The sequence below is a fragment of the Mesoplodon mirus genome (assembly GCF_964341445.2).
Source record: "Mesoplodon mirus genome assembly, chromosome: 1".
Lineage (NCBI taxonomy): Eukaryota > Metazoa > Chordata > Mammalia > Artiodactyla > Ziphiidae > Mesoplodon > Mesoplodon mirus.
In genome coordinates, this window is record NC_138976.1 from 19,286,371 (window position 1) to 19,358,459 (window position 72,089).

Here is a 72,089-nt window from a genome sequence, read left to right on the forward strand (position 1 = left end):
GGGTTTAAGTCCCAATCTGGTTTTGGCCAGGTTCGAGTTCTGGCACGTGGGTTCAAATCCCAGTCTGAGTTGCACAGTTTCACTTTCAAACTAGCCTTTATTCCACAGCCAGAAAAATTCTTTCTGAAATCACGTTGACCAAAATACCCTTCCAACACCACCTTCACTGCCATTAAAAGCATCAACAAACTTCCAACTGGAAAAGTGTATACTCCTTGACCTGGTGCTCAAGGCTCTTCATATCCAGGCTCAGCTTCTTCAAGCATCATCTCCCAGGCAGGGCTCCCCACCTAAGGTTTCTGCTTCCATGAAACCATTTCACTCAACATGTACTCATTCCATTCACTAAATCTTAGTAGAATGCCCACATTAAGCCAAGTATTAGGGATACAGCGGGTGAATAAACAGACACAGCCTCTCTGTAGTAGAACAGTCTTTAGACACATAAACACATGTATGATGACAAATTGTGAACTCCTGGTTAAACATGACAGATTGACCATAGCATTTATATCTTTTCTTTCCTCCAATGAAATAAACGACAACAGCAAGAAACTGTTTAACGTATAAGTGGACAACACATTATGATGAAACTTTGGAAGACAGGCTATAGATAGATGAGCAATGATCAACTAAGCAGAGTGGAGAAAATTTCAACCTTAACCAACTGGAGAGGCATATTCTGACATAGTCAGTCATGGACCCTGTGGAACCATCTGCAAGGCAAGGCTCTCATGGGCCTGACCTTCCACAAAGGCATGAGACTGCACATCCAGACACAGAGAGGATTAAACTCTTAGATTCCCCCTTAGCCCTGCAGAGCCTGACAGACACTCTACAGGCAGAAGAGCTATTGTCTGGAGAAATTGTTTGAGGAAGCTCCAGACCCATGAACGTCAGGCACAGAGCAGAACAGAGATGCACAGGTCTGAAAATGATCGTGCCAGGGCCCATCACTGTGACATTCCAGAACTCCATGGATAAAAAGATGATCCTAAAAGCTCCAGCTGCGGAGTGGTAGGGAGACAGGAGATGATCGTATGCAAACAAACAGGAATCAGAAGTGCAATCAGGCTTCTACCAGAAATGCTAGAAGTTGGAAAAGAACTGGAGAAAGCCTTCAGATTTCTAAGGAAGTTTTTAATCTAGAATCCATTACTTAGCTACACTATCAACAAACATAGGGGGAAACATATAAACATTTTCAGACATATGAAGGCTCAGAAAATTTACCTCCCATACACTCCCTGTTTTTTAGGAAGTTAACTGCGAACATCCTCCCGCTAAGCAAAGGAATGAAGCAAAAAGAGGAAGATGCAGAGACCCAAGAAATAAGGGGTCCAAAACAGGAAGACAATGAAGGGAATTTCCAGGATGCCAGCGGGGCAAGATACAAAGAGAACTCGCTGTACGGTCAGCACAGGGTGGAGGGCTCCAGGACAAGGGCCTGACACACATTAATATCCGACATATTTTACCAATTAGAACAGGGCTGGGCAAACTCCAGCCCATGGACCAAATTCTGCCCGCCACTTTTTATTGGCACACAGCCATGCCCATTCATTTACATAATGCCCATGACTGCTCCCTCTGTAACAGCTGAGTTGAACGGTTGTGCCAGAGACTGTCTAGACTGAAAAGTGTAAATTTTTTACTAGGTAGTCCTTTACTAAGAAAGAATTTGTCAATACCTGATTTAAAAGGGAAAAAAATACTGATTTGATGGACTGGGTGAAGAAAGAATAAATACAAGGAAAACAATTCACACCAACTGGAGGTAAAGAAGCAACTGTGAACTCAAGAAATACAAAGTTGTGCAAGAAAAGAAACGATCATAGGAAACTACTTAAACTCTGCAGTCGACAATATTTGTATGATCATAAAAACATAAACTGATTCTGATTTATCAAAAAATTATGATATGCATATCAAGGGAAGAAGAGAGAAGAAATGAAGAGATGTATAAAAGATCTAAATTTTCATCTACTATAGCAGGAAGTCAACAGAAGTCTGTCACCGATAAATCAATAGATAACAATATAAGCATATATGCTAGAAATTCAGAGGCATATGCCATAAGAAATAACGAAAAGAGCTAAAAAGTGATTTGTCTGGTGAGCAGGACCAAATGAGGTAGGGATTAGTAAACAGGCACTGCTATCTTCATTATAAATCTTTTGACATTGTTTTTTCTGTTTTTAACTGTGTATACATATTATTTAATAAAGTGGCAGTTAATTTTCAAAAACACATAATCTCAAAAATTACACTATAGGTGTTATGAAGCCCCAAAACAAGATGCCATGGTAAAGAATAATGAAAGTGGATAAACTATAAATTTACTTTTGTCTTCAGAGAAGTGGGTTCTAAGGAGATAAAATTTAAACTGATAACTTGCAAGCTAGCCAGCCAGCCAGTTTAGGCAAAGGCGACTCCCAGGCAAAGGACTAGCATGTGCAAAGGCCTGGGGTGAGATCAAGCATGATGATTTAAAGGACTTGAAGTGGATAGGATTGGCTGAGGGTGAGAAGTGTTCAGGAACAAACTAGCAAAGACAGCAAGAAAGAGACCATGATGCCACCATGAAGCATGGCAAAGGGACTGCTGACTCACTGGCTGATAATACCATCAACCTGTTCATAACAACGCGTTGCAACACTGTGACCAACATTTGCAGCACATTTCTTCTTTTCGTGATTTTTGCATTAGAAACGGACTCAAATCCACAACCCAATAGAAGGAGTTACTGTGTAGTCAGAAAGTTGAGCCAGACTGTAGCTGTTTCTTTCAAGATGACATGTCAGACTCATCCATAAGCAGTGAGGTGACCTCCCAGTGCCCCTGAGGGCTTTGCAAGTGACATGCTTTTCTCAGATAAATTCCTGCTCCCATACCTTCCTACTCCATCCCCTCAGTTCCTCCAGGAAGTTTGGATGCAGGATTCCCTGCGATCTCTTCTCAGGCTCCTACTTGCCCCTCTTTCATCAAATTCCAAAGTCTTGGTTTTTGCCATCGCTTGACTGCCTTCCTAAGTGCCCTATCATCCACCCTCTCATGATTCTGTCCCAAATGTCTCAAAACAGATTTGGATCTTCCAAGGAAGGACCCAAGAGATGCTTTCCCCATACTTTTATGAGGAAAATGGAGCCCAGGGTCCATGTCCCCAATATCAGGCAGCAAGCTGATGACAGAACCAGGGTCACAATGCAAATTGCACCACTTTCGGTTTGTGAGGTCCTCCCTTCAAGACTCTGCAGGAAGAAAATCCAAAACACAGCGACTACACATCTATGGGCAGGAGCCTGAGACTCTGAATTTCCAAGAGGTGAAATTTCCTTTTCGTACCCTCTATTAATAGAGTTTTTTCATCTATTGAAGAAATTATGATTAATATTAGGGAAATATGGTCTAGTTACATTTTACAATTCATGCCCTTCGGTTAATGTGTACCCAGATTTAAATATTTCCATGAAATAGCACTTATTCTCTGTATATTAACTCTTGCTTCCTTAGAAGCATCAGGAAGCCTCTACATTATTGCTGCTCACATTTTCTTGAAGGCATTACTAAAGATTAATTACAAATTATTTTTATTGTACTGGGACAAGACAGCACTGAATTATTAATGTGTCCTAAACATTAATTTAGTCAGTGGCTCTCCGTCACTTGGTCTCAAAACTCCTTAGCTTTTTAAAAATCAAGGACCCCAAAGTTTGAGTTGGTATAGGTTTATTTATAGATATTCTTAGAAATAAAAACTGAGAAACTTTAAGAATCTTTACTTATTAATTTATTTTTAAATGCCAACAATAAATCCACTACATGTTACGTAAAAGTACTAAGAAGAGTGGCATTGGTTTTGCATTTTTGTAAATCTCTTCCATGTCTGAATTAATAGATGACAGCTGGATTCTCACATCTGCTTCTTCATTCAGATGTAGATAAAACACATCATGAAGCCTCTGGAAAACTCCATTTACACTGATGAGAGAATGAGCTGGGAAAAGGCCAAAATCATCTTGGTATTGTCATGAGAATAGCTTTGACCTCATGGGCACCCTAAAAGGGTTCCAGGGATCCTCAGTTGTCCCTGGACCACATTTTGAGAACCACTAGCTTAATTAAAATAAAAAAGCAGAATATATTTATTTATTCGAACATTAGTGTTTTCACATGAGATGTTTCACTTAATCTTCCCAATCAAGCAAGTAGAAGATATGTTTACATCCTATTTCTTATAAGAAAGTGTTTGTTAGGATATTGGTAAATTTGTTTTTAAACATTTCGACCCATAAGCCATGACTCAGGGTCTGTGGGACTCTTTGGGTGGACACCCAATGGCCAAAGTGATGACACTCAAAGGTGTTGGACTTACCTTCACCCCGTTCTTGAATAGTCATTTGTGGGCAATTCATTTGGATCCATCATTCATTCAATAGCTTATCTCAATACTATTTCACTGTTTAGGGTATAGATTCCTATTTAAGGAAGCAGAGTATCTTATCTGGGTGCCCCTTTGGGGGGAAAGCACTGCCCTAAACCTGGCATCTGCTGAGCAAAATGATAATCATAGTAATAATCAGCTGAGCAAACAGGGATTTGCACTTTGCTGAGTGTTGGAGTCGAGGTGGAAGAGAGGACCGTGGCAAGAAACAGTGCATTCAGTATCAGGACTGAGGTTGTGCATTAAGATGGTATTGGTTTCTAATCCCTTTCCACCACTTACTAACTGTATGACCTGGGCAAGTCACAGGATTCTGTGAACCTCAGTATCTTCACTGGTGAAATGGGGAGAACAATGCCAATCTCCTGGGGTTTGAGGGAAGTTCATATAGGATAATGTATGGAAAGTACCTACCACTGGGCCTGACATAGTAAGAGCTCCCAAAATGGCAGTTGTGATGATATGGACCGTAGTAATGATGAGGCAGCAATACCCTGATGTTGGCACAACCAGCTGATTCCAGGACCCACAGAGGGGCTTCCATGCAGAAGCTACAGCTTCCCTCCCCTCGCTGTATTCCAGCCACAAGAGCTGTCTTTCAGATTCTCAATTACGCCAGGTTTCTCCCAGCCTTAGGGCTTTCCTAAATGCCACTCCCTCTGCTCAGGAGCACTCTGAACCACTCCAAATTCACAGTCACCCAGTCTGTCATGTATGTTCCATAGCTAAACTCTCCAGATCTTCCAGAGAATCCATAAATAACAGCAATGGTTTTCTTTGTCACCCCTACCCAGTCTCTTCAAGGATACAGTTCACACTGAACTATTTGCTTGATGCCAGCTTATCAGTTTACCCAGAAAATGTGCCCCTGAGTTCACTTTTCCTAGACTACCTTCAGTTTTTTTGTTTGCCCTCTCTTCTTCTCTTCTATAAATCCTATTTGGGACCTTTGTTAATTAAAATGATTGATCTCTTTTATCTACAAATAAACAGTGTGCTGGTAATTCACCAAGTTTCTCTGCATAATTCTTTGACATTGCCCAGGAAGTGATGGGTCCTAGTACAATTCTGTAATGTGTCTAAGTTCACACAGGTTACAGAATAGAGAGCTATACCCTCCTCTTCCCCACCAAATCAACAAGACAAAAATTAGCAGACTGCAATTCACTTTTGCCCTCAAAACTCTTGTTTTATTTCAGTGAGGACACCTCACTTTGTTCCAGAATATCAAAAATTAGCATGGAAAGGGACCAAGTAAATAACACTATATTTTAGACCACGGCCAACATTTCAAAGATAAAACAACTATTATTGAATTAATAAAACCTGATAAATGAATTCAGCAAGGTAGCAGGATACGAGATTAACATACAGAAATTGGTTGCATTTCTTTACACTAACAATGAAATATCAGAAAGAGAACGTAAAAAAAAAATACCTTTGAAAATCGCACCAAAAAAATAAAATAAAATAGGAATAAACCTGACCAAGGAGGTGAAAGACAGGTATGCTGAGAATTATAAAACATTAATAAGGGAAATCAAAGATGATCCAAAGAAATGGAAAGATATCCCATGCTCTTGGATTGGAAGAATTAATATTGTTAAAATGGCATACTACCCAAAACGATATACAGATTTAATGTGATCCCTATTAAATTACCCATGACATTTTTCACAGAGCTAGAGCAAATAATCCTAAACTTTATAGGAAACCATAAAAGACCCAGAATTGCCAAAGCAATCCTGAGAAAAAAGAATAAAGCAGGAGGCATAACCCTCCCAGACTTCAGATAATACTACAAAGCTACAATAATCAAAACAGCTTGGTATTGGCACAAAAACAGACATATGGATCAATGGAAAAGAACAGAGGACCCAGAAATAAATCCACACACCTATGGTCAATTAATCTTTGACAAAGGAGGCAAGAATATAAAATGGAAAAACATCTCTTCAGCAAGTGGTGCTGGGGAAGTTGGACAGCTGCATGTAAATCAAGGAAGTTAGAACACACCCTCACACCATGCATAAAAATAAACTGAAAATGGCTTAAAGACTTAAATATAAGACATGGCACCATAAAACTCCTAGAAGAAAACATAGGCAAAACATTCTCTGACAAATATCATACCAATGTTTTCTTAGGTCAGTCTCCCAAGGCAATAGAAATAAAAACAAAAAAACCAAATGGGACCTAATCAAACTTACAAGCTTTTGCACAGCAAACGTGCATAGACAAAACTCAAAGACAACCTATGGAATGGGATAAAATATTTGCAAACGATGCAACTGACAATGGGTTAATTTCCAAAATATACAAATAGCTCATACAACTCAACAACAACAAAAACAACCCAATCAAAAAATGGGGGCTTCCCTGGTGGCGCAGTGGTTGAGAGTCCGCTTGCCGATGCAGGGGACGCGGGTTCGTGCCCCAGTCCAGGAAGATCCCACATGCTGCGGAGCGGCTGGGCCCGTGAGCCATGGCCGCAGAGCCTGTGCATCCGGAGCCTGTGCTCCACAACGGGAGAGGCCACAACAGTGAGAGGCCCGCGTACCGCAAAAAAAAAAAAAAAAAAAAATGGGCAGAAGACCCAAACAGACATTTCTCCAAAGAAGACATACAGATGGCCAATAGGCACATGAACAGATGCTCAACGTTGCTATTTATTAGAGAAATGTAAATCAAAACTACAAGGAGGTACCATCTCACACCAGTCAGAATGGCCATCGTTAAAAAGTCTACAAATAACAAATGCTAGAGAAGGTGTGGAGAAAAGGGAACCCTCCTACACTGTTGGTGGGGATGTAAGTTGGTGCAGCCATGGTGGAAAACAATGTGGAGGTTCCTCTGAAGACAAAAAATAGAATTACCATATGATCCAGCAATCCCACTCCTGGGCATATATCCAGACAAAACTATAATTCAAAAAGATACATGCACCCCTCTGTTCATAGCAGCACTATTCACAATAGCCAAGACATGGAAGCAACCTAAATGTCCATCGACGGATGAATGGATAAAGAAGATGTGGCACATATATACAATGGAATATTACTCAACCACAAAAAAGAACGAAATAATGCCATTTGCAGCAACATGGATGCAACTAGAGATTATCATACTAAGTGAAGTAAGTCAGAGAAAGACAAATACCATATGATATCACTTAAATGTGGAATCTAAAATATGACAAAAATGAACCTATCTACAAAGCAGAAACAGACTCATGGACATAGGGAATAGACTTGTGGTTGCCAAGGGGGGAGCGGGGTGGGGAAGGGATGGACTGGGATTTTGGGGTTAGTAGATGCAAACTATTATATATAGGATAGATAAACAACAAGGTCTTACTATATAGCACAGGGAATCATATTCGATGTCCTGGGATAAACCGTAATGAAAAAGAATATAAAAAGAATGTATAACTGAGTCACTCTGCTGTACAGCAGAAATTAACACAATATTATAAATCAACTATACTTCAATTAAAAGAAAAAATAAATTAACAAAACCACACGAGAGAGAACTGAATCTCCACAGTGATTTTCTAATCACTGCCTCACACTTTCCCCCTTGGAGCTATCCAGCCTTGTCCTGCTGGATTATGTTTCTAAACACAGCTCTAAACTTACCATTCTTCTCAAAAATGTCCAATATCTGTCCTACCACTGCCCACAGCCTAAAATTCCAACCCTTTACCCTGCTATTTGCATCCTTCTGTGATCTGGCTACAGCCCACTTTACCAAACTCTTCTTTCTCTCTCTGCTCCTCCACCTCTACCTGTAAATGCCAAATGGCCCACTGCAAAACTCTCTTGATGAAGGAAGCAATGTATTGCTTTACATTCAGATGCGTTTCTTATGTCATTGGTACACAGACTACCTACTTTGAATAGTGCTGCCAATACAGTTCTCTTTCCCTGGAATGCCTTTCCATCATCAATATCTAACATCTGTCTATCCTTTAAAGCCCCACTCAAATGCTACCACCTCCAGGAAGTCTTCCCTATTCATCTCCACTGAAAACAATCTGTCATTGGTGCTCCCTCTTATACTACTTAAATCATGTCTTTTTTTTTTTTTTTTTTTTTGCGGTATGCGGGCCTCTCACTGTTGTGGCCTCTCCCGTTGCGGAGCACAGGCTCCGGACGCGCAGGCTCAGTGGCCATGGCTCACGGGCCCAGCCGCGTCGCGGCATGTGAGATCCTCCCGGACCGGGGCACGAACTCATGTCCCCTGCATCGACAGGCGGACCCTCAACCACTGCGCCACCAGGGAAGCCCAATCATGTCTTGCATTAGCATTCTGTATACCCAGATCCTGACTCTTCCAGTAGGCTGCTATCTGATGGAAGGGCTATGTTTTCATGCCTCTACATCTGCCTCCCTCTCCCCCATACTCTGCACAGCTCCTGGCATAGAGTAAGTGTCAACTAATGGCCTTAAGCAAAACTAATAGATAAATAGATCAAATCTGATATTTACACCCTCCTGCCTAAACTCCTTCGATGGCTTCCACTGCACTCAAATTAAACCCAAACTCCCTAATAGCAGCTATAATGCCATGTTTGATTGTCCCTGTTCACTTCTCCAGCCTCATTTGGGGCTACCTCTCCTTTTCCTTACATGTGTGTCTCTCCCCTATACATCCCTTGAACACATAAAATCCTGTCTGGCCTCAGGGCTTTCACACATGCTCTTCCCTCTTTCTAAAACCCACTTCCTCCCATTAATTTTCTGGTCCACAATTTCTGACATTTCAGTTTTCAACTTAAAAGCCACATCCTCAAAAAGACCCTCTAGGTTATCTATCAGTCAGGGCCCTGGCCGGAAACAGGTGTCAAATGCCAAGTGGGCTAACATGATGATAAAGGGGCTCTATACAAAGGTATGGACAGGGTTTAGGGACACCAACAGGAGATAACACAGCATCCCATGGCTAGCTACAGTAGGGATCCATCACCTCTCTCAGGCCTGAAGCAGGAGGGGAGGGAACATGTACCAGAACCTGGAGAGAGTAGTGTAAAAGAAGGCTACCTTAAAGTATTGGTGGCCACCAGTAGAGGGTCACAACTAAGCAGGGGGATCTGTAGAGAAAGGAACAAAGGAAGTAACTACCCCAGCCTCATTCTTCTCCCGCCATCCAAACGGCCAATCCCCAACTGGAAGCAGAGGAGCCTTTTAAGGCAGGCCCTGCAGGGCAGCCTCCCAGGACGGATGGAGAAGGGCAGGAAAAAAGATGACAGGGGTGAGCAGAGGCTACCCAGCCCCCCATCCATTCTCAGGTAGACCCTCCTGTTATTCTGTCTCCTAGCAATCTGTTTTCTTCTTAGTATTCAATAAAATATTTACTTTCATATCTTTTTGCTGAATGTCTATAAGCGCTTTCAGATGGTCAATTCCATGGACACGTAAATCCCACGTATTCACTGCAGCACTCTGGATCTAACATATGGTGGGTGCTGAATAAATACTTGCTAGTTAATGTGTGAACACATGCATCAGTCGGAGACATCACAGCACATATAATTATGCACGTACACATTTCAATTTCAAAGGGAGAAACCTCCTCTACAGAATTAAGAAATGCCAGGAAATTTCACATCAAAGTCAATTCGATGAAAACAAAATGCTGCCTGGCATAGAAGATCACTCTAACTTCAAAAAGAGCTGATCCTTTTCTAAGAAGAGAAGAAAAAATGTCCTTCCTATTAACTTGCTGTGAAAACAGGCTGAGCCGGACTTAGATAAGTTATCATTGTGTAACACAAAATTGTTATCGTCCCCAATCCACAATGCAGATTGAAATAAGGTCAAGTGGAAGAATTCCTCCCTGAACTCTTTCTTCTCGATAAAACCTTGGTAGCTCCCACCACTAACTTTATAGCTTCAAAAGAAGAAAAGTGCTAGCAAGCTCTAAATTCCCTCCTCCTGGTCTTGGGGTTTTCTGCACCTTCCAAAAGCCCCGACTTCTCTGAGCTCTTGTGGTCCCATTATGAAGAATACAGACAACACTTTTAAGTCTGGTTCTACATATTACCTGGTAAGTGCATTGTATTGATAGCTGAATCTGATACCCAAACACAGACTTTCACATTTGCTTCTCTCCTCTGTCCCACAACACATTTGTGCTTTGATGAGAAGAGGCGAAATCTTTTTCCTGATAGCATGTAACACAATACGATTCCAAACACTTCATCTTTCTTTCAGCTCCTCAGATGACTCATTTGCCTTGTTCTCTCCAACCACAGGACTCTTGTATTTGGGGCTCCCTTTTACTGGAAGATGCACCCCTCTTTTCTACAATTTGTTCTGTGACAATGGGCTAATATTAATGCCTAGATCATAAAGTTGTTGTGAGGAAGAATCAAGGTAGTAAGACAATTGAGATCATACATATAAGGCACGTAAAACAGCACCTGACACACAGTAAGAGCTCAGTAAGTGTTGTCATCATTAATGATTACTTCCAAATTACCCTTCAGATCTGTAATCAATATCATTTGCTCCAGGAAGATTCTATGTTCCCCCAAATGAGACTGAGTGCCCCCATCACGGCATTCACGTGTCTGGGTACCTTTCCTTCACAGCACTAACTACAACCCATGTGATTCAAATACCATTAACCCTTGAGCAGTGCGGGGGCTTAGAGGTGCCAATCCTCTGTGCAGTTGAAAATCCACGTACAGCTCGTAGTCCACACTCCAGGATCCACAGTTCCTCCGTATCTGCACTTCTGAATCCTCGGATTCAACCAGCCACAGACCACGTAGTACTGCAGTAGCTTTAAAAATCTGCATGTAAGTGGACCATGCAGTTCAAAGCTGGTTGTTCAAGGGTCAACTGTCATCATAAAATAATGTATGTGTCCCTAAATAGGCACACACAAAAAAGTGAGGATTTGAGTAGCAAGGGAATTTGTTGGTGATCACCACCGTATTCCTAGTTTCTTGGAAACTGTTTCACACTTAGTGCTCAAAATACATGTTAAATGAAAAGATGAACAGACAACCTCACCTCCTCTGTGGCACAGTAATCACCACCCCTTTCCATACCTTTTTTTCTTCGTGTTCATTACTTCAAGAACTCTAAAGGTAAATATTTGAAGAAACTGATGCATCAAGAAGCCACGTGACCAGAGACTCCAGTTCCCAGAGTCACAAGTGGGCCAGAACACAAGTATCCCTATTTCCAACCATATAGTATCCTGGGTCTCGGCAGAAAATGGCAGAAGGTCTCTGTTATGGACTGAATGCTTGTGTCCTCCCAAAATTCATATTTTGAAGTCCTAACCCTCTGTGTGATGCTATTTGGAGATGGGGACTTTGGAGGTAATGAGATTTAGATGAGATCCTGAGGGTGGGGTCCTTATGATGGGATTAGTGCTCTTATAAGAAGAGAACAGAGAGCTTGCTCTCTTTATCTCTGCCATGTGAGGCACATCGAGAAGGCAGTCATCTGCAATACAGGAAGGGAACTCTTATCAGAACCCAGCCTTGGTGGAACCCTGATCTCGGACTTCCCAGCCTCCAGAGATGTAAGAAATAAATGTCTGTTGTTTAAGCCACCTAGCCTATGGTGTTTTGTTACAGCAGCCAGAGCAGACTAATACAGTCTCCTATGGCGGGCAGGAGTGGAGGTGGGGAATACTCTGCTATACTCATGAGGCCTTCAGTCTTATTTATATAGTTTTGTATGCAATTGTTAACACCAACTGTTAAAGCATAGTTCTGAGACAGTGTGTGGAGAAAATGCTTTATGCTCACCACACTATTTCCTGGACACACGGAAAGGCTACATCTCTCAGCCTCCCCTGTACTTAGACTGGGGTCCTATGACTGCGTTCTGGCCAGTAGAATTGCAGGCAGCAATGACATAAGCCATTCCCAGGCCTGACCCATAGGTATCCTATGTGCAATCCTCCAACACTTGGAGGCCACAAGGGCTACCTGTCGCTCCCAAGACTTCACATAAGTGAGAAATTCTGATTTTATTAAGTTCCTGATAGTTCAGGACTAACTTGTTACTGCTGCATATCCTAGTAGTAACCTGACTAATACAAAGAGGCAGAGTGGAACACTGGGAAATGAAATGAAGAAAACAAGAGTTTGAAGCCCAACTCTGTCATCAGCTTACGAGGTGACATTGGAAATTCACCTGTCTGGCTCTGAATTTTCTCATCTGTGTTACTCAAACATGAACAGATCACCGTGGATGGCTCTTGATTTTGTATATTACCTGGAAGCTGAACTCATACTTCATTACATTCCTCTCTCCCACACATATTTACACAGCTCCAAAAGCAATGGTAAACCACACTGTTTTACTGAAGAATTTGTTGGGTGATAACAAAATGGATTATATCTAGAGTGACCATATGTGTTAGGGTTTGGCTAGGACAGTGCCCATGTAGACCTACTGTCCCAGTGTAATTATTACTAATAGAAAAGCCCCCTTTGCCTCTTAGGCATCCTGGTTTAAACAATACATTACAGAATAAGCTGGTTATATCACACACGACATATAGCAACTCTTACCAGACATCTTTCAGTTCACACTTTTATTCTCCGTTCACCTTGAGACTCCACCATCGCCCCCAACATGTTCCCTGGAGTCCTTTACTGGATCCTCTGTCCCCAGCTCAGTAGCTTAGAAGGAGCTCAGGGAAATAGGCCAGCTTGTACCTCCTTAGCTCAGTAGCTAAGAGGGAGCTCAGGGAAATATGCCAACTCGTACCTCCTCATCACTGCTTCAAACTAGCCAAGCTTCAAACTCCACCCTTACTGCAAAGGAAACAGATAGTTGAAGACTTCATGGTGATCTTCAGAAACAAAAGCAATTTGGGGAGTACGAGTAGAGGTTTAACAAAATGCCTTTGCTTTCTCCACAGGAAAGTGACTATGCATTAACCTCAAAGCACTATTCCCTGACAACGGTGGAATGACACTGTGAATGGGGAAAATGATCTTTAATTGATAAACTGCCTTTAGACTGTGAAACCGTGAATGAGCTATGAATACCTGGTAGAAAGCCATAGATTTGGGCTTCTCACCGTGTGGGACCTAGAAGCTATGAAAAGAGATATTGGTTCCAGTGGAGCCTGGGGCTTTTAAACCAGAGTGGCCCCTGTGCCCAAGTGCGTAGTCTCATTACAAGGACAACACCTGTGTTGCTGGGGACAGGGAGGAAACAGCTCTTGGACTGGCATGAAGAGACACACTTGGTGCCCCTCTTGGTCTGCTGTATTTCCTCTGCTGTGCTCTAGGTGAGGCAGATCTCTGTGGTTGTGTAGGTTTGGTTATGCATCCTTGCTATTCCAAGTATGGCCCTTGAAGAGAAGCACCAGCATTATCCAGAACTTTTTAGAAATGCAGTCAGCACCAGCCCAGACCTACTGAATTAGAATTGACATTTTAAAAAGATCTTCAGGCAATTCCTATGCATAATTAAAGTTCGAGAGGCAGTGGTATAGAGGAACCCAGGACCAGAACCGGTCGTCACATGTGGAAACCAGCCAATTTCTGCCACTCTAAAGAAGCTCCCATTTCTCCACAGAAGATATACAGACTGCCAACAAACACATGAAAGGATGCTCAACATCTTTAATCATTAGAGAAATGCAAATCAAAACTACAATGAGATATCATCTCACACCAGTCAGAATGGCCATCATCAAAAAATCTAGAAACAATAAATGATGGAGAGGCTGTGGAAAAAAGGGAACACTCTTGCACTGCTGGTGGGAATGTGAATTGGTACAGCCACTATGGAGAACAGTATGGAGGTTCCTTAAAAAACTACAAATAGAACTACCATATGACCCAGCAATCCCACTACTGGGCATATACCCTGAGAAAACCATAATTCAAAAAGAGTCATGTACCAAAATGTTCATAGCAGCCCTATTTACAATAGCCCGGAGATGGAAACAACCTAAGTGTCCATGATCGGATGAATGGATAAAGAAGATGTGGCACATATATACAATGGAATATTACTCAGCCATAAAAAGAAACGAAATTGAGATATTTGTAATGAGGTGGATGGACCTAGAGTCTGTCATACAGAGTGAAGTAAGTCAGAAAGAGAAAGACAAATACTGTATGCTGACACATATATATGGAATTTAAGAAAAAAAAATGTCATGAAGAATATAGGGGTAAGACAGGAATAAAGACACAGACCTACTAGAGAATGGACTTGAGGATATGGGGAGGGGGAAGGGTAAGCTGTGACAAAGCGAAAGAGAGGCATGGACATATACACACTACAAAACGTAAGGTAGATAGCTAGTGGGAAGCAGCCGCATAGCACAGGGAGATCAGCTTGGTGCTTTGTAACCGCCTGGAGGGGTGGGATAGGGAGGGTGGGTGGGAGACACAAGAGGGAGGGGATATGGGAACATATGTATATGTATAACTGATTAATTTTGTTATAAAGCAGAAACTAACAAAAAAAAAAAAAGAAGCTCCCATTTCCAGATCAAATCAATATCCATGCATATTTTCCCCTTGTTTCTACTTTTTACTTGTAATTCTTTAATCACAACATTATGATGTTTTCCAGAGAACTCTACAAGAGCGATGAGGTCCTCTTATTTTAACCTACAATTAATCAATTAGCCCTTAATCCCAATGCAGCAGGGGCTACAACTTCTACAGTGTTTTTAATCTATTAACATTTGAGCTTTATCTCCTCTCCCAAAAATACTTATCAAGGTCTATCACAGCAAAGCAAGAAAAAGAGGAAAGAAAGGCAAAGCCGTATGGCCTCAGGGGTGGCATTTCCCCTGGTCCCATGAAGTCCAGGAGAGCTGGGCCAGTTTTTCAGCCTGGATGCTCCAAGGGGCATTCACAGGGAAACCAAAGGCAGGACCTCACGAAAGGAGCTCGCCACCAGGAGCACCTTGCCAAGCCACGCCTGGGTTCCAGTCCTCTAAGGTGGGGGACTGGGGGTGGGAATCATCTTCTAAGGTTTTGCCAAACTGGCAGATGAGCCCTTTATACTGACACTTTATGCTTTCTCAGTTCCCGTAGAAGATTTTCAGCCTGTCCAGCTATTTGTCAGCTACGTTTATATTTTCCGACCTGAGGACAGAATGGGATGCCGCAGAAAGAAACTTTAAGACCAAGAAAAAAGGGCACACAGCCTGTGTCAACCACTCTGTGTGCTGATTTCAGAGGGAGAAACTTAATTTTATTTCTTATATATTCCACATTCCCTGGAAAGAGGTAGTGAAAGATAGTACATGATCTACAGACAAGGAAATAACAGATTTCCTATGACCTACAGGAAACTACATATATTTAAAAATAAAATAACTGTATAATATATATTTAGTATGATCCCAAGTACTACTTGCCGTCTCCCCTATGGATACGGATTATGGGTTGCTTCTGGTATCTTCTATACAAAAAGCAATACATATTCATTATAAACAATTTGAGACAAACAAAAAAATATATAACATGAAAATAAAAGAGAAAAATATACTTGGTAAAATTGCGGCTCAGAAGTTAAACCAAGGAGGGCACAAGGACAAATGAGGAAAAAAAGGGAAAGAGCCTGGGAGGAGAGAAAGAGGAAGAAAGGAAAGGGAGAATAGACATCTTTTGTGATTTGACCAGGGACAATGGAGGAAGAGTTCTCTTGCCTGGATACGCACCCAGTCGTGTATTTAGCTACACTGGCATCTAACACTTCAAGTCAGCAGAAGAATAATGCAGATCTTTTCAACAAATGTAAACCAATTGCCCGCTATGTACCAGGAGGTGTTCTAAGGTGCTTTATTTTATTTTTTCTTTAATTTATTTTTGGCTGCGTTGGGTCTTTGTTGCTGCACGCAGGCTTTCTCTAGTTGTGGCGAGCAGGGGCTTCTCTTGGGGCAGAAGCGCAGGCTCAGTAGTTGTGGCGCACAGGCTTAGTTGCTCCGCGGCATGTGGGATCTTCCCAGACCAGGGATCAAACCCGTGTCCCCTGCACTGACAGGTGGCTTCTTAACCACTGTGCCACCAGGAAAGTCCCTCTAAGGTGTTTTAAGCACAATATCAATCTTTTAACCACCCTAAAAGTGACAATGATTGTTGTCACATTACCAATAAAAACGACTGAGACTTGGGGTGACTAAGTAGACCCCCCTCTCAAAGGTTACAAGCGTCTTACTGCGAGTGCTCGACAAATGTTTGTTTTGAGTAGAAGGAAGGGAAAGGGGATTTGAAGTCGGGTCTGTGTCTCCAGGACACTTCTCTGAACCTCCTCCAAACACCTACACTCCTCCATAACTTCACTGGGGATGCATTTCCCGGAGAAGTGCTCCCCTACCTGTTTTTCCATTTTTCACACCATTAGTGTCTCCCTCTGTTGATTATGTCCTGTGCAAGCACTCACATTTTGGCATTTTTCCATCTGCCAATACCCCCCTTCTTTGCACAGCTGAAAATCTGATGTTAAGAAGGCACGGTTAGGTTGGGACTCCTTTGTTCTTCCCAGTAAAAATAACAGCCACAAAAAATGAATTGGTGCATTCTGTTGTGGTTCACATGTTTCCTCCTTTGCTTGGCCCTTTGCAACTGAAAATATGCAGCATTGCACAGCGAAAGCACCCGTTCAATTTGAATTGTTTACTCCAGGGATAAATAGATTTTTTACTTCAAAACCAAGACCTATCAAGCTTCAAATTTCGTAGAAATAGAAAAAAAGAAATGTTAGCCCACTTTAAAGAGAAAAGAAAAGGTCACTTCCTGATTTTGCTAACATCAGGAAACAACACTTTAGGACATGTTTCAGTGTCAACCTCCACCTCCAGTGAAATCCAAAAATCTAACACAATCAGAAAATAGAGGCTGGACTTTACATGAAAAAAAGTTTGAGTATCTCAGAAATGAGCCGTTCTTCCCTTCAAAAGAACAGATCCTGAACTCTGAAAAGTTTCCAGATCTCCGCCTCTCCCTCTCCACATTTTCTCTTTCTCCTTTTCTCCAGGTAACATCTGTTCTTCTAATTCTTCGTTCACCAAGTATGTTCCAAGAAGACCCTAATGTCCTTACACATCTATATGTCAGAGTTTCTCTCTGCTTCTATATATAGACATGTGTGTACACATATACTTAGAAGCAAGGACTGGCGTAGGGAGAGAGACAGAAATTTGGAGGATGGAAGGCAGCAAGGGGGAAGGGGTCGGGGAGGGGACCAGGCCTGGGATCTCTTTTCCGGGACAGGCTCATGTTTAGACCTCATTTAAGAAAAAAATTTTAAATGGTGTTTTCCCCAATATTATGGACTTGTTAGGTAGATTATAGTTTAAACATTTATTGGGTGCCTTCTAGGTGTGGACACTTGTAAGTCAGTTCCTCCAGGGACATACTCTGTTCTCAAGGTGATTACAGTATATCTGGGGGGACAGTGCCCAGGTAGATACCTAGAGTACAGGTAATATAATCTCTTAGTGGTTACAGCAATTTGCTCTGCCATTAGGCAGACCTGTGTCAGAATGCCAGATCCAAGCCTGTTTCCTTATGTGCCAAATGGGAATAACAGCATTTATGGGATAACAGTAAAAATTAAGTGAGATTATTAATGTAATGTGAATGGCGTACAACATGAGCTCATTAAATGTAGGTGGTGGTTGTAATCATAAAATAATTATTATTACTCTCATCACTACTGATTGGGGGTATAAGTATGCTATGAAACCCTGCAGAGAAAAGAGGGATATATTTCTTACTGGAAGCTGAGGGTGGAAGCTCAGAGAAGAGACAACATTTGAACAGCAGCTTAAAAAAAAAAAAAAAAAGGGAAGAAAAACCTGCTGGAGGGCTTCTCTGGTGGCACAGTGGTTGAGAGTCCGCCTGCCGATGCAGGGGACACGGGATCGTACCCCGGTCCGGGAAGATCCCACGTGCCGCGGAGCGGCTGGGCCCGTGAGCCATGGCCGCTGAGCCTGCGCGTCCGGAGCCTGTGCTCCGCAATGGGAGAGGCCAAAACAGTGAGAGGCCCGCGTACTGCAAAAAAAAAAAAAAAACAAAACCTGCTGGAGCAGGAGAATTGCTGGAGCAAGGTAGGGCATTTGATGTTGCAGTGAGGATGTTGCCTGCACAGAAACGGATTCAGGGGAAGGGTTAGCAGGTCAGAGGCTCAACATAAACTGCACCTGGACTGGGGGGGAAGGCTTAAGTGGGATCAGAAGCTGAAAATGAAGCCTAAGGAAAGGCCAGGGACGTCTCGCAAGGAAACACAACCAGGGTTCCACAGGCAAGGAGAGATGCTGAAAGATTTTACACTGGAAAAGAAAGAGAGTGAAATGACCTAGTAGAGTTTGGGTGGATGTTTACTTATTAAACTAATGTAGACGTCAAAGAGGTCACCTCAAGGAAGTCCCCTAGAGAGTGATAGGAGACCTCGAGTCTTCCCACTGTGCACATATAACACCCTGAATCATCTGTTATTAATATCAATCATGTTATAATAACTTATTTAACTGCCCATCTCACCCGATTATAAGCTTCATGAAGGCAGGGATGACATCTGCCGTGTTCATTGTTATATTGACAGGGCCCGGCACATAGTAAGCTCCCAAACACCCAATGGGTGATGTAGAACACATCATCCTGTATGTTCCCATATCTTTTTTTATTGATATGGAAGGACCTTTCCTCAGCTTTGCAAAAAGTGCAAACTCATCTCTCTTTTTTGAATGACAATCGAGTTCTTAAGGACCATCTAACTTAAGAATTTTCTAGTCCTTCAACTCTACTGTAAGACCCTAGAGACTAGGAAAGTGATGCTTTCTTTTTTCTTGAATCACACACTTCCTTAGTATTTATTTATCATTAGTTCTGCTTCATTGAAAATCATAAAACAACATTTCTTTTTAAATATTCCAGTACTCTCACTTGTTAAAATGGCTTTTATCCTAAGTCATTGCAATGTCATAATTTAAATTCATGGATTACATTCATTTGTCATTTGAGAACATGTTATACAGATCTTCCTCAACCTAGGATGGAATTATGTTCTAATAAACCCATTGTAAATTGAAAGTACTTTTTATAATTTAAAAGTTGAAAATGTATTTAAAACACCTAACCTCCAGAACATCACAGATTAGCCTAGCTTACCTTAAATGTGCTCAGAACTCTTACATTGGCCTAAATCTGGGCTAAATCATCTAACACAAAGCCTATTTTATAATAAATGCTGAATATCTCATATATTTATTGAAAACTACACTGTAAGCAAAAAACAGGCTGTTGTATGGGTACAGAATGGTTGTTTCCCCTCGTGTGATCTCGTGGCTGACTAGGAGCTGCCGCTGCCGCTGCCCAGCATCAGGAGAAAGTATCATACCCATACTGCCAGCCAAGGAAAAGATCAAAATTCAAAACTCGAAGTAAGCTTTCTCCTAAATTCATATTACTTTCACAGCATCGTCAAGTCGAAAAATTGTAAGTTGAACTATCTTAAGTCAGAGACTGTATATTTCAAAGCACCTATACAAGCAACAAAGGGTCCGTTTCTCTGTTTGAACGCATCTTCTTTTTACCATCAAAGAGTTATGCAACCCAGTGTGTTTTCTTTCTTCTTTGCCCTGGTTACCAGGAAACTCAGGGGTATTGTGCTCATCAGCCAGGGTTCCTAATCCATTCACTTTACACTCTACCTTTATAATTTGGCTCCTACCTTTTGCCTTGTTTTAATGGCTTCAGTTCTTATACATCTGTGCATTTATTTTAAGTTGCCTCAAAACCTTTTTAAAGTAGGCAGGAGTAACGTGTGTATTCATGTATATATTCATATATGTATGTTTACTACATATTATTTATGAATACACACATATATCCAATACTAAAAGTATACCTATCTACATATTTCCCAGATGTTTTCTGCCATACCTCACTCTCAGGTCTCATGAAAGCATGACTTAATAATGTAAACATAAGTGAAGATTTTATTCAAGAGTCTTAGGAAACCCATTTCTGTTCCTTTCTCTAGATCCCTTCTTTGGTTATTCTGTTTTAACTTTAATACACTAAACCAGGGATCAGCAAACTTTTCCAGTAAAGGAGTAGATAGTAATTTTTAGACTATGGGTCATGAGGTCTCTGTTGCAACTACTTAACTCTGCCATTATAATGCAAACAGAGTTATAGACGTGCATAAACAAATGTGCATGACTATGTTTTGATAAAACCGTATTTATTAAAATAGGTGTTGGGTTGGATTTAGCTGGTGACCACAGTTTGCTGACCCTGCCCTAACCTTTCCCCTACTATATCTGTCGTCATTGGACCCTCTCAGGGAAGTGTCACTCTGGCCAACTCCAGTGTCCAGTCTCTCCAAGTTCGTTACCCTCAGCGAAGCAAAGTCCTCTCCAGTTAATGGGACAGGGCCCTCCCTCCTCAGTAGGCAGTTTCATTGCAAGTTTTATTGCTCGAAGATACCCTGGGGGAGTCTGTCCTCTCACATACACCAATAGTTTTATAAAAGATTTCTTGCTACTACATACAGTGACCACCGCAAGAGAACTTTAGGTAAATATGACAAATATATCTCCATCTGCATAAGCAATAGTATCTTTGCAGCCTATAGCCATATTTGAGGTTAGAAAGAGGGCTCAATCAAGGGATAAAAAAAGAAAAAGAGTCTTCATGCCAACACTCTCCTCTCCATGAGCCTTAGTTTTCTCATCTGCACAATAGGGGGTAGAATTTCACCTGCACAAAGGCCAGAGTCTGGACCAAATGATCCCTTATAGGTTCTTTCTGGAAGCTGGATAGGTTATTTTCCTAAACCAATGATTTCCAAATGGTTTCAGGAATCAGAATTCCCTTGGGTGCTTGTTAAAACACAGATTACTAAACCCCAGCCTCAGTTTCTGATTCAGTAGGTCTAGGGTGGAGCCCAAGAATTTGCAGTGCCACCAAGTTCTGCTATTGCTGGTTCAGGGACCATGCTTTGGGAACAACTAGTCTGTCTGCATGATAGAGATCTCACAGTCCCTCTTATGGGGAAGCAATGGCAGGGGAGGAGGGTCCTACAGCTGGTTCCTCTTCATTTTTTCAAAATGGGGTTCCTTCTTGAAGGGATGAGAGATTAGTTCTGTTTGCCCACTGAGTCTCTGGTGCCGCAGCCACACCTCAGCAACTAATTACAGGCTGAAAGGAGGCTGGTGGTGACTCTCATGGAGCCACGGTGGAACGTCAAAGCCAATGGGTGAGACATCTGGAGAAGGACAGGGAAAGGGGGACCATTGAGAAGTGACAGATATGCCATCACACAATTCCTTTGTATAAGCCAACCTTCTAGAACTTTCTCTTTCCATAAACATAAAATCAACACAGTCATTGACTGAAGATTGACCATATGTAGGCCCAGCACCGAGTAATGCAGGGTGGGCTGCAAGGACTCAAAAGACTGGAAAAGTGCAGACTGCCCTCAGGAACTCTTAATCTTATGCGGAAGGCAAAATTCACGACAGGTGTCACGACAAGTAGATGTTGAGATGCAATGTTATGTGGCGTGAAGACAGAGGGCTCTGGAGAGAGGATGCTGGTGGACTTGAGAGGTCTAGGCAGGCCTTCCTAGAGGATTGAGCCAGGCTGGCAGGGGCCTTGAGGGACAGGAAGGATCTGAAGCAGTGGAAGAGTGAGGAGAACACGGCAAGAAGCCAGAGTGTGCTTAGAATACCAGCAGAGAGGGGATGAGAATGAGCACAGGGACTTCTAAGTATGTCTCTACCCCTCCCCAGGGAAACTCCCCCGAGTTTCCATTCCTTTGTCTCTGTTTCTGATTTGAGGATTGGGGGCTTTGAGCTAAATCACAAGTTTCCAAATTTTGTTCCATCTTAGAGAGATCCCAGATTATTAAATGATAAATGAGCAGTCTGTGCTCAGCCCTTCTCCTCATCCTGCTTCTGCTTCAGCCAGAGAACTCCACTTTCCTGCACTGTTATACTCATTGTACAGTTTCACTTCCAGAAAGGATTTGAAAATCACTGAGCAAGAAACTCTGTCAAAGCTCTTTCCATTTGTACACTGGGTGGCTGGATAGAGAGGAGAAAGAAGCCAGTTAGCACAAGGGATGGGACCACTAGGTGGGCCGGGCTAGCTTCTGGCACAGCTTGACAGCAGAGAGGAGTTTAGACCAATGGAGGTGAGAATTAGGAAACCATTGATGGTTCATGGGTGGAGGAGTACCACAGGGAGAGGAGTGGAATTGGGCCCACAAGCAGCCAGGGAAGCAAAATCTCAACTGCTCAGAAGGTTCTGAGTAAAAAAAAAACAAAAGGGTGATTTTTCCCCCTTGTCAGCCTTCCCTCCCAGGACATTGTACTGTATGCAAAACGTGTAACTGTAAGACAAACATTTTTTTCCACTGCCCTTCTGAGCCCCACGGGCCTTCAGGAAGACCTGCACTACAAGCAAAGCCTTTTTATTTTTCAACACCCACAGCTTCCATTCAACAATCAGAAGTTTTCCACTTTCATCAAAGAGACTGCAGAGAAAGGTCAAGGGAGCAGTCTGTTCTCAGCAGCTCTGGGAAGGTTACAGAGCCCCCTGCTACCCACTCACTGCTCATGCCCACCACAGGACACAGTCTTCTCCCCGAACCAGCCGGGTGCATACCCCACAAAACACTGGCTTGCTTCATTCCCACCTCAGTTACAGATCAAATGAATGTGTGCACCTACTTCTTCCAAAACCAAGTCCAATGTGGGATCAAGGGGACCTCAGCTTCCTTGACTATAAAATGGGTACATTTTATACCACTCTATTTAGCCCCCCCAAAAATTTACCTCTTGATGGCTCTTCCATCTCCAGAATCTATGATTTTATGGATTCACTTGGAAGGAATATCCAGACCAATTCTTAGAGTGACCCAACTTAGGTTACGGTCAGCAGTGGGATCTCTGCAAAGGTGGCAGTGGTAATAATCCAAGCTTGGCTTTGGACACAGGACCTTTCCTTGGGGGGACCTGGGATTTCTGCTTGCTCTCAGAGATATATGGCAGCCAAAAAGTGAGCAGAAAGGGGAGGGGTGCTACAAAGACCTGGGTACTTCCAAATGAAGTTTTCAAAGAGCTGCATCCGGAGGCACCAATTATGCAGTGATTCATTTTTTAAGTGGTATTTTGAAATGGAGGTCATTAGTAACCACAGATGTGATGCAGCTCTGCCCCCCAGAGAATCTATCTACTCTATCTGTCTGAATTCCAGACTATTTGGAACATTGAACCAGAATGGTCCAATACCATCTGCCAAGTCTATTCCCATTCATGAAGTTCTCTTATATCACTATCTCATTTGACCTTCGTGGTGGCTGTCAATGCAGATGGGGAAAAGAGAGGGGCATAAGGATTTGTACAAGGACCCAAGACCATTATGGGGTTGGGCTGAGACAAGAGCTCAGGTTTTCAGCCTTCAAGTGCAATGACAGTTGAATGATGTAGCATGGGTTCAGGGGCCAGACAGGTATAGCTATGCACCCAAGTTATCTTGCAACTTTGACTGAGGCAGTGTTCATCCTCTCTGATCCTCAATTTTCCCATCTGTAAAAAAGAAATATTAGCTGCCTCAGAGGGCAGAGGTGAGGGTGAAGTGAGGCATTGTGTAAATCTCCTAGCACTGCGCCCGAGACCAGAAGAGGTTCAACTGTAGTGGTCACATACACACACACACCACACCACACCGCACACACAACACACACATATGCACCACACAATATGTACCACACGTCACAAAGGCACACCACACATGCACAGCATACACGTATCACATACCCACCACCCACAGGCAACATGCGCACACACCATACAGAACACACACACAAACCCTGCATTCTGCACCATATCACTTCCCGACACCCACCCGCGCTGCCAATTCCTTCCCCTTTTTCTGAGTTTTATGGCAGGCCCAAGTTTATATGCAAATTTAACAGATCCCAATACACTCTGCAGGAATTTTTGTTCAGAAGATCAGTGTTTCCAGGTTCTTTCTCTCAAACAGTATCTTTGAACCTGTCACCAAATTTCATACTGCCATGAGCCTGTCTCCCTTTGGATCAATCTCCACATTTGTGGGCTCTTTCTTCCCAGATATCTGGTAGCATTTCCAGTTTTTAGCAGGAGCCAATATTATCAACCCTTTTGAGTCATTCTGCCACAGTCCAAGGAATCCAGCCTCCCCAAGGTCCAGCAAAGAGACATTTTTCTGATGAGGACTTCTGAGCCACAGGCCTTGCTAAAGAGAATGTGCAGCTTCTCAAGCCGGAAGGCGTTTTGTGGCTGAGTGTGATTGAAACAGAAGTTGCTTTGTGTGTGTGTGCGCGCGCACACACACACACACACACACGTACACATCAGAGTAGGGAAACCGTCATTTTCCTACTCACCCTCTGACATCAGCCACCTTCTCTGTAGCTACAGTTTCTCTTCACTTACATTAATCCCTGGCGATGAAAAATGAACCTCTCCCCCACCCGCGCTGCTGCCTTTCGCCTCACGCCCCCAGAGAAGCATTTCTTCATGAGGCAGACGGTGAAGGTTTTTTTCCAAGTCACATGATCCAGGATGCAGGGGGAGAATCCTTCTTGGAACAGAGATGGGCCCAGAACCGAATCAGATGAGGAGAGATAAGGTGTGATGTGGGGAAGACTATATAAGAATGGACCCAGGACTGCAGCAAGCACTCAACCCACTGGCCCCTCCTCAAGACACAGCCATGCATGTGCCCGCAGGCTCCGTCACCAGCCACTTGGGAACCACGAGCCGCGGTTATTTCTATTTCACCACAGCCTCACTGGCTCTGTGTCTCGTCTTTGCTGTGGCAACCATTATGGTGTTGGTAGTTCAGAAGACGGTAAGTGGACTTCTCTTCTTTGCCTTTCCTTTCTGATTTATGTTCAGTTTTCTCCAGAGAGAGACTTGGAAATAAACCTAAAAAAGAACCTGTATCATACAGAGAAAAGGAGCAAAGAAATGGGAACTTAACTCTCTCAAATAGTTTGGCTTTTTGAGAGAAAATTTTGTTGAGCCACCATCTCCAAACTTTCCAGGCTCACAGGAGCCAAAAGAAGGGAGAGGAGCTCTTAGCCTTGAGAAATTACTATTTAAATGTTGCTGAGCCAGAGCAACATTCCTATCAAGGAAGGAAGTGATACGGAAACTTGCTAACACATTTGTACAACTTGGTATCATGTCTTCAATGCCTTCAGACCAGATTCCAAGGTTCTATATTCTCTGTCCAAATGTTCTGAGACTTCAGAGGCCTCATCCAATGCTAAGAGCTTTTTTTAACCTGGAGCTAAGTTTCAGAGGCCAAAGTCTATAAGGGAAAGAGGCAAGAAAGAAGACCAGGGCTTCTTAGAGCTTGGGCATTTCAGCGTTAAAGCTCACAAGACACACTGAAAGCTTCCTCCTGAGCCACTGCTTTGAAGAGCTTAGCTCTTCCACAAAAACATAAAGCACAGAGGCAGAACCTAGAGATGTTTTTCACACCTGTTCCCTTGAGACTGCTCAGAATTCTAAAACTACAAGCAATTATGGGTACACACTGTGAGGTCAAACGGGTCTCAGGAAATTCACCTTTTTTTGAAGTAAATGGTAAGATTTATTGTGAAAACAGAAGAGATGAAGGAGGAAGCTTCTTCCTATTTTAGGAAATTGGTGTTTACAGAGAATCCACCAGCATGTATTTTATAGAAAATACTGTACTGATAGTATATATTGCTCATGAATTTTTTAATGAAATAATTTTGATAGTTTAAGAACTGTACCCCCCCAACCTGCCAGAGTAAGTACGTTTCTATTATTCCTTCAAAGCTCCCATTTTTTATGGTATTATAATCCTGCAGAATTTGTTCTGGTTTCCTTCAGTTGTCTTAGGTTGAATGCTCTTTAACTTATTGATGGCTAAAAAGAACCAGGCTTTAAAAGGCTTTGGTATCTGTTTCTCAAGTGTCATCAAGCTTTGAAATTTAAATGAAACATTGAAGCTCATATCTCCACAAAAGTGAAAGAAAACAGAATTGCCAGCATTTGAGATTTAGACTGTAGAATTTATGAAAGTCATCATTTAATGGGCTCATCTACATCTACTAGGAATAATACTCTTGAAAACATTCTAGGACACTTTTTTTTTTCTGTAGAGGCTCTATAATTTCTATAATTCTAATCTGAAGTAAACCAGAGGTGTATCATTTTATAGCAACAGCCAAAGCAAAGAAAGTAAAGTGGTCTTTGAAAAGTTCTGTAGTTAAAGGTTGCAGCTAGAACTGCTATGAGACAGAGAGAGAGAAAAGGAAGGAAGGAAGGAAGGAAAAGAGAAAGAGATGATGGGGGTATAAGGTGTGGTGGTAACATATAAAGCTAGAGAGAGCTCCAGAATGGTCCTTATTCAAATCCCACCTTTGTATGAACTGATTCTTTCCATGAAGGAACTAGAGTGGATCTTTCTCCCTCCTTTTTGTCAATGTGGAAAATGAGGAACAGAAAGGGGACAGGGCTTGACCTAAGTCGTCCTGAGAAAGTGGTAAAGACTGCTTGATTATTTAATCAGGACACCATTCCCTTTGATGATACAGCCAGCCACAGAAGCACTAAGAAACTCTGTTCCTGCTCTTCTCTTGGGAGCGTTATCTTCTTGGCATCTATCTCCTTGACTTACCCTCACGTTGGGATATGAAAAGATTCACTTCAAAGTCTGATTGTAGGGTTTGGTGTACTGTGATTTATTAGCCTGAGAAGTATCAGTTACTTGCTTAAAAGAACTGCGACATTAAAAATTAAGTGTTTTACACATACCATTTCCAATAATTTGTTCAGATATTAACTGTTAGAAGAGCTAAGAAGACAGAGTTATCCCCTTGAGCTTGAGTTATCAGGAAAGGCTTCCTACAGGAGGAGGGAAAGCAGGCTGGCTTTAGGACAGGTACAAATGACAGTGAAGAGACAAATGAAGAGACTCTAACAGGGCTTCTGGTAAAGAAGTCAATGGGAGATAACCAAGGACCTTAAACTCATATCCCAATTATTAAAAATGGAATGGATTGGTGGCCACATAGCACTCTACTGTGAGGGTGGATCGGGGCAGGGGTGAGAACCATGAGAATGGTTCTATTGGCCTAAGAAGTCACAGTTCTAAATAAAAAGGCACATGCACAGACAACATTTAAAACAAGCTTAACTCATAATATATAATAAGCGATGGAAGGTAGGCACAGAGGGCTACCATGAGACCACAAATTAAGGAGACAGAACATTTTCCCAGGCAGATCTAAGAAAAACTTCACTGGAGATTGAAATTTCAGTTTGGCTTGAGAAATGTGCACAATTTCAAATGGGTGAAGGGAGATTCTAGGAGAGAGCTTTCCTGGCCAGTGGAACAGTGTGAGAAAAGTGATGGAGAAGAAAAGTGAAGGGCATGTAGGAAAATCAACAAAGATCGCCTTGAGGTTTGGCTTGAAGACCAAATAACTCCAAGGCCAAATTCCTTGGGGGAGGCAAAGAGAGAACTTAGGTTTCAACCTCGAATAGTTATTGAGCATCTGCTGTGTACAGGACATTGTTCTAAGTAACAGGTATAGAGCCTTGATCAAAGCCAACAAAATCCCTGCTTTCCTGTTACTTATGGAACTTACTGCCTACTGATGTCTTAAGTCTCTGTGGTGGCTGTATTTTATTCACCTTTAAACTATTATATTTATTTAAAATATTATATTCTTGTGGTTTAAGAAAAGTAAATAGTAAACAAGGGAAAAGAAAGAAAAATAGAAATCTCTCACACTCTCCCCACCCAACCAGCAATCCCTCTTCCCTGAGATAATGACCATTAACAGATTCTTCCACGTCCTTCCAAAAATCTATGCTTCTACAAATATATAGTATACACATGTCATTATAGTAAACTCATAAATTTGCACCTTGCTTTATTGACTTGACAGTATATCTTGGAGATCCTTCCATGCCAATACACGGAAGTCCATCCCATTCTTTTGAAGAGTCACATAGTCTTTTATTGTACTTCATATTTCATCTGTGCCTAGTGAAGGACACTCAGGTTTTCCTCTAGAAGTTTTGCCCACTGTGCACATCTGCAAGTATATCTGTGGGACAAATTCCTAGTGGTGGTAACATAATGTGTTTTTCATTTCTATAAATAATGTAAATCAGCTTCCAAAGAGATTGTACCAATATACTACTCTTGAGGAAGTAAAAGTCCTACCAACAAAGAGACAGATCTTCATGGGAAAGACAGAAAATGGATTTCTTACTGAGTAAGCACAACAGAGTACCTGCATATGTGTCAGGATGAAATTTCACACAATTCATACCGCAAAGAAAGAAAACCAACAAAAAAAGAAAAATAATAAAATTTCTCATATCTCCTCCAGAGACAAAGGGTTATATATAGATTATATATAGGCTACAAGGGTGACATCAGAAGTGTTTACACTGCAAGTGGTTCTGAGGTCTTCAATCTTAGAGACGTCTCTCTTACAAACCAGGAGCCTGGACTCATCCAACCCCTAGAGAGATCCATTTACAGTCCACAAGGTTAGAGCAAGGGCTCATTATGTCCTCTACAAAGAAGAGAAAGCAGCTGCCTTCTTTCCCTTTATCAGCAAAGAAAATTCCTTTTTAAAAAAAATGTATCCTTACAATACCACTCTACTTCCCCACCAAGAGTGGAGTATAGGGGTAGTGACTGGTGGTCATGGTGGTAAGGTTTTTTGGTTTGCTTTTCAGCCCAGTAAAATATAGGGGAGAATTGAAATGCCTGCCCTGTGATCCTTCTCTCTACCCAAGCTACTCTCTCCAATGCATTCAATTTATCAATCCAAAAAAAGTCCACTGAAAATCTTCTCCAGGGAAAGCCCTATGCTGGGCTGTGAGGGAAGGACCCAAGTGGGTAAGGCAGGACCCTTTTTACCGAGAATCTCTAAGTTGGAGAAATGAGGCCCAAACACTCAAGAGATTGAATTTGGGGCAGAATGGCACTGAATGCCATACCAGAGGAGAGGAAGACAATTTCTGCTTGGGATGAGGGAAGGCTTTGCAGAAGAGCTTAGAAGGGAAGCTGAGCCTCCTCCAAGAATTAGAAGGATCATGTCTTATGCCCAAAGTTTTATTTTGAAAAATGTTAAACCTACAGAAAAATAGAATGGTAAACACCCATATAACCTTTCACCTAAATTCATTGTGTTAATATTTTGCCATATTTCTGCTCTTTCTGTATATATGAAAGTAAGTTTCAGATAGTGTGACCTTTCACCTGCATGTATTTCAGCACCCATTTCCTACTTACTGCAGTGCCATTATCATAGCCAAGAGAGTTAATGTTAATTTGGTAATATCACCTTATTATAATATATAGTCCATATTTTAATTTCCTCCACTTGTTCAAAAATGTCTTCTACAGCTGTTGTGCCTTGTTTTGTTTGTTGATCCAGAATCCACTCTCAGGTTATCTGTTCTAATCTAGAACGTTACAGTTTAAAAGGTGGTCCTGGGAGCTTGTTAGAAATGCCAAGCCCCATGCTAGACCTGCATTTTAATAAGGTCCCTGGTGATCTATACACACATTAAGTTTGAGAAGCACAGATCTAACAGTCTCCTCTGCTCTTTGTTGCTTTTCATGGCATTGACTTTTTCAAAGGGTCAGTTCTGTTGTAGAATAGTTTACGTTTTGGAACTGTCTTAGTGTTTACTTGTGATTATATTCAGAGGAAACATTTTTGGCAAGAATAGTACACAGGCGGTGTTATATACTTCTTATTGCAGCAGGGCTAGAGGCATATGTCAGGTTGCCCCATTATTGGCAATAATGTTTAGTCACTTGATTCAGGCGGAGACCACTGGCTATCTCTTTAGTAGAACACTTTGCTCTTTCTTATTAATAAGTAATCTATGGGGTAATACTTTGAAGACATACCAATATCCTTCACTCCACATTTTTGGCATTCTTTGATGATGACCCTCATCTGAGTCAGCTAATGCACTGAGGGTTGAAGAATGATAATTGCCTAATTCTATCATTCTTTTTGCGTTTATTAGCTGACATTCTTCAATGGAGAAGAGCTCTCCATTGGAAGGATGGTGGCAGGTGGAGATGGTGCCGGGCATTCCAGGTGAGGCGAGAGTGAGGAGACACACAGCCTGGGAGAAAGCAAGCCCAAGTGTGAGGACAGGAGTTGCAGGGCCAGAACAGAGGTCAGTCCAGACTGCACTGGGGAGCAGCAGGACTTAGAGCTAGGTGGCGAGAAGCACTGATAGAGGAAGGTGAGAGGATAGGAAGCCACCCAGCAACAGACTAGGAAGATTTCCTAAACCCATGCATGAGCTCAGCTCCACATTCCAGAAGCCTCCAGAAGCCATTCCCCATTCCTTGGGGAAGGAAGGCCTCAGTATCCTGATTGCCTGTTGGGTAACGTCTTTAAGCCCTTGTTATTCAAAGTGTGGACCCCTGGCCCAGCAGCACAGGTATCATCTGGAAGCTCATTAGAAATGCAAAACCTAAGGGCCCATCTTAGACCTACAGAATCAGAATTAGCATTTTAACAAGATCCCTAGGGGGAGAAGCACTGCTTTAAGCCACTGTATTCCAATGACCACTTTCACTAACATTACCAAAACAAAGGGTGCCAAGGAAGATTTTCTATGACCTCCATCCACTTTCTCATGGAGTCTCAGGAGAATTTCCTGCCCCAGCTTCATCCTGCCCTACCCTAGAGAGGCAACGTGGCTTGGCATTGAAGAGCATTGCCTTCCAAGTCAACGTGCCGCGTTTGAACACTCCTTGCTATTCACCATCAATGGGACCTTCTATAATCATTAAGTCACTTCTCTACATCTTAGTCAATCACTAACTCTTGGGGTAAAGATCAAATAAGATAATGCACGTAAAGCATTTAGCCCCCGAGGATTAAGCACCCTCATTAAGTGCTTAATCACGTTCACTGGAAAATAAGAGAGGCATTCCTGGCAAAGGTCTCCATGGCCCACCTTACAAGATGTGAGGCCACCTGGCATATTCCAAATATTAGTTCCTTCTGACCATTTTCCATCAGAGAGGGTATCTTTTTTCCAAGTAAATTTGGGAGGTGACTCCCCTGCTTTTCAGCCCAGATAAAATATAGGGATGAATTGAAATGCCCTGTGATACTTTGCTCTGCAAAAAGAAATAAGGCTTTCAAAGGTATTGAGGCAAATTAAGCACCTCATTAGGATTAATAGCGTAACCAAAATAACTACAGTTTTCAAGTACTTGCTAACACTCTATGTATAATATCTTATTATGTCCACAACAACCCAGCGGAGGGAAGCATTATTAGCCCTGTAATCACAGTGATTAAAGGAAATGGGAAAACAGACTCCTAGGCAGGGAAGATGATTGGAACAGGCCATTTCACCTGGAAACAAACAAGTTAAATGTGACAGTTCCTCCCTCCACACACAGAAACATTGTTGAGGATACCCATTAGACACACAGAGTCTGGGGAAAAGAAAGAGAGAGAGAAGTACACTTAAGGAAATGTACCTGGTTGGTAACCTCGGAGATGAAGTTTCCTGAGCTACTCAATGGAGCTGAGAAGGACAACATGGGAGAGTCCATTTGCTTGTGTCCATGTCTAGCCTGTGTACTATGTACCGCAAAGCCAAGTTGCTAAGCAAGGTAGTTCACGTTTCCCCAGCCAAGACCCGGATCCCCAGGCTAGGTATGGGAAAAAATTCTAAGACGGGGAGGTACCTTACTAAAGAGGGATAGATAGATGGACAGCACTGAGCATAGCCCCTAGGGTATAAAGAGTCCTCAGCAAAATATAAGTCGTCATCTCTTTATACCCTACTTCTGCACCTCCAAATACAAGGACTACTAAGGGGCGGGGGGCCGGGGAAGAATGAGCTTTTCTATCCTTGGCTTCTGAAGGTAGCATCTCTCCTGGGGCATAGAGCCCGGGAAAGAGCACTGGAGAATTTCAGTCTGGGATCTGGGATTCCACTGACTCATGAATGTCTCAGTCTCCTTGCCTGTGAAACTTAGCTTGATGGACTAAAGGATGTCTTGGTTCCCCTCTGGCCCTGATTCTCTGATCTTGTCTACCATGGGTAGCCAAGGGAAGCTATGGAGACCTGTCCTCAACCCAGGAGCTCTTCAAGATAGGAATAGTCACACTTCTGTCTCGGATGCCATGGGTCCTGGGTGAAGGTTCAAGCAACAGGATTCTTTCCTGTACTATGATGCTTTGTTTCTGACATCCTCCTGTCTGAAGCTAGAAAACCAGAAAGCCCTCAAATGGCAGAGACTCCCCCTGTACCCCCAACCCCCCATGTAAATTAGATCTCCTTCCAGATATTATCTCTTACAACCTTTCTACTCAAATTGTGTTCTGTGGGCCAGGAGCACCCATGTCACCTGGGAGCTTGTCAGAAATAGACTCTCAGGCTCCACCCACACGTGCTGAATCAGCACTTGCATTTTAACGAGCTCCCCAAGTGATTCATACACATGCTAAAGTTCAAGTAGTATTTTGAAACACTCTGCCTCTCTCCTGGCAGCTCTTGCCACAACTTGCAATTCTAATTAGATATTTACTTGTATATCTTAAATGACTGCTTTAATGATCGAGCCATAAAATCCACAGGATGCCTTCCAATGACTAACTTAGAGCCTGGCGCACACCAGGCGCCCAATTCAACATGTGCTGCATGTATGATTCTCTGGTATTTCCCAACTGCCAGTGGCCGCTGCGATGGCACCACGGGGGCTGCTGCTCTGGCAGTCTCTCAGTGTCCCTGGACATGTTCCTGGGCAGCCAATGAATTCAACGGTCTTAGCACCACATTTAAACGTAGATGTTTTTCTTCACGTATTTGCACATCCCACTAATTGACGGACATGCTCGGCAGTAAACTAGGTGTTTATTAAATTATGAAATGCTGTTTGTTGTCTCACAGAGGCAACCAGGAGGGGAATTTTGTGACATCAGGTTTTCCTTTGAACTACATGTGCAACTGAGAGACCACAAATGTACAGCATTGTTCATTAGGTTAAGAGCTTTCAACTAAAGCAACAAAACCATAGACTGTTAGAACAAGGAGGGAAGGACCTTCCAAGCCAAGTTCACTTCTTTTCCCTGATAAGCTGAAGCTCCCAAATCTATACTGACTTCCATCTCCAGATCAGTACTCTGCGGGGGCTTTGCCTCAGGAGTCTCCCTCGGACTCCCTGCCACACGTCTGGGCTGGAGAAGAGAGTCACTGATCAGGAGAGCTGGCAATGGAAGGCAAAGGACAGAGCCCCTAGAGCAATGGTAGAATAAAGAGGGGACTCCAGATGGTCCTAGGTGTTCATACAGGACACTAAGAAAATAAGGTGTGGGAAGCTGCTAATTTCTTGCTCCGTTAGAAGTTGGGAAGTTGTTTTCATCCTCGTAAATGCTCACATTTCTCTAGGTCTTTATTAATATTTCAATCCAATGCACTATAGGAGATCCTGACCAGCAGAGGTCAGAAGATAAAGGACACTTCATTCCTTATTGGCAGGACAACTGAGGGGTGTCTCTAATGGCTGAGGTGGGGAGAAGGAGGAGGGAGACCGGGGAGGAAGCTAGCCTCTGAAGAATTAGGGGTGAAGAACTGTGCCCATCTGCTTCTGTTGCTCTTACTCAGAGCACCTGAGCAAGACCTCCTTTCATGCCCTCCACTCCCCAGCCCGGAGGCCCTCCTTCAGAAGACAATCTGCTATCAACCTCTTACTTAACTATGTAAATATTTATGTATATATTTATGCTTATTATAGAATAACATAAAACATGTGAATATTAAAATAAATAATATACATTTATGCTTATTTATGTTATATATTTATAAGTATTTAGATGTTATAGTCAAATATAAATTTGTAATAAATCCATGAGGGCAGGGACCCAATTTAATTATTTTTGGTATCTTCGCAATGCTTGGCACATAAACGTTCTATTAATTCAGAATTTCCAACCACAGGAGAAATAGAAATGTACCTTCCTAGGTATGTTTACAACATACTTTCACTGTTTGCGGAATCAAACATAGAAAAAAAAAACCCACATATATTTACATACTACACTTGTTTGCTCTTATGTTAATCAAAGTAGGAAAAAATAACACATGTGGTGGTGAAAACAAAAAGCACTGGACTGAAAGTTGAGTTGCAGATTCTAGGTCCCCAGTTCCTCACATGTGAAATGAGGACAGTAATCCTCCAATTGTGTTTCTGATAAGCAGGTTGTAAAGCAAATGGATGAGAAAGCCCACTGTAAACTAAGTCAGTGAATTAATTTTTTTTTAAATCTAAGAGTCAGATGGAACATGAATTCTAAATTGCACAATACTGTGAGGACAACCAAAATGGAAAAGAAAAAGACTAGCTGTTTCAACCTGATGACATTCTCATGCTGTTTTTTTTTTTTTTTTTCCCTCTTTCTTCTCTTCCAGGACTCCATTCCCAACCCGCCGGGCAAATTCCACCTTAAAGGAGGTAAGACTTTGGAATTGGGAGTAAATGTGCAGGGACGCATCCATATCACATCACAGATGATTAATAACCAGAAACATCATGATAGTGTCCTACAGAAGAGGGGGTGAAGGCGGAGGTGGGCCGTCGGGGCAGAGCTGATGCATCTCCATTCATCTGAGCAGCCTCTGAGCTGCACTCACCTCCCCACAAGTTCTCCCACCAGCCCTCAACTCTCCCACTAGTGAAAATTGTACCTCTGGCATAGGCTGTCACACGGACACAGAGAGGAACACAAAGCAGCGTTGTGTTAAGAGCTTAAAATCTGGAGTCAGGCAATATGGGTATGAATCTTGGCTCCACACCCCACCTGAGAAACTCAGTTGCTCATCTGTGAAATGGGACTAATCATACCCACCTCATGAAGGTATTGGAGAAGCTGTCAGATCTCTTCCAGATATTGCTTGGCATGGTGACCAACACATAGTAATCATTAAATAACTGGTAACAGACAAAATGCATTATGAAGCTGAGGGCTTGTGAAACAGACCTCCCCACCCTTCATATTTCCTATCACTGAAGTCACTAATTAATGCATTGTCTCTACTAGCCCCAGAGTGGTGATATGCAGAGTTAGGTTAACGTGGAAAATGAAAAACTTTGGGATCATCTGATGAATGTTTTCATTGCACAGAAGAGGAAAAGTAAGACCAAGTGAAGGGTCTTGTTCAGAGTCATATGAAGTCAAGCCTAGAACCCAGATGTCCTCATCTCTAATCCAGTGTTCTTTCAACCCAAAATCTTTAGCCCCATCTCAGTCCTGTAACCTTTAGAACCTAGCTAGCAGCTGGATAACCAGACAGCTCAGAGAAAAAAAAAGTAAAAGAGAAAGAGTGGGTCATTATAGGCACCTGGATAGAGATACCAGGTCATGCTTGGGGCCAGAGGACATAAGTGTCTGGACACAGCTTCTCACAGCAGCAGCCATCACACTTGGAGTTTCCTTCAGGACACCCGTAGTCATGCTTCTCCTGCTATTTGTCACCCAGAGACTTAGAAAGTAAGGGCAAAATCCCCTAAAAGGAGCAGCATTCTGGATCTTTCAAGGCAGACTAATAATTACAGCTTTGTCAACAATAGCTTAACTTTGGCTGGAATTACTTAGCGTGTGACCTCAGTGCCCACAATGCCTCTGTAGACAGTCACATTAAGGTAAAAAGGAGTATGGCATAATGCAGAGGTAAGCAAACTTTTTTCTGTAAAGGGCCAGATAGTAAACATTCTAGGCTTTGCAGGCCATAAGAGACCCTGTTGCGAGTCCACTCCACTGCTGTGGTGCAGAGGCAGCCACAGACTCTGTGCAAATGAGCAGGCATGGCTGCGGGCCCACAAAACTTCATTCACAGAATGAGGTGGTGGTGTGGAGCTCACCCACAGACCAGGGTTTGCTGCCCCCCATCATGGAAACAGTACCGGCTTTGGAATCAGAACACGGAAGCTTGCAAGAAACCAAACACACTGAGTAAATGTCATTTTCCCTTCCCCAGTCCCACTGTTCCACATCCATCCAGATTTTCCAAGTTTTGACGAGAACTTCATTTTTCAAGAGGGGGAGGTGGATCTTTAGGGAGAACATAACCCCAATGACAAGGACAATTTTGATCAGGCAACACGACCTCAGCCATTCTGGGTCTCAGTTTCTGCACTTCCGTCGTAGGTCACCAACTACAGAGGTTCTAACCAGTGATCCCCCTTTTCCCATGGCCAACTATGCTTTCCTCTGAGAGTACCTCCTTTTCCACAGTTTTCTTTTAAAGGGAAATTTATTATTTTTATTTATTATTATTTATTTTTGGCTGTGTTGGGTCTTCGTTGCTGCACGTGGGCTTTCTCTAGTTGCAGCGAGCGGGGGCTACTCTTCGTTGTGGCATGCGGGCTTCTCATTGCGGTGGCTTCTCTTGTTGAGGAGGATGGGCTCTAGGCGCGCAGGCTTCAGTTGTGGCACGTGGGCTCAGTAGTTGTGGCTCACGGGCTCTAGAGTGCAGGCTCAGTAGTTGTGGTGCACGGGCTTAGTTGCTCCGTGGCATGTGGGATCTTCCCCGACCAGGGCCTGAACCCGTGTCCCCTGCACTGGCAGGCGGATTCTTAATCACTGAGCCACCAGGGAAGCCCTCTACAGTTTTTTGGTATGAAAATGTCCTTTCTTTTACAACATGAAGCTGATATAGATGGGAATTAAGTTGGTTTGCTTTTAGTCAGAGTTATTTTGTTTGTTTGTTTTAATGGTCACAAGGCAAAATAGTAAGCTGCCCATTGTATACCGGTAACTGAATTTACATTTTGGAGTAATTATTTTGGTCCATAAAATTCAAAGTTTTGGAAGCTGTGGACTAGATCACTTATCAGATCACTTCTTATATGGGCCATCACTGTAGATATCAGAACACAAACTAATCCAAAACCAACCGCAGTTTACAATTCAGTGTTTCTACAACCAGGTAGAAAATGCTAATAATTCTCACCAGGGCCATGAAACTTTCGTTAAAGACCTTCCCACACCTCCCATGGATTTATATTAGCCTCCATCCTGTAAGCAAACAACATGGGGATTAATAGTCCCATTTTGCAGATGATGAGCTGAGGCCCAGGGAATCAAGGTGACTTGCCCAAGGTCATCTACGGAGTTGATGGCAGAGCACGGATCAGAATCCAGGGCTCCTCTCTAGCCCCCGCATGATGTGCTTCAGCCGTAAAATGTCAGTGACCTACTGTGCATGGTCCCTAGCTTTCTCCTGCTTTTAATGCAAGTTTCCACCTCTCTTAACTTGGCAAACTACAGACACAGTAGCAGGGTGAGGTGGAAAGAACACTACCTTGGAGCAAGGCCTGGGCTCCAGAACTGACCTTCACACCAGCAGGCTGTGCTTCTCTGGGCAAGTCTTTCCTCCTCTTTGGGTCTCATCTATAACATAACAACAATGTACTGAATGAACTGGAAGGGCCCTTCCAACTTTGACACTTTATGATACTCTAATCTTTCATTCATTATGTAAATATAGAAAAGTCTAAAAAGATTATTCCTAATAACCTTGAGGAAGTCTGCATCCACAGCCTCCTCCCCCAACAAACCCCTCTTAAACAGGCAGACGCAGCAAACTCCCTTTTTTTTTTTTTTTTTTTGGCTGTACGTGGGCCTCTCACTGTTGTGGCCTCTCCCGTTGCGGAGCACAGGCTCCGGACGCGCAGGCCCAGCGGCCACGGCTCACGGGCCCAGCCGCTCCACGGCACGTGGGATCTTCCCGGACCAGGGCACGAACCCGTGTCCCCTGCATCGGCAGGCGGAGTCTCAACCACTGCGCCACCAGGGAAGCCCCAAACTCCCTTTTGAAAAGCCATTGCAAGACATTCCAGGCAGAGAGGCATCGTCTCCCAGAAACTCCAGGGAGGAAGCCCCAGGGGGCAGCATGTGGTTTGTCACTGGGCTGGACAAGAGCAGAAGCCAGACACTTCCCAGGGAGACCTCTGCCACCAACTGATGGAAACTGCCCACCATCAGCAGGAAGCCAGCAGCAGCCCAGAGCCTGGAAAACAGGGCCATGTCCGTACACTGAAGTAATGTAACACAGGATGACACTTAGCTGCAGGGAAACCACCAAAAGCCAAGCCTTTTTTGTAATGAAAACATGTCTGAGTCTCAACACAAGCTTCCCACTCCCAGCCAGGAGACTTGTCACTGGCAGACGGCTACCTCACACACACTCCATCGTGCTTAGGACTCAGTGGCCCACGCAGGGCTCCAGCCGGGACTAAGGGCAGGAGGGGCAATGGGAGGAGAACCTTTTCCCACACGCTTCTCCTCTTCTCTGGCAAATGCAGTCATGAAGGACTCCTGCACAGAGCCACTACGGGGGTGAAATGGGACAGCAGATACGACCCTTGTCTGCCACATGGTCGAGCGTAAGTCCTCTGGACACAGAGTCCAGGTGGGCTGGGCGAGGGAGGCTTGTACTGCTTCTCGTCACTTCTTGTTCCGGTCTCCTGCCTCCACGGCGTTTTGACTCTCACCTCTGCTCACGTATGTGCCTTATTTGCCCAAACCCCGGAACACAGCCCCCTGTGCCTGAGGTCCCCAGAGTTCCAGAAGCACCCGCAGCTGTGTGCAGCAAAGCTGACAGTAGCATTTAGGGTACGTGGAGAAGCCGGCGGGGCAGTGCCTTCCAGCATGGAGGATGTGGCAGAGTTGAGTTGCAGACCCCTCTGTGCTTGTGAGGCTTCCGCGCCCCAGCCACCAGGGCCTTCTCGAGGGACGGCACTGCTCCCTGGGGTTCAGCCCACCGCCACGCATACTGCCCTGCTTCCGTGCTCTCCTTCTTCCCATTTTCACCACGCCTTCACTTCCCCTCACAAACTCTGCAGAAACTCAAATTCTACTGCCTTTACTGCAAAATAATTTTGGTCACCTTGGTCTCAGCCCCAGGCCTTCCTAACTTCCCAACAACAAAATACCCGTTCTGAGCTGTACTGGAGGAATTCTGTAGACAACCTGTAAATCAGATTTTCTTTTATTCCCTTACTAGGTATGTGTGAGGATCTGGTGGAGTGAAAATAATAAACCCTGATGGGTCACTCACTCTGTGCCACGCACTGAGCTGAGTGCTTCGTGATTCACGCGTACAGACTCACAACAAGTCCGGGGGATAATTAGTAGCCCCTTATTATTTATAAGTAGGGAAACTAGAGCACAGAGAGGTTTACCGACTTGACTTGCCTAAGACTGCACAGCGAGCATGGAGTGGGGAGACCTCAGAATGCAGGCTGACCGCCTTGGAGCCCTTTTGCCGAACCAGGATTGTATGGTCAGATGCTGAGTACAACACAGCTGTGCCTCCTTCCAGTGCCCCTACCAGTCCTCCAAGGCTAGGAATCCTTCCAAGGCTCTCTGTCACTTCCTGAGCACCTGCTCCTGCAGCTGTCTGTCTTCTTGTCACTGAAGTATGCTCTCTGTTGTAGAGCTTTGAGACAGAGAGGACCACTAGCGCAACCACACACGTGGGTTTGCACAAGAGGTGGGGTGGTAGGGGGCATGAAGGGCCCACGGCAGGGGATCTAGAGCCCAATTCAAGCCCCAGGAGTCATGAGACCTGGGATGGTTCTGTCCTCCCCACAGCCTGCCAGTTAGAAGAGTCTGTCTTTCCTGTGAATGTCACGTGGCCCCTAATATCCCAAGGTTCCCTGGAGGCCCTGAGGAAGTGGGAACAGTGGATAGACCACATGACGTGGTCCTGCACCCCTCCTGTGCATTCCCCACCCTCAGCCTGAATTCCATCTCCAGCTGGGGATGAGGTACAAAAGGCAGAGAACTGGGTTGAACTTTGGAATACCTACATTCCAGTCCTATGACTTGAACTCCCAGGGACTGGAGTTTCCTATTCTTGAAACTATCAGGCATGAGGCGGGCAGCCAGGTGACCTGACCTGGCATGGATTTTGCTCTGAATATAACATTCCAGGAATCAAATATCTTAGGATTCTTTGACCATTTCACCATTCTAACAATTTGTAATTTTTGCATGGCTTGGCAGGCTACCTTCCTCTCCATTTCCCCTGCTAAAAAGAAAATGTGGGCATTAAAAGAGGTCAAGTAAGTTAGCTCTCTAATTGCAACGAGTGAACCCACCCCCAGGGAAATAATACAAGCTGCCCATCGAAGGCAGTGAAACTAAACCAAGGAACTAGGTACTCACCAATCCCCCGCTAGCCCTGGTGTCACACAGCTGGGATCTGGATGGTTGCAGCCCCACCAGGATGCTGCCCTGGCAGCAGAAGAGGCAGGCAGAGAAGCAGCAGTCTCCTCCCCTAGAAAGACCGAAAAATAGCAGAGACCTCACTTCTATCAGGTGGACTGATCTGGATCTAAACTGCCCAGTCTACAGGTGTTGTAGTTTTTTTTTTCCACAGCAAGTGGGGATACCCCTGCTCATGGGGTAACTGCTTTTCAGATAGTCACAGGCCTCAAAGAGCTTATTGGCTTCTCCATTCACTTTAAACCCATTCACTTAAAGCCCACTCTTAACCTGTCTTTTTTTGTTTTTGGCCTCCCTATGAGGCATGCAGCATCTTAGTTCCCTGATCGAACCGGGGCCCACAGGAGTGAAAGCACAGAATCCTAACCACTGGACCGCCAGGGAATTCCCTTGGGGTCTTTTCAATCCTGACCTGTTGCAGTATGTAAGATAAAACTATCTGACTTGATAGTTTTATCAAGCCTCGCCATGTGGCCAAAAAAAAAAAAAAAAAAAAAAAAAAAGACCTCAAAATCCTAAGTGACCTTCAAGGGATTCAAATGAATTTCAGCTTGATCTCAATTTGTACTTACTGGTGACTTTCTATGTGCTTAACACTGAGTATGCCGTAATGGCTATTCCCCCAATGCTGTTTGTAAATCCAGGGTCACCTAGCTGTCCTTTGTTCAACAAAGAGCGCATCCTGGAGTTTCTCTGTTACTAGTTGGCCTGGTGGCATCGAGAAAACGGTCCAACTGAAGCCAGCTGAAATGACCCTTAGGTTAAGGATTCATTCTGATTCTGAATTCGACTGATAGTGGACTCTCCCCTAGATGTCACTGTTGGGACTCTCCTAGATATTCTGCCAAAAGGAGGAACTAAGAAGCCGGGACATGGTAGATGCAGAGTCATGAGGATGATTCCTCTCTTTCTTGGAAGGATTAAAATATTTTCAGCAGATGGGAGGAGGATTATTCACACTTCCCTGGGAGCATCAGATGGCTTCAAACACTTATGTGCATAATTGAGAAGCTTCAATCCATCAGATAATGCCGTGAGCTCTGGTTTAATGAGCATTTCATCAGCTAAGCAGCACTGCTAAACTGTGCCACTGTAACAACTAGGGAAAGAGGAGTGGGGGAGGAAGGGGCTACCATGTGCTGTGCCGGCCACTTGATATCCATAATCTCACTGCATCTTTGCTACATCCATATGTTGGGTTGTTACCATCCCCACTTCACAGATGCAGTAATTGAGGGTCAGTAAGGGAAAGTGACAGGTCTGAAGTTAAAAGCCTTGACCAGAACCCAGGTGCTCTCTTTGAGATGCACTGTGTTTGTTTTGTCCTGATATCAACCTGGAAGGTGCCTGGCACTCAGACCACATACTTTCTGGCTGGAATGATACGTGTGGTTTGTTTTGCCCCCTTGGGCATTGCTGTATCTTAATGGAGGTCTGATTGCCCCTGACTTACAACTTGGCAGTGTTCAGCACACCCGCCTGAAGTCACCTGCTGCCATTCTCCCAGGAAGAGGGAGCCCAGAAGGCTCATTTGTGCTTGTTTTCCCAGCACCACGAGCTGTCTCAGCAGTTTTCAGTCCAGCGTGTATGGTGGCCACAAACCCACTTCTTCCTACATTTAACCCTTCCTGCTACATGGCAAGACTAAAAAATGGGACTGAGCCCTAGAATAGGAGTCAGGAACTCTGTGCTCTGAACCCAGCTCTGCTACTAACCTACGGTGGGGTCTTGAGCCAGACCTTCAGTCCCTCTGGGTTCCGTCTCCCCACTCATAAATCTAGGATCTTGGTTAACTTGGCATCTAATGGTCCTCTTGGGTCTAATGTTTTAAGATCTCAAGGTGGGTTCCCATCTTCAGGTTGCCATTATTCTGACCTCTAGAACATGACCCTTTCAACCACCTTAAGCAACATCTCTCTCCCTATCTCTGTCTTACGTGTGCCTGTCCAGGACTGTTTCATTGGCACATATTTCTCCCCAGGCTTCCAAACAAAGCCCAAGAAAGTTCCATGATCCCCCTAGAGGAGGCCAAAGCTTGGGAGAACGCTTACAAATCTTGCCCATCTGAAGGCCTTGGTCCTCAGAAGTATTCACAGAGTACTTGAGTTGTCCAAAAGATGGAATGCCCCACAGGGGCACGGAGTCCTGGGTTTTGGCCCTGCCTTTGTCACTGACTCACGGGCTGACCTAGGACAAGTCTGCTGGGGGGGTGGGGGTAACACTGGGGAACACACATGTTATGTAGTTACCAAGCCTGGACCAGATGAGTTCTCAGGGAACTTCCATTTCTATGAACCATGGAAACCGTTAACAGAACCAGGCTCTTCATAACTTCGATTGTCCCCAGACCTAAAATGCTCTGTTCTACTGATACAGCTGTCTGGAAATCTTAATATGTGACGACAGATTCCTAGCTGGGGTAGAGCAACATGCCTCAAGAGACAGACAGCTGGAGCTGGGACTGACTTTTGGTCCCCACAGCAAGCCTGGTGGTGTCTAGCTGGGTCTACACAGCCTGCTAGAATCAGCTAGAAGGGCCCTTCTAGATCATCAGATTCATACTGCTCTTCATCTAGCTAGGGACATGACAGCCCAGAGAGGGACAATTCCTAGATTCTAACTCCCAGGCCATCTACCCTGCCATGACATGCAGATTGTTCTCATTTCCCCCACCCTAGTGTTTAGTTCTTCAAACTAAACCCCTCGAGACGGCAAATCTGGTTGGGAAATGAATGAAATGGGTGTGTTTTGCTCCCAATGTTCCCCAAATTCAAAATTCCAGGAATACTATAGGATTCCTGTCTCATAACCAAAAAGGAAAGTCAGAGCATGGATTCAAAGGGTGATGAGGAGACTCAAGCCACATGACTAATGACCCAGGAAACATTCATCTAGGTCTTGACAAGAGCCTCACGACCCTCACGTCAGTCCAACATAACTTTGAACAGCACTAACCGGTCGAATATTTGAGTTGCCAGCACTGTGACTTACAGTGTGAGTTGTGTGTCCTTGATGAAGGTCTTCCCACTGCCTCATCTGAGAAATGGGAACAAGAGTGGTGTTAACCATTAGCTGAGCGCATCATCTCCTTAAACGTTCATGGAGCCTTCGCGTTTAGGCCCCAGAGAGCTGGCCCCCCTCAGCCCTGGCTCTCCTAACAGCCTTGACAGCTGCTAAAGGCCACCAGTGTGCCTTCCTCTGGCCTCCTCTCCAAGTTCAGTGGCCCCATTCCACCAATAGCTCCTCCGGTGTCCTGGTTTCCCAGCCCCTTCATTTAGCCAGCTCTAGCGATGTCATTCTTCAAGGGAGTTGCCTCTGTTTTCCCTTTCTCTTGAAACATCTAAGATTGTTTAAGAAAAACTAAGATACGCCATGGCATTTGACTTCAGGAAATGCAAATGCTTCAAAATAAGGTGTTTTTTTTTTTTTTTTCCATCCTTGGGTTTCTCAGAATTACAACTGAGGTCAACCCAGCAAATATGCAAAGACCAAAGGGGAAATTTTAAAAAAAAGAGCATGCATGTGTGAGAGTCAAGCCCAGGCTTGTACTTCTACAGCCACCCATTTACAGAAGCCCACCTGATAGATGCCACCACAAGTGACAGGGTGTGAGGGGGGTCTTCAGCCAAGGAGTACAGTCTGTTCCTGGTGTCATGTGCTGGCTTCAGCCAAGGGCTTGAATCTTAACCTCCCGTTTAATCTAACCTAACCCGCAAAACCAATGATAGACTGAGGCCAGGTGCTATTCCAGCCCGGAAGGGAAAGCAAGCCAAGACTCTGCATTCCCCTCACTCAAGCCTTGAGAACTTAGCTGACACCCACAGAGGGGAGTAAGAGAGACAGACTAGATGATCCAATTCAACATTTGCAGAGCATCTTCTGAGCTGGCAGTGGAGATAGTTAAACAGTAGTCTCTGCCCTGAGGATTCACCATCTAACAGAGGAGGTAAATACCAAACAGACGGAGGGGTCAGAGAAGGGTTCCCAGAGGCTGTGCTTTACACAAGGAATAGCTGATCAGTGAAGAGGGGAATTCCAAGTGGAATGGAAAACCAACATGGTGTATGTGGGGGCACCCCAAGGCCCCAACCTTCAGTAAAATGGTCAAAAATCCACTCAGGCATTAGAGTCAGATAGCCTGGGTTTGACTCTCCACTCCACCACTGACTAGCTGGGAGAATGTGAACTTTTTAAAGCCTCCATTTCCTATGTACAAGAGAGAAGTCATTAGAGTACCTTTCTCGTGGGACGATTGTGAGAATTCAGTAGAATAACGCATGTAACATGCTTGGCAGACTGACAAGAAAACAGCCCTCAGTCAACATGTATCAGCCATTATTATTATTATTACCAGCATTACTATTGGGACAAGTACAAGAGAGTACAGGGAAAGAGGGAAAGTGAGGGATGAGACCGCAGAACTCCGTAGGGGTTAGAACACGAGGGAACACGAACGCCATGAGGAGGAGCTTGGCCCTCATCCTGCGGTCACAGTAGTGTCCGAAAGGGGTTCCAAGCAGAGAAGAGATGCAGCCAGACGTGCCTCTCTGCGATTCCTTTTGACTTGATGTTCCACATCCCAAAAAGAGAAGGCTGGGCCAGGGGGACGCCCCACCAGTAGTCAGAGCACATTTAAGGATGAACAGCCCTCGGGAGTTCCCTGGTGGCCTAGTGGTTAGGATTCCGGGCTTTCACTGCCATGACCCAGGTTCAATCCCTGGTCAGGGAACTGAGATCCCGAAAGCCGTACCTCATGGCCAAAAAAAAAAAAAAGAATGAGCAGCTCTCGTTGCCTGGTTGTTGTGAATGTGGCTGGACATAGCCCGAGAGCATGGGCCGCAGGCAGGACAAGAACGCTAGTGGGAGGATGCGTGAGAGATGGGATCAGAAGAATGGCAGCTGGCCTAGCAGCCCTCCTCAGCCGAGAGGCCTTCAGATCAGAAGCTCTTCATGCCTTGAGGGGAGAAAAGGATGAAAGCTGCCCCCTGCTTCTGCTGGGGGTGCCTCTAGCAGTGAGCTTGTTCAGACAGCAGAGGGGACTCTTCACTTAGCTTTCCACCACTCCAAGGACCCCACCCCACTTTAGGGAAGGCCAGGAGGGATCTTCTCAGGCCTGGACAGAGAAGGCAATGGGGAAGATGGTGAGCCCAACATATACTACTTGAGGATCCAGTGAACAAGCCTACTAGGATGTGACCACTTCGACTGAATGGCTGCCTAGTCTCTGATGGATGGAATGAGGGATCATCTCTGGTGACACCGTCAAAAAGATGTCAGTGTCAGGTCTTAGATCTCCCAGTTGTACAGATTAGGGAAACCAAGACCCAAAGAAAAGAAGAAATTTGCCCAGAATAAGTTGAATTCATGAGTCTTTGAAGGAAATGTATAACTTGGTTCTTTGCATACAAAATAGTTACTATAATAAGAAGCTAAGCTGCCAACACCAGTGAATATATTTAAAATATTTTTATTTCTTAAATTCCACAAGGACATAAACATTGTCTTTTTTCCCTGCCAAGTAAGCTCCAAATAGCAGGCTCCCCGCTTAGACCTCTTTGATCCTATATCCTCTTAAAATTGAGCACCAGGATGTGTTTATCTCCTTTGTCTAGCAACATGGCCCTGAGGAAGAAACCTGATTCTCTGGAATCAGATAGACATGGGGGCGGATCTCAGGGTTTCCACCAACTTGCATGACCTTGTAGCAGTGACCAGGTCTCGACATTGTCTAGGATTAGCCTCACAGAGTTATTCTGAGAACTAGATTAGCTGAAATATGTATATTTCAACTAGTGCACTCTTTTTTTTTTTTTTTTTTTTGCGGTACGCGGGCCTCTCACTGTTGTGGCCTCTCCCGTTGCGGAGCACAGGCTCCGGACGCGCAGGCTCAGTGGCCATGGCTCACGGGCCCAGCCGCTCCGCGGCATATGGGATCCTCCCAGACCAGGGCACGAACCCGTGTCCCCTGCATCGGCAGGCGGACTCTCAACCACTGCGCCACCAGGGAAGCCCTCAACTAGTGCACTCTTAAAGGAAGGGTGGCAGTAATTACTCCCAGCCTTCGTGTTCTGACTACCACAGCCTGGCTGAGTGACTGATGTAGGACAATGCATTTAATCTGTCTGGTCCACACGCTTTTTTCCATCTCTCAAAGGGACGTAATAATACCTCTCTCATGGAGTTGTTGCAAAGATCAAGTGAGGTGGCGTATATAAAGCAACAAGAATGCAGCTGGTACATATAGGAACTCAGGCCCTATCTGTTTCCTCCCCCCAATTTCCACAGTCTTTTGTAAAAACCCAAGTGGGAGCAATCACATTTTTAAAAACCTTCTAAGGTTCTTGACAGCAAAATGAGAAATAAACAGGTTTCCTTTTGTCCCCCAAATGGAAACAGAATAGTAATCGTCTCCATCAAAGGGTCACGGAGAAAGATCTGGTGGCTCCAGTTCCCGGAGCAGAGAGAGGCATTTAACACAGGATCTCCTTATTTTTAGGGAATTGTTCAGAGGACATCTCATGTATCCTGGAAAGGGCTGCATTCAAGAAGTCATGGGCCTACCTCCAAGGTCAGTAACCGAATCCAGGAACCCAACCGCATGAGGGCCACTTCCTGTGGCCTTTCTGAAATGTCTAAGCCAGAGGTCACAAGTAGAAGCCCATGGCCAAATGTGACCTGCATGTGGATTTTGTTTAGCCTGCATGATATTTTTTATAATTTGAATTTAAATGCCTTAGGGGGCGAAGGGAGAGCATTACTCTCGAAAGCTACAAGGTTCCCACTTCCTCAGCCTCATTCACTCTCTCAAGTTTGCGTCCCTGGCCTGTGAGGGCATTTGTGCCTCACCGCACCACCCCTCTTTACTCATCCATCTACGGGCTGCAGGCCAAGTGTGCAGTACTTTTCCTCAGGCATGGGAAGCAGGCTCTTAATCTCTGCCTCTATCAAGTTATTCATAAGGGAGCCACAAAATTGCCCTGTGCCCAGATTGACAGCTTAATGACCGTGTTGGCACAGGGTCTATTTGCATATCGCAGCATGCTTCGGGAGAGAGGCCCCTTATAGATGAAATAATAAGAGGCACTTACACTGGGAGAGATGAGGTACAGAGGAGATGGCCAAGATTCTCTGAAATAGCCATTCTGCTCATTTAAAAAATTCTATTTTGCAGTCAGCTTAATTCTCATTCTTCAGCTGAATTGCAACGAGGTTTAAAGGGAAGCAATTAAAATGAACATGCCAGTTTCCCAATTCTGAAAGACACCCTGACCAATCAGTGCCGATTTTCACTTGTTAAGACTCAGAGACTTGGCTTCCGACGCCAACCTGTCAGCTTAGAGGGTCTGCTAATTCTTTGCTTTTCTATAAAACCCAGCTGGGAAGAGGCCCTTAATGTGCACTTGAGGGGTCTACAAAATTATGTCTGGCCTTTTAAAGAGAGGAAGACATTTTAAAATTCAGACAATGTTAAGGGACGAATCTTAATGTGAAAGTTAACAAATTGAGATTCTCCTGGACCGCTTGATGCCTGAACTGTATACTAATCGAACAAAATTGAATGTTTTTTTCTCTGATACTTTGTGCAATGCCTACCAAATAGCAGTCTCCCATTGATCAAATATTCCTTGATTGGTTGATTAAATGTTCATGATAGTCCAGAACTTATGGGGAAAACAGTCTAGGAGCTTATAATCTGAAAAGGGAAAAATTATAATTATAATAATAACAGAATGATACAACGATTAAATGGGAAACAGTTCCATAGGAGGTAAAGGTCTAATACCGTGTGTGTTCTGACCCTCCAGCTTTATGCATTAGAGAAAAGGCAGGGGGTGGTTTTCTTCCTGTACCTTGAATACTCAGTAATGCCTAGGAGTAACATGGAAGATATTCCAGGTGGTTGAACCAGCAGCCAATATTATGGAAAACACAGGACTTGAATGGGGAACCTTGAATAAAGACTTCAAATTTTCCAATCCGCATCTGAAATTTGCCTAATAATTGAGGTTCTTTTGTCCTTCTCTTTCCAGTGTCAAAGCATATAAACAAAACCAAGTTGTCTTGGAACAAAGATGGCATTACCCGTGGAGTCAGATATCAGGATGGGAATCTGGTGATCCAGTTCCCAGGTTGGTACTTCATCATTTGCCAACTGCAATTTCTTGTGAAATGCCCAGAACATTCTGTCGACCTGAAGCTGGAGCTTCTCATCAACAGAGATGTGAAAAAACAGACACTGGTGACAGTGTGTGAGTCTGGAGTGCAAACCAAAAACATATACCAGAACCTCTCTCAGTTCCTGCTGGAGCACCTCCAGGTCAACGCCACCATATCAGTCAAGGTGGATAAATTCCAGTATGTGGATACAAACACCTTTCCTCTTGAGAATGTGTTGTCCATCTTCTTATACAGTAGTTCAGACTGAACCATCCCTCCTGGCCTTCAGGAAGAAAGCAACTTCCCACCATACAGCACTTCAGCCTTCCAGATACTTGGGGAAAATAGAACACTTTAGGCCAAGACTGAAACCACAAAGGGAATTAAATAGTACACTTCTCCTTCTGTTTCCTGGGAAGATACAACTCTGGGCTAAAAAGAGAGTTTTGAGTGAAGTATCTTCCAGATAGAAGGCAGGGACGCAATGTGGTGTGGTGGACAAAGCCACACACGGGAATCAGAAGGGATGGGTTTAGGCCCAGCCCGATCACTAACTCACTGTATGACCTGAGCTAGTCCCTTCCCCTCCCTGGGACTCAGATTCCACGTCAGAAAAATCAAGGGGCTGAGTTTGAATCTCTCCAAAGGCTCTTCCATCTCAGAAGATCAGGCTCCCTCATCACAGACCTGTGAACTAAGATTCCAGGCAATGTTCTCGAAGCCCCCAACCAAAGGAAAGTTCCCCGCACTGGCATAAAACCGATGGTACTAGTAGTATCTGGCTGCGTGTCACCTCAAGCGGAGTCAGGATTTGGGGACAAGGTTCAGGGCACCTTGACAAATGGTGTGAACAGTAGGATCTAAAGTGTGTAAAACGGACCATCCGGAATCTAATGCCTTCTGGGTATTTGGAAGACCACCTGACCAGGCTTGACTCCATTGCAGTTAAGACTGACAAATAAGTCAACAACAGACAGCTTTTGTTTCCTGTCAGGAAAATGCTGTGAACTGGGCAAGCGCTCAGTCAAGGTGATCAGTCATTTGCTCAGAGAAGAGCTGCTACCATCGCCCGCATAAGCTCTTTCCCTGCTTCAGATACTCTCGGAGGATTTTTAAGGCCCCACAGCATTGATGATAGACAGTGATGACTCTGAAAATGGTGAGAAGGACTTCTGAGCAGCAGCCACCTCCTCTCCTGACGTCAGGCACGACATTTCAACCCGCATTTACATTTGTCCGTCTTCGAAGGAGCACCTTGTTTGTTTTGAGAGAAGGACCACTGACTTGAAATATAAGCCCGTGAGGTTATGCTTCCGAAGGAAAAAGGGACCCTTAACTGCTATGCAAAAGAATGGAGCAAAATTTACATTGTTCTCAATTAGCAGGAGAGAAAAAGGAGTAGGGACTCAGGAAAGTTTGTCAGAGAAAGACTAGAAATGATTTAAACGAAGAAAAAAAGACCAAAAACAGCAGTGGTGGTACGGATGAGAGGGACTTGGGAGAACAAAAACGGCTAAGGGCAAGATGTAAGTAATTTGCTGAGCAGGGTGTTATGTCGACCCCTTCCTAGGTCTCCACTATGAAATATTCAGTAAAGTGTACATTTCTCTTTAACACTTTCTGTGAGTAGATTCTTTGGGAGGACCGGGCACTGGAAGGAGTGTTGAATTCATCCAGCCAAGTGGTATGTGGTAAAAACAGACATGTTGTGAGGACCCGAAGCCACAGAATAAGGGGGCACCTGGCATTTATACCCTAACTCTGTAGGACAGATGAATCCTGCTTAAACCAACTCACGCGCTCTTGAAAAGATAGCTGCAACCTAAGCATGTGTAACCTAAGCAAGTTTTCTACCGTCTCATATTCTAACTTGAGAAAGTTTCCATTTTCGTTTTCCAGCAACCGTCCTCTGAGCAGAGGTACCTGACTGACACCTCGTGAGGGGTTCTTAATCTCAGTCTCTGTCAAGCAATGCCCTGAAAGTCAGCATGTGAAGACACAAGGGGGCACAGAATTTAAAGGAATCCAGCAGCACGACAAAACAGTATAAGAGAATAATCATTAGTAACCCAAGGTAGGGATAACCCATAGGGAGAGGACAGCTTAGGAAGTTTAAAATGAAATTCTGTCACTCCCCAAGGGTTATGCATCCTCTGGAAATGCTGTGAGCCAATGACACCATCTACACTAGTAAAACAAATCATTTTTCTAACTGGGAACCCAGGTTACCTGAAACATATGCCTCTTTGGTAAAAACTCATCTGGAGCTCACTGATTCTGCCCTCTCCCACCCCCAACACACACACACACACACACAGTTTACTTGTAGAACTTGGACAAGAGGGTGATGGGTGAGTTGATGAAAAATAATGAGTGTAAATGTATTTCTGCCTTTGGGAAAATTCATAGGGCTTTCTCTATACTTGGTGACTTTCTTCACCCCGTTTCTCCATCACACACCACTGTCTCTCCTGTGACTTCCTTGTCCAGTTCCTTCTCAGAATCCCGCCATCACACAAAGGTTGGCTCAGAGGAGGGCCCAGCACCTCCAGGAGGGTTGATATGAACACGCACTAAAGCAAGGAAGTGCTGAGGGAAACTGGGCAGCATTCACCCAACAAGCGAGGCTTCCAGAATCCCTGGAATACCACTGACTGTCCTGGGGGACAAAGCCCTTAAGTTAAGAGGATACGGAAGTCAGTCAGTGTCATCTCTGGAAAGATCCTGAGGGATCAGCTGAGCCAGTGTTTGAACGGAAGCCTAAAATGGGGCAGAAGCTAAAATCCTCGCATGTGGCTGGCGCTTGAGCGGGGATTTGAGCCCAGACTCCTTACGCCATTATTCCCCACCAGGCCGCACTGGTCCCCACTGCAGCCTTCCTGTAACTCCTCAGGTCACATCTTTCCAGCCCTGCACTGCAGTAGGCCCCAACCTTCAGGGATTCTTCTGTTTCTCCCTGCACCTCTCAAAACAATCTGGGATCATCATTCTAATGTGAGACACAGGTGGTGTGTAGATTTTGGACATGGTCAAATCACAGAAAAATGTTAGGGTCCCACGATGTCAAAGTTCTCTCTCTCAGAAACTGAAGAAATATATGCTAAGGACAATATTTTGCAATAAAAATATTAAAAGCTTGTCTTAATTTGAGGTTACGCATATATGTGTGTATGTATATATATGTATAAATGTGTGTATAAGCATGTACATATATGTATATTATATATACACATATGTGTACATGTGTGTATATGCTTTCCCCTAATAATTGTTGTATAGGTCATCTGCTTAACCTGGGGTCCCAGGAAGAAACCTGATTCTTGCTCTGGGCATTGCAAAATTTATATACTCTTGTATTTATTTTTAATTATGAAAAGAACAGAAAGTAATATTTCTCCCATGCCTCACCAGTGTATTTAATAACTATCAATATTTTGCTATATTTGGTTCTGCTTCTTTTAAAAAATAAAATAATACAGATAGAGCTGAAGTCTCACCCCTCCAACCACTTCCCTATGCCCTCCCCAGAGGTAACAACTACCTGGGAGTTTTCATGTCCCCTTCATTTACATAATTTCATATTTCTTGTCCCATAAGAATATACAGTACAATTTTGTGTGTTTTTTAAATTTTCAATAAATATCATACTTTATATAACATTTGTGACTTGAAATTTTTCACATAACGTTAAGTTTCTGAGATTTTTCCAGGCTGACCCACGTAGATCTAGGTCACTCATTTAACTGCAATTTTACTATTTCATTGTTTGAATATACCAGAGTGTGCTCATTCTCCTATGGATAAGCATGTAGTTTGTCTCCCTCTTTTGCTGCAATAAGGATCTTCCTGTACAGCTCCCCCTCCTTTCTGCCATTTTTCAATACAGCAAAAATCCTCTTTGAAAATTAGAAATAGTACCCTAAAGCTACTGAGTTAGCCTTGACCAGTGAGGGTTTAGACCCCTCTGTGGTCACAGCTCATAAGCTGGAGGCTTGGAATCTAAAGAGCCCTTTCCATCTTTCCTAAGAACCTCTCTGCTCTGTACAAACATTCCACGTGAAGTCCCAAGTGCCAGTGTGGTGCCAGGCCCCGGGCCAGGTGCCAGCCTATGCTTCAGCACAGTGAGTGCCATGGCTCTTCCAGGCTGCTGCAAAATCAGCTCTGGTTAGCGTGTGCTTAAAACACGCCTTTCCAAAGCACTCTGGGGCTCCCCTGGATCCAGTTCTCTTTCCGGAGAATAAATGAAAAATCCCAGACTGCAAGACGAATGAGCACAACCCCAGAAGGAAATTTCTCTCCCAAGACCAAACGTCCATGTTCCTTGGGCTCTGTTCCCTTTTCTCTTCAGACTCCACACTGTCTCCCTGGGTGACTTCATCAACGCCCTTGCTATCAAATGACATCTTCTTGCCAATGACTACATCATCTCTGCCTTCAGTATGGTTCTTTTCCTAAAATCCAGCCCCATACATTGAGTAGCTATCGCACTCTACCCATTAGTTCTACCCATTAGTCAATGTCTAGTACAGTGGCTTTCAAACTTTTTTTTTTTTTACCATGACCCAGAGAAAGAAACACTTTAGTTCACAAATGATTGCATGTACGTGTGCACACACAAACGACAACAACACACACACCTAAGACAAGCATTTCATTAAGTAATACTTACCCTTACTATTTGTGACTAAGGAAAAAAATCTTGCTATGACCACCTGAATTGATTTTATGATGCTCTAATGAGTCACAACCCACAACTATTCAAGCTTGCCTTTCCCTGCTCCAGAGGTGGGGAAGCTAAAGATATACTTTCCTTACTCTCTTGCAGCTTGGGCTTTAGAATAGTTCTGTCTGAGATGGACAAGATTTAGGAATGTTCGTCCATTCACCCAGCAAGCACAGCTGTGGAGGCCTGTGGTGTTTCTGTAGCTGCATTTGCATAGTTTCCAGTGTTCAGATACTAGCTTAGTAGGTATGGCGAGCCTGGGTGTAGGGAGAGAAGCATCCATTCTCCTGACATGGTCTGTTGCAGATTCACATTGGTTCTAAAACTGGCAGCAGCAGTGGCTTCCTTACTGGGGTGGTTTCCTGTTGAAACAGCAGTGTTGTGGCTGTAGAGGGGGCAGCTTCCTGACTGCAAGACTGTTGAAGAAACAGCAGCGACCATAGTGGCTCAGTTCCTAGGAGCAGCTTAGAGGTTGCTCCTGAAAGCTCAACCTGGATTCTGTTTGCTCAGCCCTCTGACAATTCTGAAAGCCATTTAATACCCTGGGATACATGCCTTCCTGCTAAAAAGCTGGAGAGAAGTCTGCTCCCTGCAACGGATCCCTGATGGATACAATCTCAATATGTATAAAACTGACCTCATGATACACACCCCAGGCTTGTCACTATCCCCATGTTCCAAATCTCAAAGACTACCTGAGACTCTCGTGATCCTTCTTTCCTGTCTCCCATCCAATCAACATCTGTCCAGTTTATCCAGTTCTCTGGTCCCAGCCACCATCATCTCACGTGCGCTATTCCCATCACCTCCTAATTCACATCCCTGTCTCCTGACGTACTCCTTACAAATCACATCTCCAGACAGAAGAACAACTTTCCCTTGTTCTTGGAATTGATCGTAATAATTATCATTTATCAAACTTTTACATCTTATGCATTTGTCATGTACTCACTCATTCAATCCTCAAATCAGCCCTATGAGGGAGGCATTATTACCACCACACTGCAGGCAACAATGACATTGAGACTCTGAGACACGGTGGCATGTAAACATCACACAGCCAGCAGTAGCAGAGCTGGGATTCAAGACCTGGTTTTTTTTTTTTTTTAAACCCACATTTGTTTATTTATTTATTTTTGGCTATGTTGGTTCTTCACTTCTGTGCGAGGGCTTTCTCTAGTTGTGGCAAGCGGGGGGTCACTCTTCATCGTGGTGCGCGGGCCTCTCACTATCGAGGCCTCTTTTGTTGCTGGAGCACAGGCTCCAGATGCGCAGGCTCAGTAGCTGTGGCTCACAGGCCCAGCTGTTCCGCGGCATGTGGGATCCTCCCAGACCAGGGCTCGAACCCGTGTCCCCTGCACTAGCAGGCAGACTCCCAACCACTGCGCCACCAGGGAAGCCCCAAGACCTGGTTTTTGAACATCCCATTTCAACATTCATGTTCCAATCACTATGAATCCAGCCTTCCTAAATTCCAAGCTCTCCAAACCAGCTCTATATCCATTTAGATCTTGCCTTTCTCTTCAGCTTCATGCGTTCATACCCACCTCCCACGCTCTATGCTCAGATGACATTGAACTTCTCCCAATTCCTCAAACCTTCTGTGTTCAGCCTTTTGCACATGTTGTTCCTTCTGCCTGGAATGCTCGTTTCACTCTCTTTTGCCTGGTTAACTCCTAACATTGTTCTGAGCTCCTCAACAAAGTCTTTCTGACTCTTCTGGCCTCACCTAATTTCCTGCTGTCTTCTCTCGCGCTTGCCCCATCCTTAAGTGCGTGACACTTTATTGTCCACCCCTGGTTCTCTCTATAGCTCCTCTCCAACGTCCAAAGTCCTTGACAGTAGGAATCTTATTCAGCACTGGGTCCTCTGTAGCCCAGCACAGTTCCTGATATAACAGATAGCTATATTTCTTAACTACAGATAGCTCGATAGCTATATTTCTTAAATAAATAATCGAAAAAAATCTCTTTAAACACGGGCCCCATTCTAGGGAAAAGATATCAAATAAGTCACCAAAATAATTTAAAAATTTTAAATCCTTACTAAATATGGAAATGTAAATTGAAAGTCACCTTTTCTCTTATGAATGTTTTTCAGCACTCAGGAGAGTAAGAATGTTGATTAAAGAGAGGTGAAATTTTCAGAAAAGAAAATCCACCTGTGCCATCAGAAATTTGGAAGGGAAAAAGACAAACGCTCACTTACTTTATTGAACCTTTTCTATAAGCCAGGTATAATATTTGCTATATAATCTGTCTCTTACTATCCTTATAAGACAGCTATATGCTATTGGAATCATTTCGCAGGAGGGGATACTCACCCTAGAGAGTTTAAATCAAATTTAACACCTTAGAACCAACTGAAGGACTTCTTAAAACCCTCATGCCCAGGCCACATCTCAGACCAATCAAATTAGAATCTCTAGAGTTAGGACCCAGGCATTAGGATTGAGCTCCCAAAATTTAAGCTAAGTTTAAAAGTCAACGGTTTAAATCCATGCTATCCATATTGTGCCCTGGACCAGCAGCCTTAGCATCCCTAGATAGCTTATTCAAAAGGCAGACTCTCGGGCTTCCCTGATGGCGCAGTGGTTGAGGGTCCGCCTGCCGATGCAGGGGACACGGGTTCGTGCCCTGGTCCGGGAAGATCCCACATGCCGCAGAGCGGCTGGGCCCATGAGCCATGGCCGCTGAGCCTGAGCGTCCGGAGCCTGTGCTCCGCAACGGGAGAGCCACAACAGTGAGAGGCCCGCGTACCGCAAAAAAAAACAAAAACGCAGACTCTCACACTCACCCAGACCTACTAAAAAATATGCGTTTTAATAAGATCCAAAAGGAATTCATGGGCACTGAATGGTCTGAGCAACACTGGTTTCCATGACTTTCCCTGGAAAGTGGAGATTACTCTGAATCCATTATGCTTCCCTGTTTCCCTCAAGCTGATTTTGGAAAATGGATTTTCCATTCCCTTCTACTGCATATGCAGATGTGAGGGTTTGGACACTGCCAAAGGCATAGTTAAGTCACTATGATGGTATTCATTTGTAATTATCATCACAGAGTTTTTAAAATTTGCTTTTGGTCCAGCTCTCTCCCCTGGGAATCTTAGGCAAGAGCTGGGACAAAATTCTGGCCAATATGTCGAAAGCTCTGGATACAGTACAGAGAGGGGGATGTACTTTCCCTGTGGCCAAGGAACAGAGAAAACGAGTTTGGGGGCAGCAGGTGGGAAAGAACACTTTGGAAACCTGACTCTGAATCCTAGCTCAGGTAATTGTTAACATTAGGATTTTGATGCGTCACAAACACTCTTTAAACTTAAATTTCCTCAGCTGTGAAATGAGGCGCATAATCCTTCCCAAAGCTGTGGGAGAAGAAACACACAATAAGCTTGAAAAGTACACAAACGTGAGGTAATTTTATTATATTCCATATTCACAAAGGAGTTTGACCATGGGAAAAGGAACAGGGGGAAACGTTTGAGAGGAATGAAGTTCCTCAAATTCACCGAAGCCATGTCTCCCTTCTGTGGCCAGAAAAACTAGCCATTTGACAAACAAAGGTGTCCGTGAGACAAACACCTGGAGGTGCTTTTATACTGTAGGGAAAACTGTCCTGGATAAGCCAATGGAATACTTGGGAGATAGAGTGTTGACAGTCCCCTCCCTGTGTCTCCCTCATGGCTGCAGTGGACTATTGGTATTTTTTCCTACTTAGAACATCTAGAAGGCAAGACTCTTCCTCTGAATCCCCAGCACCTAGATCAGTGTCCGGCACGAAGTCAGCACTCGGAAAAAGTAGATTTCACCCACAGCGAGACAGAGAGTTAATGGGTGAGGATGTCAGTGCAGCTAGTTAGGAACATACTGAAAAGAAGTTTTATCCCTCCCACTACTGGAAGGTTCCAAGGGAAAACCAGCTGAAGTACGTCATCATTTCATCCCCTCTGCTAGGGGCACAGATGACATAACTGCCATGACCTTCTGACTTTGCCTTCTGCTCTCACAATCAGTTTCATTTTACCAGCTGGCCTCATGCACACAGCATCAGGCACAGAAGAAGACAAGGGAAGACAGGCCATCCGTCACGGAATTGACACATCAGGATGAGGAAAATCAAGAAAATGCTTAAGGAGGCTTAATTCCTACTGCCAAAGTTACATTCTTACACTCGAATATATAGTCTTAATTGGATCTGATCTTCCCATGCTCCTCCTCCAATAACTATGGTGTGTTTATTTAAACAGCTTTATATTATATGAATATACATAATTGATAACACTTACTGAATGCTTCCTTACCAGGTTCCCAGGCATCATATTGAAGCCTTCAAATACTGTAGGCTATTGCATTCTCATACCACCTTATGAGAGATTGCCATTCCCATGTTACAGATGAGGAAACTGAGGCTTGAAGAAACCCATCAGCAAGTCCAAGTTTAAGCAGCTCAAGAGCCAGGATGTAAATGCCCAAAGTCTGACTCGAGAGCCACATCCCTAAGGGCACTACACTGCTCTGCTGTGAAGCCACCTGACTTTGCACATGTGATTCCTTTGTCTACAAGGTCCTTGCCCTCCCTTTTCAGCTTGGTTAACTGACCTCATCCATAAAACCTCAACTCAAACATTATTTCTCAAGAACCATTACCAGGCTAAGTTAGGCATTCCACCTGGGCCTTGATAGCCTCACCTCCATTAAAACACTTATCACCTTATACTACAATTGTATGATTATGTGTTTGCTTCCCTTGTTAGACTGCAGACTTCTTAATAAGACAGTGCTTAAACAGAGGACACTTCTCCTGCCAGTGTCTACAAAATAAAGTGATTCTTGCTTCTAAGTTATTTTGGCATGATACCCCACCATTCACACCCTACTCTGGACTCTGGAAGGGACACTGCTACCTTGAGGCCGGTCACTGTACATCATTTAGCCTTTACACTTCATTCTGGCTGTTCCTCCCCATGGTCACTGTCATTGCTAAGTGGAAAACCATGAACTTGAAGATACCAATCACTCTAGGCCTAACTCCACACAGCCAGGCAACATCTCACTTCCCACTACCATAATTACCCAGGCCTTTTCATGACTGAGAATCCTAACCCAACTCTTCCTGGCCCCAGAGAAAGAAAGAAGAGTGACCACCCCCAACCCAAAGTGCCAACTCATTTCCTGCCCAGAATTAAACACTTCCCAAAATGAATGACTATGTGAACATCCATTCCCTTCAGGGAAAAACCCCTCCCCACCTACCAGGTTGTCATCTTACCCTATGACCCCAACCTGACAATCACCTAACAGTCCAATATTGGTACCCCCCCCAAAGTTTATCTTTATCTGCTACCACCTTGTTGTTCTAGGATAGTTCTTTTTTTTTTTTTTTTTTTTTTCATTTTGGGGGGAGTTTTTCTTGGACATGGGAGCCAACCGGAAAGAACTGAAGCTAGAACAATTTGAGCATCCGAAAGGCTATTAAACTTTTTGGAGATGAGGCACCAGGGAAGGTGATATACATGTATATATTTCGTATATATTTTAGTCTGAAGGGGATGGATACATGGGTGTATTCACTTTAAAATTCTGTTGAGCTGTACACTGATGATTTATGCACATACTGTATGCATGTTATAGTGTAGGATCATTCTTGATGCACAATGGGCATTTGATAGATATTTGTTGAATAAATGAAGGGTTTGCTGAAAACCATCTTATATGTCTGTACAGTACTTTAGAGTTTACAAAACCACTCTTTCAAGTGACAGATGATGCACTCAGCTGGTAGGGGCAGGGCTGGAAGCCCCTAGTAATCTGATTTCTTGCCCAGACTATACTATATTCTGGGGTCAGCAAACAATAGCTTTGGGGCAGCTGCATGTTTTGTAAATAAAGTTTTATTGGAACACAGCTGTGTCCACACATTTATATACACTCTATGACTGCTTTTCTGCTATGGATACAATGACTACACACTCAGTAGTTAAGCCAGGATGCAAGAGAAGCTCTATGGGGCCTGCTAAGCCTGAAGTATTGACTATTTGGTCCTTTGTAGAAAGTGTTTGCCAACTCTGCTATATACTACTGGGCACTCCATATATGTTCAGATGTACATACTTACATACCACACACACACATCCTAAATTCACTCACAAATAGAACCATTTGGCCACTGCCTCTATCTGAACTTCTCAATAGTATTAGCTGTGAGAAGGGAGTATCAAGTATGTTGGAATCGTGTATAGAATATGTCTGTGAACACTGAGTGCCAGGTTCTATGGGCCCATGCATGGGCTTATCATGGCAGTATCTATTCTAAAAATATGAGTAACAAACTGAAAGAAGAAAAGACTTCAGAGGCAAGTCCACCAAAAACAATGAGAAGGAATAACTTCCAGTAAGAGGGGACAGAACCATGAAAAAACGGAATAATTTTAAATCACAACTTGGACCCCTTAGCTCACACTTTTGTGAAAGCCCTACACACCCTTATAACTGACCCAATTCGGTCCTGTAGTAATATGATGGCTGACTCTAAAACACATTTCTTGTATTATTTTCATTAAATCTTGATGACTTGAGTTAGAGAAAAAACTGCCAGGAGCTTGCTAAGTCAAGAGCCTGAATTAACCTTTGAGGACAATGAGTTTTTTCTTTTGGGAAAAAACATTAATGGACCTTTTAGTTACACAAAACAAAGCAAAGATCTTGTTCTAAACAAAGAGGCTTGAGATGTGAGGATTTGAAGTTCTTTACAATGATGAAAAGGTTTTAAATGGATGTCTCTTTCTAAAATAGGGATTCAGAATGCACTGCTCCAAGAAAATTATTGTTTGCTCTTAGATGTTTTTCTTCAGTCAGCTACCCAGGGGAGTTTGGATACAGAGACAAGATGGTGGCTGGAGGGATAGGAAACCATAACTTCCATTTACACTAGTAAAGGGGACTTAAGTGAATTCTATGTGAATTACAGAAACCAATATATGGCTATTTTCTGGACTGAATTATCCAGACTCCCAGAAATATACTATCAGACATAAGGTCCTACTCAAACATGGGGCCAAACCTAACACTGTGGGTAGTGGAACATTATTGGTGCCCAATAAAGACAAGGTATCATTATTACTCCTCTTTGAATCACATAGTAGGTACTTAGGAAATATTTATTGACTTGAATAGAAGCTGAAATCACCTTTAAAAAAAACTTCCTATATTGATTTTTTTCCTTTTAGTTCAGTCTCTCTTAAACTGAAGATATTCTATGTAAATACTCATTAAATGAGCTCTATATTGTTATATTTTTAAAATAAGTAACTCAAGGCTCCTTTTAAATAAAGGACTGCCAAGAGTAGCATTCTATGCATCTTTTAAAAAATACTGCTTTTAACAAAAATATTTGCACACTTATATCTTGTACCTTGGAATGGATAGGTTAATGTTAGAATCTTTCATTTCTAACTCTAATTCTGAAGAGCTAAAGGTTCTGCTAACATAAAGGAGTTTAATGACAGAATATTTCTCTAAGAAGCTTAGAATTTACTCTGATTCCATTAAAAATTGTCTATCCCAAATTTAATAAGACTGTAAATCATTCTCTATGAATAAATTTAAATACCTGTCAAAAAAAAAAAAAGAGTAGCATTCTATTTCAGAAAACATGTGGTATAGGGAAAAATTGTGAAAGACTGAAATTTAGTGGAATTACTGACTAGGCTCATAAATTCTAATTATTTCAAGCTTTTGCTGTCTCTGATATTTTTACAACCCTTAAAGTTGCAGAAAAATGATAGTAATACAAATAAATCTTGTCCATAAAAATGCAATTTATGCCCCCATGCAATGCGACTGATTATCTTTCTGTGGATATTGAACAGTTTTGCAAGTTTTTCGTCTACTGTAACCCTCTCCCTGACCCAGGGAGAGTCAGGTCTATTAGCACCTTAAGAGAATTCTCTTTGGTAAACACTGGTCTATACCCTTTTCTGGAATTGTTAACTCAATAACAATTGGCCAAAAAGTTCCTTTGGTTTTTAAGTGAAAATAAAAGACACATTTTTCATTTTCACTAAGAACTTTATTGAACAAACTATTCACCATTTTGTTCCACTACCTTCTGCCATTTTTCAGGCAATTTCATAATTCCACTTCCCAAAACTTTTTAACTTTTTGAGCAAAGAACTCTTCCAGGTGCCTTTTACAGTCTTCCAGGAATTGAAATTTTTTCCATTAAGAGAATTTGTAAAGACCGAAATAAATGGAAATTTGAAGGTTCAACGTCTGGTGAACACGGTGGATGAAGCAGAACTTCCCAGCCAAGCTGTTAACAGTTTTTGCCTGGTCATCAAAGAAGCATGTGGTCTTGTGTTATCCTGATGTAAGATTATGCATTTTCTGTTGACTAGTTCTGGACTTTTTTCAATGAGTGCTGCTTTCAGTTGGTTTAATTGGGAGCAGTACTTGTTGGAATTAATCGTTTGTTTTCCGGAAGGAGCTCATAATAGAGGACTCCCTTCCAATCCCACCATATAAACAACATCACCTTTTTTGGATAATGACCGGCCTTTGGTGTGGTTGGTGGTAGTTCATTTCGCTTGCCCCACGATCTCTTCCATTCCACATTGTTGTACAGTATCCACTTTTCATCGTCTGTCACAATTTGCTTTAAAAACAGAACGTTTTCATTACATTTAAGTAGAGAATCGCATGCAGAAATACATTCAGGAAGGTCTTTTTCACGTAACTTATGTGGAACCCAAACATCAAAGTGATTAACATAACCAAGCTGGTGCAAATGATTTTCAATGACTGATTTGGGTATTTTGAGTACGTCCTCTATCTCCTGCATGGTATAACGTTGATTGTTTTCAGTTAATGTCTTGATTTGATCACTATCAACCTAAGCTGGTCTACCTGACCATGGAGCATTGTCCAGCAAGAAATCTCCAGCGCAAAACTTCGCAAACCACTTTTGACGCATTTGATCAGTCACAGCACCTTCTCTGTATACTGCACAAACCTTTTTTTGCGTTTCAGTTGCATTTTTACTTTTCTTGAAATAATGAAGCATAATATGCCAAAAATGTTGCTTTTTTTCTTCCATCTTCAATATTAAAATGGCTACATAAAAATTCACCAATTTTGATTTTTTTTTTACATGCGCGCTGATATGACAGCTGTCACAATACGATCCAACAAAATTGTTTCAGATGAAGTTAAGGACAACTAAGCGCTACTAGAGCCATCTTACTGAAAAACCAAACGAACTTTTTGGCCAACCCAATACATATATGAATATACATATACATGTATATCTCATACTCACAGATGTACAGGTACTAGTGACTGTGGTACAGATTTATAGCATTCTGGTAGTCCAGCTATTTTTAAGGAGTATTTTTGTTCAACAAATAAGATTTTTTGCTATTTTAATGTGAATATTAAAATACAGAAGAAAGCTAAATGCTGCATTGAAAAGGAGGCCTATTGTCCCTATTTTACTGAGAATCAGAGATGAAAACCACCTAGCTAACAAATACTAAATGGAAAAACCAGGACTCTAACCCAAATTTTCAGGAACCACATTAGTTTTTATTCTATTTCTTGAGAGAAGCTTTCTACATCTCTTTCTCTGAATACTTAAAGAAGTAAAATCTCCACATAATAGAGACACATACATATCCCAGAAATATCACCACTTCAAAAAGGATCAGGCTAATGGTATTTCAGAAATACAGTTTAAAAAAATACTGAAATCTCAATATTATCATTTTGTTGTTCTATTACAGGTAGTAAATTTGACTAGCACAAAGGAAATGCAAGAAAAGCACAAGACTCAGATGTGCTTTTATAGAGCTTAAAAACTAATTTGGAAAATACGTTATATGTACACAAAACATCCAGATAAAAGTATGGAAGAGTATAAAATGATATATTAAAAAGCCCAGGGAATGTGATAGTATCAGCTAATAATAATATCTAACATGTAATGAGAGCATACTGAGCCAGACATTAATCTAAGTGCTTTACATCCAAATAACTCTTTCATCTTCACAGGTATCCTATGAGGTTGGTCCTATTATGATCTCCAATTTAAAGGTATGGAAATGAGGCCCTGAGAGATAAATTTACTTCAGGGCCTGTGGTGGGAATGTCTAACTAAGGGGTGGAATTTCTGTGATAATTGTGGGATTTGACTTTGCAGACTTTGCAGGCCCATTGGGGAAGAAGGGGATCCATAGGACAAATCAGCTGTGCAGATGCGGTGGTGCTGAGGGAGAAGCCGAGGGCTTCAAGGAGGGAAGGGTGTTGGGCAGTTTCCTGTCTAGGGGTAAAATTTGGCTAAGGCACAGCAGGAACATTGTGGAGAAGGAAAGGGTAACAGCAAGAGGGCCAGGATAAGCAGAATAAGGAAGGATGCTCAAATGGCTCATGAAAGTCATACCTTGAAAACATCCTGTCTTAACAGATTTTTTAATTCTTTGTGGCAAACTTGTTTTATTTAAAAATAATGCAACAAGTAACAGTATCCCTTGATTCCCCTGTTTAATTTTCAGTTTGTTCCAGAGCCCTTCCTTTTTGTACCTAGGCTCTGGAAGAAACTGAAAACTAAAACAGAAATTAAGACAGATGGAAAATTAAAGTATCAACTTTGTCATTGTGAAAGGCCAAGTCAGATGACGTAGCTTGGCTTGAGAGCCAAATAGGCCAGCCTTTCTAGCTAAATTCCTGATCTGGAAAGAACTGCCTGTTGTAGCATTCCTGAATCCTGGACAAGAACATGGGACCACCAAGAGGAAGATTAAGAGAGCAGTTGAAGGAACATGCCCACTGTATTCTTCTCAGGTTTAGCAAGCAGATAAGGCCACTCCACCATTCCTGTGGCAGAATAAACCAAAGAACAAAAAGAGACATAATGTTATACTAACTGAGCTTCCTTCATGTGAAAGAAACATCTGGAAAAGAGAAGTGTTCCTCACTAACACTCATCATTATTTTAAATATTTCATACTAAGAAACAAAAGAATTATATTTACAAAAGCCTACAATTAAAATCATACTCAGTGGTGAAATACTGAACATTTGTCCACTGGTTGGTAACAAGACAAGGATGTCCATTACTACCACTTTTGTGCAATGCTGAACCAGCAGTCCTAGCCAGAGCGATAAGGGAAGAAAAAGAAATACATTGTGCAAAGATCAGAAAAGAAGTGAAACAGTCTTTATTAATAGATGATACAAATACTATAATTATAAAATCAAAAATAGTTTATAAACAAATAAACTTAGCAAAGTTGTTGGCTACATAGTCAACATATAAAAATCAACTATATTTCTACATACTATCAACAAACAATTGGAAAAAAAATTCAGAAAAATATACCATGTACAGTAGTACCCCAAAATATCAAATATCTAGGACTAAATCTAATGAAAGATGTACAAGACCTCCACACAGAAAATTATAAAATATTGCTAAGAGAAATTAAAGACTTAAATGGAGAGATATTTCAAGTATAGGAGTTGGAAGACTCAATATATTATGATGTAAATTCTCCCCAAATTGACCTATAAGAATAAATTTTATCCTCATTAGAATCTCTGTAGGTATTTTATGTGTGGAAATTGGCAAACTGACTGTGAAATTTATTTGGAAATGCAAAAGAACCTAAAATGGACAAGATAGCCTTAAAGAAAATGAGAATTTTGCAAGACAAACTATCAGATTTCAACTTACTATAAGGTTAAGATAATCAAAGCAGTAGGGTCTAACAACAGATCCACACATACATGGTCATTTGAATTGTGACGAAAGGCTCAATCGAGAAACAGTGTTCTTTTCTTTTTTTTCATTACGCAGGCCTCTCACTGTTGTGGCCTCTCCACACTCTCCCTGGTGGCGCAGTGGTTGAGAGTCCGCCTGCCGATGCAGGGGACGCGGGTTTGTGCCCTGGTCCGGGAAGATCCCACATGCTGCAGAGCGGCTGGGCCTGTGAGCCATGGCCAATGAGCCTGTGCGTCCAGAGCCTGTGCTCCGCAACAGGAGAGGCCACAACAGTGAGAGGCCCACGTACTGCAAAAAAAAAAAAAAAAAAAAAAAAAAAGTACATTCCATTTCATTGCATTTGATGAATGTAATATAATGCATATATCATTGTATTTATATAATGTTCAGAACAGGCAAACTAATCTGTTGATAAAAGTCAAAATAGAGTTTATGGTGGTGGGGGGAGTATTGACTGGGTATGAAGAAAACTTCTGGAGTGACGGAAATATTCTAAATCTCTTCTGAGTGATGGTTATACAGGTTACATACATCCATGAAAACTCATCCAACTGTTTACTTAAAATTTGGGCATTTTTATCTCATTTGAAAATTTTAATTATATTCAGAATATTTTAAAGAAGAAGGAAGAACACTCACCCGCTGTCATTCAATCCCCGCTAAAGATAACCTCTAGGAACTATTTGACGTGTAACTTCTTTCCCATGCTTGTACATTTTTATCTTTCCTTCTCTCTACTCGTCTATTTAGCCACCATATTTCATCATGCCTAGGTCTCTGTCAATCATAAAGTGCACCATTAATTTCTGTACCACCAAGAAAGAGAGAAAAAATACTATTGTCAATTAAACTGTAACACACCACACATTATAAGACACATCTTGATTTCAGAGACATGAAAATATGAAATATGTAAGCCTTAGAATTGGTGAAATACACACAAACATACATACATGATACATATATGTTTTCTTTTACAAAATGTACAATCATGCTATATGTGTGTGTATGTGTGTGTGTGTATATATATATATATATATATGTCTGCAATTTACTTTTTTTTTTTTACATCTTTATTGGAGTATAATTGCTTTACAATGGTGTGTTAGTTTCTGCTGTATAACAAAGTGAATCAGTTATACATATACATATGTTCCCATATCTCTTCCCTCTTTCGTCTCCCTCTCTCCCACCCTCCCTATCCCACCCCTCCAGGCGGTTACAAAGCACCGAGCTGATCTCCCTGTGCTATGCGGCTGCTTCCCACTAGCTATCTACCTTAAGTTTGGTAGTGTATATATATGTCCATGCCTCTCTCTCGCTTTGTCACAGCTTACCCTTCCCCCTCCCTATATCCTCAAGTCCATTCTCTAGTAGGTCTGTGTCTTTATTCCTGTCTTACCACTAGGTTCTTCATGACATTTTTTTTCTTAAATTCCATATATATGTGTTAGCATGCGGTATTTGTCTTTCTCTTTCTGACTTACTTCACTCTGTATGACAGACTCTAGGTCTATCCACCTCATTACAAATAGCTCAATTTCGTTTCTTTTTATGGCTGAGTAATATTCCATTGTATATATGTGCCACATCTTCTTTATCCATTCATCCGATCATGGACACTTAGGTTGTTTCCATCTCCAGGCTATTGTAAATAGAGCTGCAATGAACATTTTGGTACATGACTCTTTTTGAATTATGGTTTTCTCAGGGTATATGCCCAGTAGTGGGATTGCTGGGTCATATGGTAGTTCTATTTGTAGTTTTTTAAGGAACCTCCATACTGTTCTCCATAGTGGCTGTACCAATTCACATTCCCACCAGCAGTGCAAGAGGGTTCCCTTTTCTCCACACCCTCTCCAGCATTTATTGTTTCTAGATTTTTTGATGATGGCCATTCTGACTGGTGTGAGGTGATACCTCACTGTAGTTTTGATTTGCATTTCTCTAATGATTAGTGATGTTGAGCATCCTTTCATGTGTTTGTTGGCAATCTGTATATCTTCTTTGGAGAAATGTCTATTTACGTCTTCTACCCATTTTTGTATTGGGTTGTTTGTTTTTTTGTTATTGAGCTGCATGAGCTGCTTATAAATTTTGGGGATTAATCCTTTGTCAGTTGCTTCATTTGCAAATATTTTCTCCCATTCTGAGGGCTGTCTTTTGGTCTTGTTTATGGTTTCCTTTGCTGTGCAAAAGCTTTGAAGTTTCATTAGGTCCCATTTGCTTATTTTTGTTTTTATTTCCATTTCTCTAGGAGGTGGGTCAAAAAGGATCTTGCTGTGATTTATGTCATAGAGTGTTCTGCCTATGTTTTCCTCTAAGAGTTTGACAGTATCTGGCCTTCCCTCTGTATTCTTTGGGGTTTCCTTGGCCTGTATACCTCTGCCCAGTCTTATACTTTCAACTCTCCATGTCACTTCACTTTAAATCTGTTCTCTGTATCACTTTAGTAAGCTCAGTAGTGGATCTGTGGGCCTACAGACTCTCATTAAAGAATCTTCTCTCTTCTACAGTCACTGTATCTACTGAGCCTTGTCTTCTTAATAACATTAATTCCCTATATATGTATAGCACACTGCGGCCTGAAAAATCACTTTCTTACCTATTATCCCCTTAATGTTCCCAACCACCTTTGAAGTAGAAAGAACAGATATTGTCACTCATGGTGAATCTGAACATACAGTGCAAGCCGCTCAAGTGTTATAGTCCCAGGTGTAAATTAGCTCAGGTGCTTCAGCAACAAACTACTTCAGTGGAAGGAAGGTGGGTCAGACAAACATGCAGATCGGGGAATAGGGTGACTCCTAGAGTGTTGTACCTTTCCTCTATTTTCTTAAGTATAGAGAGGTTTAGCCTTTTATTCATTCAAAAAACATTTACTGACCACGCTGCATATTAAGAACTTTGTTAGGCAGTGGGAACACAAAAGTTGAAAAAGACATCATCCCTGCTCCATGGCACTCACAGTACAGTTTAGTGGTTCTCAAATTTGGCTGACTGTCAGAATTGACTAGAAAAAATATTTTTGATTATGGGTTCCCTTGGTGCCCCTCAAGACACTCTCAACAACCATAGGGCTAGAACCCAGAAATCTGTTTTAAAGCTCCGCAGTCCCAGACAGAATTGAGAACACTGGACATTCAAGTGAAACAATAAACTACCGGTTCCCTTAGAAATTCTTACAGTATTTTTCCTTATAGCAAGTCATTTAAGTCTCACAGAGAGGCAGAAGTGGGTTATATTCACTTATAAAATTGTAAAGCAACGTGATTTCCCAAATCCACAGCCAGTGAATGATGAAGTTGAGGCTGGAACAGAAGTTCACTTCTCCAAGTCCTACACTCTTTACTCTCCATCACACCTTATGAGACCAAAGAAAGGAATGGTGGTACATAAACAAAGAGCTGAGGAGGAAAGAGAGAGATTCCTATTCTTATTACCAAGAGCCTGGCCAAGAGCCACAGATACCATAGTACCTGGCTTATAATAAGAGCTCAATAAATGTTTTTCAATTGAACTGAAGGTCTTGTGCCTACTACCAATAGAAAAAGGCCAAGCTAGATTAATGCTGCAACTTCCCAAGCCCAGAACCCAAGCCCTGGGATGATGATAATAGCCAGTCAGTCAGTCCAGCTCACCAAATGCCAGGTACTGTTAAAATGTTACGTTAAATATTATATACACATGTTACATTAAATATATATGTTACATCAATATATATACATACATACAAACACAAATGCACATACACAAATAAAGTTTAATCCTCACAATAACTTTATGAGATGGGAACCATTATTAACCCCATTTTCTAGGTGAGAAAACTAAGGGACAGAGAAGTTAATTAATTCACCCACGGTCACAAAGCTAAAAACTATTAGAGGCAGAATTTGAAGGCAGCTAGTCTCGGTCCAGACACCATGCTTTTAACCATTTCACCATATAGTAGCTCTATACTATATTGGATTTCCAGCCTTCAGCCATTTTCACGGTCAAATTAAATTATGGCGGGCTTCCCTGGTGGCGCAGTGGTTGAGAGTCCGCCTGCGGATGCAGGGGACACGGGTTCGTGCCCCGGTCTGGGAAGATCCCACATGCCGCGGAGCGGCTGGGCCCGTGAGCCATGGCCGCTGAGCCTGCGCGTCCGGAGCCTGTGCCCCGCAACGGGAGAGGCCACAACAGCGAGAGGCCCGCATCCGGCAAAAAAAAAAAAAAAAAAAAATATGGCAGTTTCAGGGTCTGTAATTTTTTTTTCAGTTTTACCATATTCTCCACAGCCCTGAATCATTACTCAGCTAAGAAAATCACATTTAGTCACATCCCTTTGACCTTGGCCTGATTTCAGTACACAACAGGCTATCGCATGCACACGGGCAGGGTACCACCTACGTGTCATGTAATCTCTCTGCTTTTTTGCCTCAGGGATTTCTCCAAAACCACAGAAGGCTGCTCAGCCTTAATTCAAGTGCAGCCTACTGGTTTGAGGACATTCACACTCCCAGAGGCAACCTTTATGGGGTGGGGGGGTGGGGTTGATGGACAGATGCCAGGCACATCTCCATAAGAGGGAGAATTCTGAGACAGGTTTCTCAACATTAGCCCTATTGACATTTTGGGCTGAATAATTCTTTGTTGCAGGGTCTGTCCTGGGTATTGCAGCATGTTTAGCAGCATCCTGGACGCCAGTAGCCCTTCCCGGTTATCTCCATACAGTGCCAAATGCCATTGCGAGAAAAACCACGCAGTTGAGGACCACGGAACTACACGGATTGACAGAGGGTCCCCAAGGCATTAAGCCCAGCTGCGCATAACAGTGAGTAATTCAGTGACATAGCCTTTATTGGCTTTTCTCCCATCCCTCCTTTCTATAATACTTCCCGGGGTCACCTTCCAAATAAACTTCTCACCTAAAACTTTGCCTTAGGTTTGCTTTCAGGGGAACCCAAACTCAGATATTAGATTAACAGGTAGTCTTTAATTATATAAAAGATCCCAACCTATGGAAATTTATGCACTAACCTCCTAAAAGTAAAATAAGACTCACATATGATTCTAAGACCTTCAGATAAACCCTCATGGCTCACTGGAGACCTGGAGACCACACTTCCAGAACCACGGCCTGGATGGCGACACTGTGCAAGAGGAAACTTGCTTGAGTTCTCTCACTTCCATCAGGAGGGTGAGGCAAGCCACATACCATGAATGGAGGACATCTAGGATTTTACGGGGTCAGGAGCAGTGGCTCTCAACTCATCTTTGACTTTTCTGAACAGGGATCACTGAGAGGGAGGTCTGAAACTGTGTTTTTTGTTTTTTGTGGTTTTTTTGTGGTACGCGGGCCTCTCGCTGTTGTGGCCTCTCCCGTTGCAGAGCACAGGCTCCGGACACGCAGGCTCAGCGGCCATGGCTCATGGGCCCAGCCGCACCGCGGCATGTGGGATCTTCCCGGACCGGGGCACGAACCTGTATCCCCTGCATCGGCAGGCAGACTCTCAACCACTGCGCCACCAGGGAAGCCCCTGAAACTGTGTATTTTTAATAAAATATTCTTCGGTAGTCCTGATGTATGGAACCTCACATCCATTCCAACCTGCCCATTCACAGGTGCAGATTCTGAGTGAGGCTGATGGGGCAAGAAACTCACTCAAGGGCCCACAGAAAAGATGAAGCTGAAGAATCAGCACTAAATCCCAAATCTGGACTTTGAGGCCCAGCACGTGGCAGCTGTGTTGCAGCTGTGGACTCCCTGCTATCATTGCTCCATTCCAAGGGACTGGGGCTGGGAAAGTGAGAGGTGGATAAAGATGGCAGGAAGGTCCTGACTGCTGCCCTGCTCTGGAAGCTGCCCTTAGCAAGAACCCAGATGTTCTTTGATTCATGCCAGTGGTTTGCACAAAAAGTTCTTGCTCAGGAAACGAAGGTCATAAAGCACAGTGCTAGGAGGCAATCCTTCCCCCAGAGACCTGTTCCCCCTGCCAAAATTCTGGACTCTACTTCTGTCTCCATTTCATAGCATTAAATACAGGTAATTTTTCACCTTCTTTGATCTTACCATCCAAGTATACTCTTTGTTCTTTAAAATTTGACTTCATAAAAAACATTTCCTTTCTTCTTTCCTTAGGTGAAACAGGCCAAAATAATTATAGAGTAGAAAGAGAATAAAGATGCGTTAACAAAACTAAGCTAGAACAGTACCAAGGGATACACCAAGGAAAGGAGAAAACATCCACTGCAACCAAATTATAAAGGGACAATAATGACAGCTAGTTTTAACTGAGATACTAAGTAGATACGTCTTATCTACTTGTCAGAACAACTTCATGACACAAGTTATTATTGTTATCATTCCTATTTCATAAATGAAGAAAACGGATCCCATAGAGAATAATTCACAAGCTCAAGACCATACAACCCACCAGGGAGATGAATCAAGAAGTTTCAGACCCTTACTTTCTTCAGAATTTCAGATATGCTTTCCTGAATACTCAGACTCTTTTCTAAGTCCCTGCACAGATCCTGTTCCACTGGGACACATTACAAGCATAGTTCTTTCTAGATGCAGTTCAACCCTTTGGCTCTATAAACTAGGTGTCCTTTTTCTAGGAAGGAGCCAGAGAAATGTCATAATTGAGGCTTATATTTTTCCAAAGATGCAGCTAGAAGGGCTCAACAGGTTAAAGCACACCTTT

At 43.0% G+C, this 72,089-nt stretch overlaps 1 protein-coding gene across 1 annotated transcript; it reads left to right on the forward strand.

Annotated features, from left to right (window-relative positions):
* Positions 1-25,109: 25,109 nt before the first annotated feature.
* On the forward strand, positions 25,110-49,165 carry TNFSF8 (TNF superfamily member 8; the record flags this gene model as incomplete). The annotated part of the gene is made up of 4 exons (XM_082621786.1): positions 25,110-25,304; positions 34,919-34,961; positions 47,237-47,308; positions 48,771-49,165. 4 exons carry the CDS (start codon positions 25,110-25,112, stop codon positions 49,163-49,165), a joined length of 705 nt encoding a protein of 234 aa, XP_082477912.1.
* Positions 49,166-72,089: the final 22,924 nt, after the last annotated feature.